This window comes from Prosopis cineraria, unplaced genomic scaffold, assembly GCF_029017545.1.
Source record: "Prosopis cineraria cultivar Desert tree isolate PC_DT_omini unplaced genomic scaffold, ASM2901754v1 PC9, whole genome shotgun sequence".
Classification (NCBI taxonomy): domain Eukaryota; kingdom Viridiplantae; phylum Streptophyta; class Magnoliopsida; order Fabales; family Fabaceae; genus Prosopis; species Prosopis cineraria.
In genome coordinates this window covers 11,901,782-11,973,870 of record NW_026555340.1, presented here as the reverse complement: position 1 = coordinate 11,973,870, position 72,089 = coordinate 11,901,782, and the positions used below count along the sequence as shown (strand labels likewise).

The following is a 72,089-nucleotide window of genomic DNA, read 5'->3' as shown; positions in this document are numbered from 1 at the left end:
CATTTGTTTCATACTATGTTGTTGTGTATTTTAACCCAATATGGTATATGATATGAATATGTGAGAATTTTTGTGGTAATGGGCTAAAATACTAATACAAGTGCAAGGAATGTTTTATTTATGTGGTGATAATGTATTTATAGTGTATTATGTAGCAATAGAGGCCAAATAGCATATATGATGTTGATTTGGTATTTTGGCCATATTGGGCAAAATGGCCATTGAGTGGCTAAATTTTATGTTTGGTATGTTTTTGTGTGGTTGATTGGTCACTCAAGTGTATTTTGGTCTATTGGATTTGGTTGAAGCCTCACAATGGATTAATGGTATAAGTTATGAGTTTTGGGTACTTGGATGGTTGAAAATTTCTTTATAAAACTGACTTTTGCATTCGAGTGTCTAAAATTCCATATGGTGTTGGATCATAACAAAACTTATACCATTATTTAGCTTATTGAATAAGCTTCACATGGGTGCTTGAATCACTCAAATCGAACATCAAATGTGAAAATGGCGCGTGTTCGAAGTTCATCCAGAAAAGCTGTCATGACAGCATTGCTGTCATAGACACGTGTGCCGTAGCACATTTCACGCAAGCTGTGGCACATGGTACAGCGAGAACATTTGGCATTCTATGCCACATGCCGTGGCACTCTGACTACGAGTCGCGACGCATGGACCAAAACACTCACAAATGACATTTTTGGCCCTGTTTTGAAGTGGTTTACTTCCCAAAACTTTTCCATGCTTCCAATACCTTTATAAATCATTAAGTTTGAGCTCAAACTATCAATTTAAAGGGTTTTTATGGGATCCCAATTATTCAAAAATTAGTTTTAAAAGCTTATTAATTTTAACCCTTATATGGATAATGTGAGTTTAGGAGCAATCATTGCTCCTAATTATGATTGTTTGTTGTGATAGTGTGGTAAAATTTGGTAATGTCAAGGTGGACATTACATTTTGGTATCAGTTTCTCAGATTATGAGATCTAGTTATGGTGATGTGTCTATTGCATTCATTCTCATTAATTAGCAACTTTATGTACACAACTCTTTCCCTTTGTCTCATTTCCTTTATTTCCCACTAATTCACCTTTTCTACGTGGTTTCTTCCTTAAGAGGGGAGAAAAATGGTTAGAAGAAGTACCCAAAATGCTGGTAATTTATTGGAGAATGATAGGCCTATACCAGAGGTACAACCAGAGATACAAGTAGAACAATAACAAAGGTCTCATGGTAATGATACAATTCTTGAAGAATTACGAGATATGATGAGGAACATTCAGAGAACTGTTCAAGACCATGATGTTCTGCTCCGAAATAAAGGTCGTGAGGAGGAACAAAGGAGACAAGAGGAAGCTCATGAGAGCAGATTAGAACCATCTTATGGTTTCGGTAGTAGACTTGGATCGTTTGGGACGAGAGCGGATGGAGAAGCTTAAGGGTTGGCTATTGATCGAGCACGGAGGACTTTCTCTCGGTTTAACTGTCTAACCTTTAATTGAACTATAAAGGAAGGAGAAGGGGAGAAATGGATAGAGAGAGTTGAAACCATCCTTGAGGTGGTACAGTGCTCTACAGAACAGAAGGTGATCATAGCCACAGTGTATCTTGTTGAAGATGCTAAACATTAGTGAAATTTTACAAGACCAGTAGATAGACGCCAGCTAACATGAGATCAATTTAAGGAAATGTTCTTTGATCATCATTTTCCTTCAACATTTAGAGATGAGAAGGAGGCTGAGTTCTATGCATTTCAGCAAGGAGATCTTGATGAGGAAGCATTTATCCAGAAGTTTAATCAGCTATCAAAATTTTCTACTCATCTGGATGAGACTAATGATAGCGAGTGGAAGGCCAAGAGACTTTTGGAAAAGATGAGGTCTGAATATAGACAGCAGATTGCTTTGCTAGGAGTAACCATATATGGTGACATGTGTAATTGACTCTGAATTACAGCAAGAAGGGGTCAGGAAGTAGAAGCAAAAAAGAGACGTGATAGTCATGGGAGGTTCTCGTCTTCCCTAGGCCCTTCAGGTAGAGTTTCTAAGAAGATGGGTTATGGCTCAAGTAGTTCTGCAGCACCGGGCAAGAAGAGCTTTGTTAGAGGATCACAGACTCGGGGAACATTTCAGAGGGGTGGATTTAGGAGTTATGGTATTCCATAACCATCCCAACAGGCTTCTAATATGCCTGCCTCGACCTTTAGTACAGCTCAAACACCACCATATGCTAAGTGTGGGCAGTCACATCCTGGGAGGTACTGGGCATGTTTTAAATGTGGAAAACCTAGCCATCTAGCAAGACAATGCCCCGAGGGAAGAGTAGAGATGGCAGAGCAAAGATCTACCATTCTAGGATGAGTCTACACACCATATCAGGAGGAGGCAAGAGCGTCGCCGAATTTGATAAAAGGTATTATTTCTATCTGTGAGTAGAAAATTAAAGCATTGTTTAATTCTAGTGCTACATATTTGTTTATTTTATATGAATGTGTAAAGAGGTTAGGACTTCCTTTGCATGAATTGCCTTATGTGATTAAAGTGTCTACACCATCTGGGTCATCTGATATGACTAGTAAAGCATGTTTAAATGTAGAAGTGAGGTTTGAAAATTATTCAACCACTTTAGATTTGATCCGAATTTCTATGAAGGGTTTGGATGTGATTATCGGCATGGATTGGTTGATAGCAAATAATGCCACCTTGGACTGTACTAGGAAGATAGATTTGTTACCGGTACATGCTACACCGGCTAATATTCTTAACGAGACTAAGTTCTTATCAGTGATGCAAGCAGAGAAACTGATGCAACAAGGGTGTATGGCTTATATGGTTTTCTTCTCTGTGCATGGGGTCTATGATGGAAATATTGATAAGATTGGGGTAGTGAATGAATTCCTTAAGGTATTTATGGATGATATATCCAATTTGCCTCTAGAAAGGGAAGTGGAATTCACCATAGACCTAGTGCTAGGAACTGAACCAATCTCAAAGGCACCATACTGGATGTCACTAATGGAGTTAGTTGAGTTGAAGAAGCAGATAGAGGAGCTACTTAAAAAAGAATTTATTAGACCAAGTGTGTCACCTTAGGGATCACATGTGCTATTTGTTAAGAAGAAGGACGGTAGCTTACGGCTCTATATTGATTATAGATAGTTGAATAAGGTGACGGTGAAGAACAAATATCCTTTACCAAGGATTGGTGATTTGTTAGATCAATTGGTAGGAGCTTCAGTGTTCTCAAAAATTGACCTGAGGTTAGGATACCATCAATTAAGAGTGTGCTTGGAGGATGTGCCTAAGACAGCTTTCCGTACTAGGTATGGGCATTATGAGTTCCTGGTCATGCCATTTAGGTTAACAAATGCGCCTGCGGTTTTTATGGACTACATGAACTGCATATTTAGGTCTTACCTAGATCAGTTTATAGTGGTATTCATTGATGACATTTTGATATATTCTGAAAATGAGGAGCAGCATGCAAAGCATTTGAGAATTGTACTATAAATTTTGAAGGATAACAAGCTCTATGCCAAGTTTAGGAAGTGTGAGTTCTGACTACGAGAGGTCCAATTTCTAGGACATGTTGTGTCAGCAGAAGGGATTGCAGTAGATCTACATAAAGCAGATGTGGTGTTGAAATGGGAGAGGCCTAGTTCTGTGACTGAAATATAGAGTTTTCTAGGATTGGCTGGATATTATCGAAGATTTATCTAAGGATTCTCTCAGATAGCTTCATCATTGACTAGGTTGACCTGAAAAGATCAACCATTCATTTAGGATGACAAGTGTGAGATCGCATTTTAAAAGTTGAAGGAGAAATTGACTACGGCACCAGTGTTGATTATTCTTAATCCACAATTGCCATATAAAGTGTATACAGATGCATCTCTGAAGGGTCTGGGATATGTGTTGATGCAAGATGAGCAGGTAGTGGCTTATGCCTTTAGACAGCTCATGCCACATGAAGAAAATTACCCTACTCATAACTTAGAGCTTGCTACAGTTGTGTTTGCACTAAAGATTTGGTGGCATTATTTGTGTGGAGCAGTGTTCAGTGTTTTCAGTGACCATAAGAGCCTGAAATATTTAGTGGATCAGAAGGAACTTAATATGAGGCAGAGAAGGTGGATGGAGTTCTTAAAGGACTATAGCTTCAAAATTAAATACCAATCGGGGAAAGCAAATGTGGTTGCAGATGCCTTAAGTCGAAAGCCATTGCATGTCGCTTATCTAATGGTACAAGAGCACAAATTGTTGGAATCCTATTTGGATATTCAGCAAGACTTATCAAAATTTACTTTGTGTAGCCTACATTCCACAAAGATTACCAATAAATTTTGGAGAGAGTTAAGGATAACACAGCTTGAGAATGAGTATTTGTTGAAAATTCGTGAAGATATGGAGGAAAGGTGAACCACAAACTATGGTTTCAGTGACGATGGATATGTTATATATCGAGATCGGGTTTGTGTACCAGATGAGGGTGATTTGAGAAATAAAATTCTATATGAGGCACATAAGAGTAGATATACAATTCACCCTGGAGCAACTAAGATGTACCAGGATATAAAGTGGTATTGGTGGTGGCCTGGAATGAAAAGAGATGTCACAGATTTTGTGTCTCGGTGTTTAATTTATCAAAAGGTTAAAATTGAGCATTAGAGACCAGTAAGAACCTTACAACCATTAGAGATACGAAGTGGAAGTGGGATAGTATATTTATGGATTTTATTTCAGGATTACCAAGAACCCAATCTAGTCATGATTATATCTGGGTGATTATAGATAGATTGATAAAGTCAGCCTATTTCTTGCAGTGCGAATAAGTGACTCATTAGAAAAGTTAGTAGAGATATACATTCGAGAAGTTGTGAGATTGCATGGGGTGCCAAAAGACATTATCTCTGATCGTAATCCAAGGTTCACCTCAAATTTTTGGAAAGCGTTGCAAAGAGCAATGGGTACTAAATTAAGATTTAGCACAGCGTATCATCCATAGATAGATGGACAGAAAGAAAGGACTATACAGACTCTAGAGGACATATTGAGAGCTTGTGCTTAGAACTGAGAGGCAATTCGGATAGCCACCTTTCTTTGGCTGAGTTTGCCTATAATAATAGTTTTCACTCTAGTATAGGGATGGCTCCCTATAAGGCACTATATGGAAGAAAATGTTGATCTCCTCTTTATTGGGTTGAACTGAATGAGAAAAGCATTATGGGTCCTGATATTGTGGATCAAATGACACAAAAGATTCAAATGATAAGGTAGAAACTTTTAACAGCTCAGAATAGGCAAAAAAGTTATGTGGATAAATGGCGAAGGCCGTTGGAGTTTGTGGTTAGTGGCCATGTTGTTCTAAGAGCTTCACCTGTGATGGGAATTGAGAGGTCAATCAAAGAAAAGAAATTATCTACTCGATTCATGGGTCCATTTGAGATCCTCAAGAAAGTTGGGCCAGTTGCCTACCAAATTGCCTTGCCACCACAATTATCTGGGATTCATGATGTTTTTCATGTTTCTCAACTGAAGAAATATCAACTTGATCCATCTCATGTGATTGAACCGGAAGAGGTAGAGCTACAAGAGAATATGACTTATTGAGCAAAGCTAGAATGAATAGTAGATGTTAAAGATAAGCAATTACAGAACAAGACTATTCGACTGGTTAAGGTGGTATGAAAAGGAATGGCTCCTGGTAATGCTACTTGGAAAATAGAGGACAAAATGAAGCAGCAATATCCTTAACTATTTCCCTAGGTATGTGTTGTGGTTGTTCTTAAAATTTGGGGGCAAAATTCTTTTAAAGAAGGGAAGAACTGTAACATCCTAAAACCTCAAAACTAGAAAAATTGATTAATTAAGGGATAAATTAGTTAAAAATATGATTAATTTATTTAATGATATTTTTAGGTGGCTAATTAGATTTTTGGGTCATATTTGGCTCTAAATTGAGATAGGATGAAAGTCAGATCAGATCGGGAGGTATCGGGGGGAGTAAAATCAAGTTGTTGCTCGCTGCATTGTGAGTCGCAGCTTGCATGGCATGCGCTGCAGCACATGGCACAGCAGGCAACTTAAATTTTTGGGAATCATCAAAAATTGATAGATTTTGAGGTGGAAAACCTAGAGCACAAAGCGAGCAACTTTGGCCACTACTAGGGTATCAATTTGGAAGGATTTTGAAGATCATTTGAGTTTCCAAAGTCTTGGGTAAGTTTCCTACCCTTCTCCTCTACCTTTTCATCTTATTTTCCATGGGATTTAGAAGAGTGAGAATTTGGTCTGATTGGATTAAGCCATGAGTCAATGTTTTAAAGGTTTCTATTGACTTTAAAGGTTTAATTTAGATTTATTGATCTTGGATATATGGTAATAGGAAGCTACTTTCTTGTTTGGTGAATTTTGGATCAAGCCTTAACTTGATCATAGAGTGTTGAAGTGTGATAAGTTGAGATATTGAGTTTTATGTTGTGATAGAGTTAGAAAGAGGCTTAAAGGGATGGTGTGAACAAATATTAATCTTAACAAGCCTCTTTGTTGAGAATATGAGTAAGAAGTGGGAGAATTGGGAGGTTATTATTAGCTAATAGTGCTTGTGTTAATTGAAAATTAACATATAGTACTTGTTGTTGTAGATTGTGGTGTGGGAAGACTTACCGTGACACAAGAAGAAATTTAGTACCACGGGTAACCCTTTTAGTAACAAAATGGTTGAGGGAACTAGATAATTTGCATTGTTTATTACCTTGTATAAGCTATTCTCAAGTTGCTTTTCTGTGATTTGTTGAGTATATATGTATAAGTTCTTTAAAGGTTAACTATTTTAGAAAATGAGTGGAGTATTTGTTTGTGAAATTCTATATTTTTGAAGTAAATGGTAAGATTTTTTTATATTGGTTTGGAAAGTTGTTTATGCATGGTCAAGTAGAGATATATAGTGAAATGTGGCATATTAAAGGGTGGGAGGTCACCCTATTGAAGATAGTGAACATTAAGTCCATATGACATTACTGGCACCTCGAGATGCCAGGTGCAGCACTTACTCTCCTTAGTGCCCGAAAATGGGTGCAGTGTTGGAGACTTACTTTCCTTAGTACCTAAAAGGGTGCGGAGTTGGAGACTATACTCTTTAGCATTCGTAGGATGTGGTGTTGGAGTAACGACACTCTAATTACTTGTAGTAGGGGGAAACAGTAGTCCGAAAGTGGTTTAGAACACCTTGGCCGGGTAGTCCTACCATGGATGGTGAACTTGGGGACCATACATATGGTTTGGCTCCGTGAAATAGCCTACTGGTTCGGTCGGGAGTATTAGAGGACCGGATGGTTAGGGATCATCCATGCAAATTTATAGTGATATTATATGATGTGATTATGTTACTTATTTTAATGCTTAGTTATAACTTGGCTTGTTGATCAATAATGTAGATTATCTTAGTTACTGAGATTTTTATCTCACCCCATGGATTATCATTTTACAGATTCTACCTTTGAGACTAGGAAGGGAAAGGAATTAGGCAAGGACTAGTAGATTTGCTACATCGAATAGTAATGCCCAATTTTAGTTTGAGTGGTGTACATAAACTTTTTACATGATATTATATGTTGCCAACTAGGAATGCATATCATTTTGATTGGTTGTACTTATTTCATACTATGTTGTTGTGTATTTTAGCCTAATATGGTATATGATGTGAATATGTGAGAATTTTTATGGTGATGGGCTAAAATACTAATACAAGTGCAAGGAATGTTTTATTTATGTGGTGATAATGTATTTGTAGTGTATTATGTGGCAATAGAGGTCAAATAGCATATAAGATGTTGATTTGGGATTTTGGCCATATTGGGCAAAATGGCCATTGAGTGGCCAAAATTTGTGTTTGGTATGTTTTTATGTGTTTGATTGGTCACTCAAGTGTATTTTGGTCTATTGGACTTGGTTGAAGCCTCACAATGAGTTAATGGTATAAGTTATGAGTTTTGGGTACTTGGATGGTTGAAAGTTTCTTTAAAAAAATGACTTTTGCATTTGAGTGTCTAAAATTTTCATACGATGTCAGATCGAAATGAAACTTCTACCATTAGTTAGCTTATTGAATAAGCTTTGCATGGGTGCTTAAATCACTCCAATCGAACATTAGATGTAAAAATGGCACACATTTGAAGTTCATCCAGAAAAGCTATCATGATAGCATTGCTTTCATGGACACGTGCGTCGCGGCGCATTTCGCGCAAGCCACAGCGCATAGTATAGTGAGAAAATTTGGCATTCTACGCCACATGCTACGACGTACGGACCATGAGCCGCGGCATATGGACCAAAACACTCAAAAATGACATTTTTAGCCTTATTTTGAGGTGGTTCACTTCCCAAAACTTTTCCATGCTTCCAATACCTTTATAAATCATTAAGTTTGAGCTCAAACTATCAATTTAAAGAGTTTTTATAGGATCCCAATTATTCCACAATTAGTTTTAAAAGATTATTAATTTTAACCCTTATATGGATAATATGAGCTTAGGAGCAATCATTGCTCCTAATTATGATTGTTTGTTGTGATTGTGTGGTGAATTTTGGTAATATTAAGATGGACATTACACACACAACATTGGTAAGGAAACCACTCTCCTGGCACAATCAAGCATAGCAATATTTGCTGCTAGCCAATCTATGCCAATTATCACATCTATTTCTCTCATAGGAATACAAATTAGATTGATGTTGGAAGCTCTATTCTCAAATCGAATCTCTACATTCTGACAAGCTTGACTTATAATACTAGACAATCCAGAAGGTGCTGTCACTTTAATGAGCACAAGCAATTCTTGTAAAGATAATTTTAATCTATCCACACATTCCTTAGACATAAAAGAATGGGTATCACCTGAATCAAATAATGCCTCTACTTGGTGACCATTTACAAAAATTATTCCTCTGATCAAATTTGGAGATGCTCTGGCCTCTTCCTGTGTAACTGCAAATAATCAGCCAGGAACCATCGATCTCTACTCTATTCCCTCAAATTTTCCCTCTAGGCATTGCCACATTATATGACCCGACTTACCACACTTGTAATAAGCCTAACATCTTCTTGGATGAGATCTACCACATATGTTACATTGGGGTATCCTCCCAGTACTCAAAGTCAGAGTTGGAACATTTGATACTTGCCTCAAAGACTGTGGAGGCCCAATTGTCAAACCTTTACCCCTCTGCATTGACCCTTTATGGACAAGTCGAGATTGCAATCCTTGACTAAAACCTCTTCTTTCAGAAGAACTGGAACTGCTCGCATTAAACTCAGTCTTCTTTGAGATTCCACTAGTCTGACCCATAGGAGATGAAAATCTTCCCATACTATCTTGTCTCCTGTCAACATCTACCTCTCTACCATGCCTAGCTACTACCCTCAGCTTGTGGCACATCTCCTTATATGTCATCATATCAAGCAATGATATCTGTTGCCTATACTTGGGTCTCATCTTTTCAAGTAATCTCTCAGCTTTCCACTTTGAGTCATTACTATGTTAGAGATATATGGAATAAGCCGATAAGTCATTAAATCTTCTTATAAATTCTTCCTCATTTAGGTCTCCCTACCTGAAAGCATGAAATTCCTCTCCCTTCTCAGTTCTGAATGAGATTGGAAAGTGTTGATCAAAGAATATTCTCTTAAGCTCATCCCAGCTCAAATGAATACCACCAAATGGTCTCACAGATTCCCACCACCTCTTAGCAAGCACTAACCAATTGCACTGTGGCTAAGATAACTTTCTACTTCAAAGTACAGATCACCACCTCAAAGATGGTTTCCATTCGTTCTATCTACAATTCTACTTCACCTTCCCTCATACTTCCATCAAATGTCGGCAGGTTAAATCGAACAAACATCTTCCAAGCATGATCAATGGATGGATCAGTGCTAGGAACTTCTAGTCCACTACCCAAATTATGAGATAGTCCAGGTCTACTATATGCTTCCTATACTGGAATATTCTGAGCTTCAACTCTCTCTTCTTGCTCTCTGCCCCTTAAGATCATGTCATGATCCCTAACAGTTGTCTTATATTGACAACCATATCCCTGAGCTTTTCCAATAATTCATCACGTCTATCCCTTTGCAGCTAAACCGGTTGAACTTCTGGCTCCTGTTCCTCCTTTACAACTCGTCTAGATACCACAGTTCTCGCACGAGTGCCTCTCACACTGTACTATTTTCTCCCTTCCTAAGGATGAAAATAGGAAACACAAAGGATATTAGGGAAAGAGTTGTGTAATGAACAAGATAAGTTGCCATATTTCTAAATGAATGCATCAATAACGATCAAGTCTTGAAAATTGAGAAATTGATACCAAGATTTATAACCTCCTCTTATATATCCACTCAGTATAAGAGAAGATTATGGTGTTACCTTTACCCCATATCAATCACAATAATCAATATTTTTTAAGAGTTTCGGCCGAAGATTTATTTTATAGAATCGATCAATTCACGACATAATTAAAAAAGCACAGCAAAAGTAAATCATACACCTTAATTACATAGTGGATATAACCCACTAGCGTTCCTATCTCCATTGCATGCATTTCAACACAAAATAAAAACTAAAATTTGGTACATGTGTCGCGGCGAGTAGTCAGTACACTGTGGCATATGGCATAGAGCCACACGCTCGCCCTGTCTATATCGTGCTACGGCATGTGTCACCATGTGCTGCGGCGTGCCTGTCTAAATTTTTACTGTCATTTTGACAGCAAAATGACAAATTTTTGGGGTGCATCAATTTATCAAACGACATTTGATTGGAGTGATTCAAGTACCCACACGAAGCTTAGCTCGTATACTAACTAATGAGATAGGTTTGGACACGATCTAACAGTCTGATCAAAATTTGGACACCTAGATCTAATAGTCCCTTTCTCTCATTAGACCATAGTAAGCCTTGAACCAAGTCCAAAAGGATCTAATATACCTAATTGACCACAATTAATCACAACCATACTCATATTTCAAAAATTGACCCCTCTACAGCTAATTTTCATAATCCACTAACTTAACATACTTTGCCATTTTTGGCATAACTTAACCCACTTGACTATTTCTTAACTTATACATATATAATCATATTCATAATACAATCTTAGCTCCCAAATTACTCATTTCATCATAATTTGTCCCTTGGCTTAAGATTCACCAACACAAACAACCATTTCAACATAACCATACTCAAATCATAACCCTTTTGTCTCAAACAACACGTATACACATAATCAGGCTTGATTTCACAAAAACTCAATTCAATACATGCATGCAACCCTATGGCAACTCATATACACTTATACATATACAGTCTCAATTTAGTTCATTACACAACCTCAAAGTACACAACTTCTTAACTCAAGCTAGTCCAGACTCTCTTCCCTTGCCTTGATCACTTTTCGGTCCTGTAAACGTGTAACCATGAGGGTGAGATAAAAATCTTAATAATAGAATAACTCACTTCTATTGACTATCTCACAATATGGAAGTAAATATAGTATATCATCAAAACCTCATAAAATAACATTTATATCATATCTCACTTCCTTTCTCAACTTTTCCTCAATCACAAAGAATTTCATGTTATCTCAAGATATTTCATCATATCACATAATATCCTAGCATGATCTCTACTAACCAAACCTCTGAATCACCCCCACACAAAACATAGGCTCATCTTAATTAATGTACACTCTCATTCATTTTAAGCTCACCTACAGTGGTAGAATCACCTGGCCAAAGATGTTCTAACACACAATATGGACTATAGTTTCCCCCAATACACACAATGGCACATCATTGACTCCAACACTGTATTGCAAAGATACTAAGGAGTCTCTCATCTCTAACACTATACCTCAATAGGCACTAAGGAGATCTTCTCCAACACCGCACCTTTTAAGGCACTAAGGAGAATTATTTCTAACACCACACCCTAACAAGGTATTAAGGAAACCTTTTCATATGGCCTTTATCATCTCCTATACTTGGGTGAACTCCCCCTTTATAATCATGCCTTTTCGAACCATTTAAGGTTCCCATTTACCATATCACACTTTCTTGCACATTATATACAAATAATATTTTTCATTTCAAAACACACATTTCAATTATCATTTAAACTAAAAGTCTTTTCATGCATAACAATCACTCAATGCTATAAAACATGCTTAGTTCAAAACCATTTCATCCATTACATAATATACTAACATACAGTTACAATAAACAGTCAAATAAAGGACGTTATTCGATTACCTTAACCCTTCTGTCACTAGAAATATTACCTATGGATTTCAACTATCACACAATCTTTTCTCAAGCTTCCTTCCTATACTCACACGCCCAATATGCCAATCTGAACACATTTGGCACATTTTAGTCATTTGGTCCATTTCGACCAAAAACTCATTTTTACTACTTAGAGCTATATTCATCTGTAAACTCTTTCATTTATCCATTCTAAGTCTATAACTACCCAATTACTACTTTACATCACCTCAACCGATCTTATTTCTCTTTGATCAGATTTTTGCCCTAACTTTCTCTCTCTAAAGGCTAAAATTGAGCCTATGGCTTCAAAACTCTACCGTTCAACTTTAAACCAGAAGCAAAGCTCTAATTTAACCTCCAAGAACCTTTTTATTACTATTGGGCAAGAATCAAATCCCTCAAATTCCATCGATTCAATTTTCCTATAACTCATTTTTAGAGAAATTTGTGTAGAATAGAAGGTAAAAGTTATATGTAGCTTACCTGACAAGTTATTGATTCGAATCACCTTCCACCACTCCAAAATGACTTAACCTAGCTCCCTAGCCCTTCTCCTCTCTCTATCTCGTGTGTTACTCAATTTCTCTCCTCTAAAATTTTTGAAATTTCACGACTTATAAAGGCAAATTTTGGTCCATGCATTGCGGCATGTGGCACAGTGAGATTTATTCTCACCACGCACACTTACTTTGACCCGAAATACACTCCTATCACCCATATATATTCATACAACACATAAACAAGTCAAATACCAATTAATTATTTGAATATCTAATCCTACTTTGATTTGCACTTCACCCTTAATTAACCTCTAAACTTAGGATTAAGAAATTCAGGATGTTACAATTAACACCTATTGACTATATAATGACAAATTACATCTACAAACAGGGCCATTTATCACAATTACCTACACAAACATCCAATGGTCAAATTACTTCCAGGCCAATAATATATACATGAATGATACTCAATTTATTACATTCAAGTAATATTATTACTTATACACCTAATCACCATAATTTACATTATCTATGAACTTGTACTAATATTAGCCCTATCACTATAAATTTTCACCACAGTTCACTACATAATCATATTCAGGCTCAAATACATTCTTAAATGTCATCATACAAGTGCACATACAAAATTATATAATATATTTCTAGTTAGTAACTCAAAAAATTTCTTTATATACAAATATGTTCAAATGATCAAAACAATTTTAGGCTATACAATAAACAATGATAAGATAGCTAATCTTTGCCTAACTTCTTCTCTTATTCCCTCTCGATCTCAAAACTTGTAAAATATAAATCATGGAGTAAGATAATAATCTCAGTAACTAGAATAATCTACATTATTGATTAACAAATAAAGCTATAACAAGTAACATGTGAATGTTACATATAAGCATATTTATAACTGCAACATATACTACATGTAACACCACAAAGTTATGCATACTCTAATCTACCCAAATATCCAGTACCTTTAACTGAACCTATAGGCTACTCCATAAGGCCAAACTACATGTATAGTTTGAGCTCACCTTTCATGGTAGAACTATCTAGTCAAAGGAATTCTAAATCACTTCTGGACTATAAGCTCTCTCTATTACAAGAAATTAAGGTTTTGTTACTTTAACTTTACATCCGATAGATGCTAAGGAGTATAATCTCTAACTTTGCACCCATAAAGGGCACTAAGGAGAAATTCTCCAACACCGACCCTTTCAGGTACTCAAGAAAGTATAAGTTACACTTGACATCCTAAAATGATAGCAATACCATATGGATTTAGTCTATACTATTTCCACTAGGGTGAACTTCTACCTTTAACATGTACCACATAAATCGCTACTAACTCATGCATATTTGAATTCCCACTTAATCATTGCATATATAATTAAACATGTTATTGTTTTCTATTAAAAAACATTTCAACTTTATAAAACCATATATTAACATATATTTATAATCTACCATATGCACGCAACTCATAAACAAATTAATAAGCTAATAAATAATATAAACTATTTAGTTACCTTAATCCTTTGATCATGAAAAGGATTACCTAGGGTTTATAACTATCAAGTTCACCTCTTAAATTCTCATAAAACCCCACACACCCCAATCTAAAATAAAAAAAATACTACACATTAGTTTCTCACTAAAACATGCAATTTTCACAACATAAGCACCCCAGTTCTTCCTACTTATCACCTTATATCACACTAGAGGAGTTAGTTAAAATCATCACGAGTTCTCACAATACGTCCAGTGTTGGATAAGGAGGCGCAGCGGAAGATTTAAATTTTAAAGTCTCTATCCTAATATGAACCAAACGAACTCGTTTAAGTCATGATGGATAGAAGAGTTACCTTTTAATTCTTTGAAGTTGGCGCACATTTAGATCTTAGGAGCTAACAAAGTAGATCTTCTCCCTCTATCGATATCTACACAAATAGCTCTCTAACTCGAATAGCGTGCTAGCGCTCTTAACGTCTGTTCTTCTTTAAACATAAATTTTCCTTTCTATAGAGTGTTTCATGGCTCTCAAAGTGTTTTGCTGTTAGAACTTTTCTAACTCTCTCTTCCTTCATAAGAACGTCCTTATCTATATATAATATGTAGATAAGGGTTTTTATCTTCTACTTAAAAGCTCACAAAAATTTAATTAAATTTATCTTATAAATTTAATCCATAATATCATATCTAATTTAAATTTATCTTATAAATTTAAATTAAAATTGACATGATATTCTTTCTCATTATGTTAGTTATTAATTTAATCTATCATATAAAATTAAATTTAAAACTTACATAATATAATATAATATGATATAATATAATATATATCACATATACATATTATATCTATATGAATATATATAAATACATATATATTTCGAACATATATATATATATATATATTATATTATCTATATTAATTTTATATCATATATATATATATATCGTATATATATAATTATATTTTAAATTTTTATATAATATATACATATATAAATATTTATCAAATAAATATTTAAATATAAATATATATAATTCATTCACCCTATATTACATTCATTGAATCTAGACATATTCTAGATTCAATGAACTTGGACATTATAACTCGAGTTGGGCTGTTCTTGTGTGTGACCCTGTAGGCCTATATGAAATTGGCAATGGGCTAATTACATTATTAGCCTACAAGTTACAAGTGGCCTCTAACAAAACATTACAACTACCCAATTCACGTGGGGATCGATGATCCAATGTAACCTATCATGCAACCATATCACATCCCTTTTGTCACGCGATATTTCGGTCAAGTATGAGACATGGAGTTGTCATTCTCCTTTATCTAGCTGTTACTTTCTCGATCTCTAAGTAGATTGACAGTAGTAATGGAAAAACTCCTTCCATTGTAGTATAGCCATACACTTTCTCAGTCTTACTTATTGAGGGGCCCAGTAATATCTCTCACTTAATGCGAGGGACAAATTTTATCTTGACCACTCATATTTCTCTACATAAATATCACTAAACTCAATCATAACCTTTATGATCACCTGGTCAAAGGTGACTTTTGACTAGGTCAAAGTTCAGTGGTCATTATATAGGAATCCATAATGATCTCAGGTCAAAAGGCTTAGTAATATAGTTACATATGAGATAAGCTTATGACTTGTATCATGCAGCTTTCTCATAGTGGGTTAGTCTAGCACTTGTACTCTTTCAAGTGCCTATGACTTTAATTTGTATCTTTATAATTAATCAAAGTCATACTAGTCTTGTCTCATTTATGATCCCTCAAAGATGATCGACCAGGGACATTTAAGACAATCATTATAGTTTTGTCCAGAGATACAGTTATCATTTAAACATACAATTGTTATGATAACAAAAGAGAAATTCATTAAATAACAATGTGCATAGTATAATGATTGGCCCTAGGCACAATTTCCAAAATCTAGTCCCTAACCAACCTAAATCACAACATAACACTACATATCACAGTGTGTTACAACACATCAAGCCCTCTAACTTGAAATCCAATTAAGGCTTAGCCTTCAACCCACAATTCTTCTCTCTTCTCTCAAAGAACTACCTATCCCTAACTCAAGAACTTAGAGTATGCCATAAGAACCACATGCAATATTTAGAGTGTAACATCCTAAATTTCAATCCAGGAGACTAATTGTTAATTAAGGGTAAACTAGTAATTAATGGATTAAGTATTGTTTTTAATGATGCATTTTTGTGTGGTGCTGAATTATTGGTATTGTTATAGGATCAGATGGTAGAATGGTTATTTAGGACAAACGAGCAAGCACTAGTGAGATTACCCGCACTGTGCCACGCTAGATTCTATTTGTGCTATGGTGCATAGCACAGGTTTTTACTTAAAGGCTACATTTTCAGCTCGTGAAATTAAAGAAAAGAGAGAAAAATGTATCTAGAGAGGAAAGAGATTGGCTTTGCTAGGGCTTAGATTATCCAATGATTGGGAGTTTGTTTGTGACTTATCAGTAAATATTGTATAGCCCTGCGTTACATTTCTACCCTATTTTTTAAATTTGATCGATTTAGAGAAATTGAATCAATAAGTTTTAAGGAATTAAAATATAAGGGAAAGGTTTAAAAGGCTTCCAAATGTGAAACTAAGGTTTCATGACTAATTTAAAGTTTAATGGTTTAATCTTTAGGATATGGGCATAATTAACCCATATTATTAGGTTAAAAATGGAGGAATTTGGTAAATAAAGGACTCAGGAGGGTGTTTTGGTCTCTTGGATAGCTTAAAGGACAAATGATTATAAAAAGTGGATTATATGAATTCAAAACCCTATTTTCTTTAAATTTGATCGATAGAGAAATTGAATCAATAAGTTTTAAGGAATTAAAATATAAGGGAAAGGTTTAAAAAGGGCTTCCAAATGTGAAACTAAGGTTTCATGACTAATTTAAAGTTTAATGGTTTAATCTTTAGGATAGGGGCATAATTAACCCCTATTATTAGGTTTAAAATGGAGAATTTGGTAAAAAAAGGACTCAGGAGGGTGTTTTGGTCTCTTGGATAGCTAAAGGACAAATGATTATAAAAGTGGATTATATATGAATTCAAAGGTGTTAATTGAGTTGTTTTATGTATTAAGAAATTTGACTTAGTAAAATTAATGCCCGTGTTGGATGTTAAAAACTGATTAAAGGATTTTCTTTCATTAGTTGATTGAACATTGAGGGTTCTTGAGGAAGTAGGACTGCCTTGAAAGGTTCAATGTGAATTGTAACCCTTGGTAATAAGGGTAAAAGGTAACTAGAGTAACCTTTTACTTGTTATTTTGTGAAATTATCTATAGTATCTTGTATAATTGTATGCATTATGATTTATTGAATTGAAGAGTAGCAAAAGTTGCGTAAGAGTTATGCATGCAAGTGTGTGGAGTGACGCTTGAAATGTATGAGAAGAGACATATGCATAGAAATGTGCATTTGTATCCGCCAAATGTATCCTACTAGGGTAAGGGGTCGTGGCCTTACTCTGTATAAGGCTAGAAAGTCCTAAAGGTCTTGAGCATTAAGCTTGCTCTGCCAAGAAGGATTTAAGAGAATGATCCATGAATGTACCTAGATAAGGGTAAGGGGTCATGGTCTTACTCTGTGTAAAGCTAGAAAGTCTAGCAATCTAAGCATTAAGAATGCTCCACTAGTGGGGACTTAGGAGACCACCCATACTGATAATTCCTAGACTGAGATAGTAGTTTAGTGGGCCCTGTTTTGTGTAAGTTGGAAGTCCTAGTTCAAGAGTAGAGCTTGCTTTGCTAGGGGGAAAGGAGTGCATGAACATAACCATGAATGTCAATGGTATTGTGTGCATGTATATTTATACTGTTTTATTGATATAAGGCTACTTTATCTCTTTTTTATGATTTTACTTACTAACCAGTATTTGAGGTTTATCTAAGTTACTAGAACTTATGTCTTACTTTGTTTCTTTATACATAGGTGAAGAGAGCAAGAGAAGGCTAGGAAAGGAAAAGAGAAAAGAGAAGCCTTTCTTGATAATGGTATGACTACCTTGTTATGTAATGAATGTATAAATGGATCGTTAAAGATTTGAGTTGTCAATTAGGATGTATAGTGTATATGAATGTGAATATATGAATTTTTGTTGAGAATTGCTTATGGATGTGATGTTGCATCTCACCAAATGTATCACAATGGTGAATATATGGGTAGGCCTATATACTATCCAAGCAAGTTTATGTTATGTCTTGTAGCTTGTTCCACTAGTTTATAAGTGAAATTGATGCGACAAATTATGCACTTATAGAAAACTTGACCAAATGGTAAGGCTTGTCCCCATTTATGAGTCAAGTGTAATTGTGATTTCTGACCTATGGTGAGGACTTGGCCCCATATGTACGAGTCCGATGATTTAAGGTGGAACAAGTATACATGTATATGTGGTTATATGTTTATGCCTTATATAAGCCATAATTGTGTAATGTGATATTGAGAGGTCAAAATGAGTATTTAATGTGATATATGTGATGTGATGTGTCAATTAGGTGTATTTAGTCCTATTAGACTTGGTTCAAGGCTTAAAAGTGGTCTAATAAAACAAGAAATGGGAATTGAACACTTAGGGTGCCATTTTGAAAGAAAAAGTGACTTTTCACATTCGGGTATCTAATTTTAGATTGAGCTATTGGATTGTGTCTAAATTTATCCCATTAGATAGAATATGTTATAGGCTTCGTAGGGGCATTTGAATTACTCTAATTGGATGTCAGATGTGAAAATAGCCTGCGGTGGAAGTTAGTATCAAAAAGCTATTGTGACAGCAAAATCTGATATATGCATTGCAATGCATGGTATGCATGCAGCCACGGCACCATGTTACAGACCAAAGCTCGTTGGCTCGTGCCACATACTACAGCACAAAAACCCTTTTTCAGAGAAATTGACTATTCATGCTTTAAGTCATGAAATTATATGATGCTTCTGATAGCCATCTTATTTGAACATACTTTTTACAAGTCGGGATCCTGCATTTTGAAATCAATTTACGGGCTATTACTCTGATGTTGCATTGTGATGGTGTGTATGGAATGGTAAAAGTCCAGATTATTGGGGGACTTTACATAGAGTATGAATTTCTAGCTTTTACAAAACCTAAAAAAATCTTTCTCCCTCTATACTCTTAAAACTTAGAAGTGGAGAAAAGAGAGGGAAAAACTTGTTGAAATGCATGATAGTTCGAAATAGCTTCTAGTACCTCAATTTATCAAACCCTGGCAGACCCTTCTTTTTCTCCCCCACATGCTTCCAAATTATGCAATTTTCCCTCTACCCCACAGTGCTAATTCATGGGTTATAATCTGATTTAATGTGTCATGTGCCGCAGCACACATAATGTGTCATCACCACATTCTTCTCCAGAGAAATACTTAGATAGATCAAGTATATCATCATTTGTGTGGTCTGTCCAATAAAAATATGACATTTAGATGGCATTAAATATAAATTAATTCTAATATTAATGATAGTGAAGAGAGAAAAAGCAAGAAATTAAATGTGTATTCTATTATAAAAATAAAACTAATTTAAAAAATGTCACACAAGATTTTATTTAGATTATTTGAACCATTTTAATTAGACAGACTCCTCTTCCAATATGACATGATCCGCTCCCAACTCCTTCTTAACCAGACCTTAGAGCTATCCAATAATCCAAAACATATATTAGAAATCTAGAAAACATGATTAATCAAATTATCCTCATATTCACTATTCTTACACCCTTAATTAGCAATTCAACATAGATTAAAAACTTAAGATGCTACATTGACTAAATAAAAATTTAGACAATTAATGTGCAAATTAAAGATATGGGATAGGAGTGATATCACAAAAAGATTTTGAGAGTGAGAGATAGAAGCTTGCCACAAGTATTTATTCTAATTCACCCCCAACTATTTAAGCCTGCATCCAAACTCCTAAGCTATACTTGAGATTTTTCACTACTTACCCTACCAAGATTAATTCAAGCTATTAGTTGCCTCTGTACAAACACAGAAAAATTGTCTAAATCACTCCCCCTTACAAAGATAATGATATATCCCACTTAAGCTCTACAAACTTAATTCCTATGATAAATAGAGTAAGTTCACAAGTAAACTACTTCAGCAAATACTCTCTCTAGCAATTGATTTACAATCAATGAAGTGCAAGAACAATAAATGGAATCACAGAAGGTAGGTGATGTATTGAATGTTTTTGCTTGTGTAATAACTCTTTTGCATCTATCTTCAAAAAATATCTATTTATAATTGAATTCGATAATTAATTCATTAGACACATCCATCTAGCCATTAGATTCTTCTTCTTCTTTAGTCTAAGCTTTTCTTCAGAAAGTATGGTGTTTGCATAATGCTTTTCAGTGAAGTTATGTGCTCATGTCAAGTTAGAAAATAAATGGCTCTATGCATTTAATACTCTAACAAAAAAATAGACAAAAGAATATAGGTAAAGCCAAATGCAATAAGAGTAGAGATAGTGAATTTAAACTACTCAATGTTGAGTTTGGAAATATTCTTAATGAACGAAAAGTCTTACACAACTTACACAATGATAAGAATTGATTAAAACCTAAAAACAAAGCTTTTTGAATTGATTTAAAAAATAAAGCCTCATAACATCTCTTGAATATCGGTAGAAAACAAAGCAATACCAATAATGATACTTTGAATGAAGATAAAGAGAAGTGAAAATATAAATAGGTAGTGTCACAAGAATACATGTAGACTAATAGTACTAGTAGTATTAAACCACTATCAGAAAAGTTCATCATAAAAGTCATTAGCTCAAAAGACATTCAATATCGATAAAGAGTAGATAATATCAATAGAAAGGGTACAGTATCAATATTGATAGAATAATACTGCTAGAGGCTAAGTTTATGAAACGAATAGGAACCTTGGGGAAGTGAGCACAACGGGTAGTAATAATACTGGTAGAGAGATACTAATACCAGTAGTGTCAAGCATGAAAGCAAAATACCCACTAAATCTTTAATATCAATAGAAAGAATCTATACCAAACAGATATGAAATCACAACGAAGTTCAATACCAATAAACAGACTTTTCACCCAAAAAGATAAGGAAAATATCAAAATTAGCCTTGAAAAGAACCTGTATATTTACCAAATATATTACCCGAAAGAAAAATGAGAATCAAGGGCTTAATGCTAGAAGATGTGCATATCGATAGTATCATACTAATACCGATAGTGATGAGTCCGAAAAAATAAAATAAGAGATCAATACATTCAAACTCATTTATATTATAACTTCCCCTTTCCTTAATCATAATTTAATTTGTTAAATAAAATCTTCTCTGATTAGTTACTATTGAAACCACGATTCAACACCCTCAAGTCCAAAAACCCCTCTCTTGGACCCTCAACCCGCACTGAGTCCTGCCTTGAAGCATCAACACAACTCCAAATACTACAAACTCGTCAAAGATGACGATTCTAGCATAGTTATTTCGAGAGGCCACTTTATAGCCGGTCGAAGCAATCTAGTTTTCAATTTCAATTTGAGTTTCAGTTCATCTCAAATCAATAAATAGATCCCAGAAGCAATCTAGTTCGAAATTGTCGATTTAATGTTTCACAATCTGGTCCTTGCGGTTCTTGATCTTATCATCTTTGGATTCTTGATTTCCTGGTATTGATGGCCCAAAATAGATCCAATAAGAATTAATTTTACATTTTTTTTTTCTTCGGTTTTCTTCTTGATTTTATAAGAATGGATTTTACGTTTTATTTGGGTTCTTCTTCCGATCTATAAATCTGCTTGTGTTCCGCTATCAATTGAGGAATCTAGGGATTGGCGATCTTCAAACTCAGCTTCCAAAATGAGTATGTACGGTAGGGATCTGTGGGTGGCCCGCTGGAGATTCATGCCAAGGATTCCAACAACGACGATGACCGACGCCAGAATGTGCAGGATTTCGATTGGGCTGTGCTTTCTCAACTACTGGACGAGACCCAGCAAAGCTGACTTCTTGCACCGGGGAGCAGAAGTATGCGGATCTGGGGTGTATTATTGTGAGCCAGATGAAGAATGAAGACAGATGAGGGAGGTAAGGCAAATGAAGAATGAAGAACGAAGATGAAGAAGAAGACGGCAAGCTTCTTCTCTCTTCCTCCCACTAAGCAAATATCAATCTACTTATATAGTAAAATGCATCAGTATTGTTGTAGAATAACAGTTCAATAAATGGTGAGGCCCAATTTCTTTTTCAAAATTTTCTACTTCCAAAGTGATAAGGGCCAGCTTGTTAAATTTGTACATATAAAGCGGTGGGCCCATTCTTTTAAACTAATCTACGCTCTATTGTAAATTATTAACGTCCAACCTCTTTTTTTACTTTTTTTTTATGACCATTTTTTATTTTATGGTAATTTTTAAATTATTATATAGCAAAGAAAAATAAAAGATTATAAATATTTTAATAATAAAAAGGTAAGTATGAGACTAACAAGAAAGATGAGCAATATATGGAATAAATAAAAAAATATTCTATCCAAATCACAATATATAATATTTCTAAGTGTTACTTGATTTAAAAAATGCAAGGCATTGATAATTTTTATAATTATTTTTCACTTATACCCCTACTTACTTATTACATTTGTTAAAAATAAATTATATATTAAAATTTTAATTGTCATTATTAAGACAGTTATGTAAAGTATTTAATAAGGATAAAATTAAAATATATATAAAAAAATTTTAAAATATTAAGATTTCAACTAAATTTTTAGAATCATAAAATAATTATCAATGTCATGTACCCCTACTTTACTTATTACATTTGTTAAAAATAAATTATATATTAAAATTTTAATTGTCATTATTAAGACAGTTATGTAAAGTATTTAATAAGGATAACATTAAAAATATATATAAAAAATTTAAAATATTAAGATTTCAACTAAATTTTTTAGAATCATAAAATAATTATCAATGTCATGTGTTATAGTCCAGATGGTAATTATTATAATATATTTTTTACAAAATCATGCATATGAATAAATTTTTATTGAATAGATTTTACAATCTTATTGTTTAAAAAATATAAATTTTTAAAAATAATCTTAATTTAATGTAATTTACCTGTAAAACATAAATAGAGAATGAAATACAATAAAGAAGGAAGGGTAATATTGAAACAAATATAATTAATAAAACTCAAAATCTTTTATTTTTGAAAACACTAATTATCTTCAATGTTGGCTTACCAATTAAAATGGAGGGAGTATATGTATCACAATTTACTTTTTCTTTTTCATTTTTATACAAAAAAGAAATACTTCAGGAAACTAATGGATCTCAATTTAAAAAAAATCAAAAAATGAATGGTGAATATGAAACTTATACATAATAATATTTTGATGCATGGCATGCATAACATAGATCATTTATTTTTTGATTTCATTACCTTTATGATCAATTATAAAATTGTACAATCAATAAAAAAAATTTATGATATATATATATATAATATATATTACATAGAGAAAGAAGAAGTTGTAAATTTTTTTTTTTACCTTTTAATTTATACATAATAATAAATTCTACATAATAATTTGATGTTTATTTTACATGTGGTGATAATTTCATATAAAGAAATCATTTTTTATTCTTTTACCATCTAAAAATATATAGATCATAAAAAAGATTGCTATAGAAATAACTTTTAATATGGAAGTGAAAGGCAATTGAACTTGATTTTTATGGCCTCATGCCCTTAAGTCTTTCACCTTAAAATTAGCTAAACAACTAGACCTAGCCCTTATTATTTCTTATGCTTCTAAAACCTTTCACATTAAAATTAGCTATTTATTAAAATCATATTTATTAAACGGGTTTAAGGCCAAACATATAAATCCATTTATAATTTCTTAATTTTTAAAATTTAACATAAAATATAAATTATTATTTTAAAATTACAAAATCCTAGTCTACTGTCACCCAAACTCGAGTTGTTTTTTCATATTATATTATTTTTTCAAAAGTATAAGATATTTTTAACTGAATATACCTTTCAATAAAGTAGTTATTTATTTTTTAAACTAACACTATCTTTTCATATATGCTCCTATTTAATAGGATGTTTTTTAAAAGTCTAACCAATATGGGGGTAATTGAGCTTTATAAAATTTAACAAATAATAATAAGATTCAGATGATGAGTTTAGAATGATATCATCAAACACTGAGAAGGGAAAGGAAGAGAACCTTGCACAAATATCTATCCTGGTTCAGCCCCAACCACTTAAGCTTACGTCCAATCCTTAAGCACCACTTGAGATTTTACCACTAATTCCACCAAGACTAATCCGGGCTCTTATTAGCCATAGTACAATCCCAAACTTAAATTAAAGTTTGAATCTCCCCCCTTACAAAGGTAATGATATAACCCACTTAAACTCCTCAGTTTAAAATGCTCTATTATAATGATAAAAAATAGAGATGAATAGAGTAGTTCAAAAATGAACAACTACTGTCAAATACACTTACTTAAAGTTAATATATATCAATAAAGCTCACTCATAATAAATATAAACTCAAAAAGTCACTATACAAAAATAATGAGTAGCTTGAGTTTGTTTGTGGGTGTTCGTACCTTTACCATTTTCATAAATGCTTATATTTATAGTTAGAGTCCATAAAAGATCTATTATGCTTATGGATATAGCTGTTAAAGTCATCATCCTCTTTTCTTCGAAGTAGTCTGAGCAATCTTTGAACTGAGGAATAAATAGCACTTTTCGGTGGAGCTCTCTCTCTCACGACAAGAAGGAAAAATAATAGCTCTTTTTATTAAATGTTCTTACAAGATAAATGAGAGGCTCTTTCAAAAGAACGAAGCTATTTGGGAATTAGAGATTTGTGGATAAGATCAAGATAAGCTCAATTTATTCCAAGAACGAGTTTAGATGAATCTAGAGAGATTAGTAACTCATATTACGCTTAGAAGAAGAAATGGACAAGACCAAGAGAGTTTCAAAAAGACTCTATTTTGGATGAGGGAAATAAAGTATTGCGTATTGGCATATTTCGAAATAAGAGAGGCTTATTTTGAAATACCAAAGAACATAATACGAGAGGATGACCAAGCTTATTTGAAGTGTGAGAGTTATATCAAAAGAGAATTACGTATATGTTGATCTAAAAAAAGTTCTTTGGAAATAAGAAGAGCTATTACCAAATAAGCTATTCCTGAAAAGACTATTCCTGAATAAGCTATTACAGAATAAGAGACATTGGAATTACACATCTAGAATAGCTTTGAAGAACATACCAATATTCCTGAATAAAGACATCTATTCTTAAATAAGCTATTTCTGAATAGTTATGAGAGCTGACACTTGGGAATAAGAGATTTCACTCATGAATACGCTATTCTAGAATAACGGAGCTATTCTGAAATAAGGACCTTTAAAAAAAAAAAAAAGAAATAAAGGCTCTCAGATATTGAATTTTTTATTCTAAGTCCACTTGAGTCATCTTCAAGCAATACAAGATGTCCTTAAGGAATTAAGATCAAATTAAATACTTAATTTTTAGAGAGAAACACAATATGAATAGATTCAAGAAAAGCTCATGTGTTTTCTTAATAATTTGGGAATAAGACATATATTTGGTAATAGAAAAAATATGGGAATAATACGCGAGAGTCAGAAACTCAAGTCAAAGATGACCAATTCCCTTACCAACCATTATTTCTTAATCATAAAACCCATAAATACAAACTTCTCTTTTTTTTTATAATCATTAAAAATAGGGTTTAATAGTTTCACTCTGAAATATAAAATGATTTATTTATTAGAGATACTTTTGAAAGAAAAACAATAATTACACCTAAAATACTAAACTTGTATCTTTAGATATTCAACCCGTAAAAAAATAACTTATATTTTTTTAATGGAGGATAGAGCTGTCAATTAGGGTCGGTCCTTGAAAATTAAATTGGGTGATCTTATTTTAAAGGGTCAACAAAAAAGTCAAATGGCAAACGGAGAAAATAATGTTACCAAATGGGGTGAATGAAAATATATCAAATAAAAATTACCAAATATACTTAAATGAAAAAAAAAGAAAAAAAAAGAGAGAGGAAGGATGGGTTGAAACGTTGGCAACTCCAATGGTCCTTCAAATGTGCTAGACGTAGCAAGCACATTGTGAGAGGCAAGTCGTATGTGCAAATGGGGAAAATGACAAAAGTCCCAAAGGATCAATTTTATACCAGTTAAGTTAACTAACTTTTAAAAGGCCAATCAAGTCATGCTATTTTTTCCCAATCGATTTTTTTACAAAGAAAAGATGAAAATAATAGTTATAACATGTACACTCATCAGCTTCAACATTTCCCTCTCGATTTATCTCTTTCCCGCCATTGATGAAAGCTGCATGTAAGTGGTGGACATTGAAGAATACCCATTCTTGAAATAGAGTTATGCTTGAAAAATGTGAGTTGCCTTAATTATTGACTCAAGGAAGCTTAAGGAGTTGTGTTGGTGCGTGCACACAGGTTTTTTTTTTTTTTTTGCAAATCCTTGCATCTAAACAAAAAGGTTTACTCCATGAAAGTTTGATTTCTTGCAAAATGGCTTTCGTAAGGAAAAAGATGGAACGGTTTTCTACAACTGAACATGAAAGATTTTTTTTATTTCACGTTTCTAAATATTTGGCATGAAGATTCGACATTTTACAACTAAAAGTGTAAGAAATTACTATCGAGTGTCCATATTTTAAGATGGAACGCTGTCACTGTTTAACTGATGTAAAAATCACTTAGGTCAAAAGTAACTTATTTCTAAGTGATATATTATTATATTTTATTTTGTTTCTTGTAGGTTAATATTATTGGGTACGATGGAAAGTAGTTGTTTAAAGAAAATTTTTTGTTATTTTCATTTTAGTGGAGATATTGTAAAAGATATGCATAGAAAAATGCATTATGATGGGGGGAGTTGTAATGGAAGAATGATTAGAGAAGGAATGTCGCTTGAAGGACTTGTTAGATTGATTTCATCATGCTTTAATTGTGATTTAAATGGAATAGAGTTGAAGTACACAGTAAAGTTTAATTGCAATGCTCTTTTAGACCTTAAAGATGATGAAAGGATAAATCAATTAATGAAATTGAATGATAATTTTGCTCATGTGTACATCATTGGGAAGATATAGCAAAGTATAGAGGCAACAAGAGATTTAATTGATGGGTAATTTTTTTTAATAGTTGCATAATTAATATTATGTTAATATGAATATGGATGGTAGTAATAAACATGATTTGAATGAAAATGCAGAGCAGGATGTTCAGCTGAGAATTCACATGCTACACAAGATCTTGAAGTTCTACCATGTGCAATACAAAGTATCCCAATACCAATGCCTGAGCTAAATGCAACAAAGTGAAAAGATTTACTAGTAGGACCTGAGCAGATTTTTGTGAGTGCTAATGATTATAGACAAGCGATCTACAAGTATAGTATTGCACTATGCATGTTATCTTCGTAGTTCATAGGAGAAAATATACAATGGCACTATGCATCATGTTGAGACCCATGAGATGTCAAAGCCAAATGCATTGACAGTATCTAAGCTCATAAGCCAAACCTTTTTGCTACCTCTTAGAACATCTCGATCAGCCGGCAGACCTCATCATGTGAGGATTGAGTCTCAATATCAGCAGAAAAAGGTTTATCATTGTTCTCATTGTCATGAAGCAGACCGTACACGGAAGAGGTGTAAAAATCTAAATTCAAGTTGATGTTATTGTAAATGGGTTACCACATGAACTTGGATTTGGGTGATATACATATATGGGTAGTTTTAGATCAAGTTAGATTTGGTTAACATATATAGGTTTTTATACATATATATTAGTAGTATTGGGGGGTTTTTTTGATACATAGCAACCCCTCTTTTATAAATTCAAGTTCATGCTTTTGTGTATGTGGACAACTGATATGTGCAGATGCATTAAATGAATTAATACATGCAACTTATATGTACAGTTCATATCTTCTGTAATCACTAAAAGTGTGTTGTCTTAAAATTTCGAACAGAGGTTGCAAATTATTTGTAAGGCAGTTGCAAAATGTGGTATATCAATTGCAAATTACTGGAACCATGTCCTAAAATAATTTGGTAGCTTTGCAAGTTTAAGAATTCAAAAGTTATTCCATCCAAAATTTCGAGAATGAGTTGTAAATTATTCGTAAGGAAGTTGCAATATTTCGTATGTTAGTTGCAAATTACTGGAGTTATATCCTAAAATAATTTGATAGCTTTGCAAGTTCAAGAATTTAAAAGCTATTCCACCCAAAATTTTGAGAATAAGTTGCAAATTATTTGTAAGGAAGTTGCAAAATTTAGTATATTAGTTGCAAATTACTGGAGCCATATCCTAAAATAATTTGGTAGCTTTGCAAGTTCAAGAATTCAAAGTTATTCCACTCAAAATTTCGAGAAGGAGTTGCAAATTATTCGTAATAAAGTTGCAAAATTTGGTATGTCAGTTGCAAATTACTGGAGCATTATCCTAAAATAATTTGATAGCTTTGTAAGTTCAAGAATTCAAAAGTTATTCCACCTAAAATTTTGAGAAGGAGTTGCAATTTATTTATAATGAAGTTGCAAAATCTAGTATGTCAGTTGCAAATTACTGGAGCCATGTCCTAAAATAATTTAGTAGCTTTGCAAGTTCAAAAATTAAATAGTTCTTCCACCCAAAATTTTGAGAAAGAGGTGTAAATTATTTGTAAGAAAGTTGAAAAATCTGGTGTCTCAATTGCAAATTACTGGAGCATTATCCTACAATATTAACTTTAAGAATTTAATAGTTCTTCCACCCAAAATTTTGAAAAGAAGTTGCAAATTATTCATAAGACAGTTGCAAAATCTGGTGTCTGAATTACAAATTACTGGAGCGTTATCCTAGAATAATAACTTTTTTAAAAATTCAATGGTTCTTCCATCCAAAATTTTGACAAGCAGTGGCAAATTTGTCTCGAGTTAGTTACAAAACTGGGTATCTAAGTTGCTTGACAACTTGATTGATTGGGTATAATATATAACTTGAACATTATAAATACGTTTCAATATTAGAAGTTGGAAATAAAATTGTGAAAACAAATTACAGAGTTACAAAGTTGCAAACTTGATTAATTGGGTACAATGTATAACTTTGAACTTAAAATCTATTTGAGCATGTCATCACTTGTACAAACTAGAGCCGGTAATTCGGGCGGGCTGGGCTTATTCGGGCCGGGCTCAATTCGGGCCGGACTTATTCGGATCGGGCTTAAAGCATCCTACCTCTTCTAAAAAGCCCATATAGCCAAGCCCGGCCCTAACATCTTCGGGCTTCGGGCTTATTCGGGCTGGCCCGAATACCCGAAACTTTTTAAAAATATTTTTTCTATATTTTTTGAACCAATTTTAATTTTTAAATAATTCTATTAATCGTAAAATATTATCTTAATTTTAAAAGAATAAAATAAAAAATAATTTATCAGCTTTGTATTTAAGTAGCTCTATTATTATTTTGTTGTATTATGTATAATTTATTCATGAATGTTTCCTTTACTTGTAAATTAATATTTTAGTTTAAATATTGCTCTTATCATAGTCATATATAAATATTTTATATATTTTAATTAAATTATATTATTTTAATTATGATTAAGCTGATCCTAATTCAATCACAGTTAGACTACTAACTTAAAATTATTATTTCGATTAATTCAAAGTTTTTAATAACTTTTAGGTAAATTGTACTTTTCATTTTTATGAATATAAAAAATTGCCATCATTATATTATATAAAAAATTATTTAATTATAAGTAAAATATTATTTTTTTGAAATTATTTTTCTTTAACTTTTTATATTGTTTAACTCTTATATAAAAGAGATTCTTACTCTAATTTACTCTTAATTTTTAACCAAATCTAGCATGAACAATAACCAAGTAATTATTTAAGAATATTATTCTATTTATTATGTTTATCTAGTAGTAGAGTCGGAAATTTATACATGCCTAAATTTTATTTTTAAAATTATTTTCAATTTTATTTTTACTTTAAAATTAATTATCTTAATTTATAAAAAATATAAAATTATTTTTTTACATGCAAATGATTTATAGAACTCAAAAATTTTTTTAACAAAAACCAGGTCTTAAAATATTAAAATCAATATTAAAATATATTTTAAATATTATTTTGAGATATTTTATTGATTAAAATAATAAAAATATGAAATATAACTATTTTAATTTTTTTAAAAAAAATAACTACATTAAAACACTTATATATATAGTATTTTGGTATAAAATGATATAAAACTTAAAAAATTAATTAATATTTATCATATTTTATATATTTTTTTAAAAAATTAGTTTTTTATTCGGGTATTCGGGCCAAGCCCGAACCCGATCGGGCTTGGTCCAAATTTCCTTGGGCCTATTCGGGCGGCCCGAATAGGCCCAAACAATAAAAAATTAATATTTTTTTCGGGCTTGGCCCTAAATTTTTCGAGCGGGTTCGGGCTGGCCCGTCGGACTCGGCCCAAATTACTGGCTCTAGTACAAACTACATAGTCCCTTTCAGCTAAGACACTTAAGGAAAAAAATTGAAGAAAAAAAATTGAAGAAGCAATTTCTGCATAATTGAAATGGTAAATGTTGATGGGGATCAGACTCTTCAGCTAGGCAAATGTATCACACCCATCAAGGGTTAATGACCAAAACAGATTACAGATTAATGACTTAAGCAACTGATCACTTAGGGCAGAGAAGAGATGTTAAAGAGGACTAGAATAGAGATGATAGACAGCTTTATTGGACAGCTCGGGAAAGAGATGACAGAGAGCTTTACTCGCTTGCAATGAGACAGGGAAGAGACAATAAACAGGGTAGGGAAAGAAGAGACGAGGAACAGGGCAGGGAAAGAAGGGATGACGAACAGGGTAGGGAAGAGTAGATAAGGAGAAACCTCACATTTTCATCAGCCAAATAAGGGTATTTCGGTCATTTCTCATTATATTAAAATGCCACTCAAGGACCTAGGGACTTAACTGACCTTTTAGAATATTTTGGGATTTATCTTGAATAAAATTGGTCCTTTGGGACCAAAGTGTCATTTTCCCGTGCAAATGGTCTGTCCATCTCTGATTTCTTGATATCTATGCCACTAGCAAGGAGATATTCTGCACCAATTTCATTGATGGAATGTGGAGCTTGGTCATGGAAGAAAAAAAACTCAAAGTCTGACACAGAAGAGGGCGCTACTACAGAGGGATGTCGATGTCGTGTGATGGAGCAAACATGCAATAGAGCCTGCAACTAAGATTGAGAGAGACGTGATTTCAACCACGATTTGAGGTAAGGTTCAGATTCTTTTTCTAGAAATAAGAAGATAAGAGAAACGAAAGGGGGTCAAAATAAAGAGGACAGTAATTTGAGAAAGAAAGCAAAGATCGATAGACTTACGGAAAGGAAGGAAGAGCATCAAAACGTTCTCAAGCACGGTATGATTTTTGTTTATCATTCTGTACCTCCTCTACTTCTCTATCTATTCACATGACTTAAGAACTTGGGTTGGGGTTTTCTGTTGGATTAATGAGAGGGAATATCAAATCAGTATCTTAGAATGTGAAAAGAAAAAGATGATTTTTATGCTTATAATATGTGCTTGATAGTTTGCCTTCGTGCCTAGAAAATTTCCCCTTTATAAGTAATCATATATAAATTTCATTTTGTTTCCTGATATGACTATGTTTCTCTGCATATTTTAGTGTTGTAAAAAAATTTGTAAGGATGCTTTAAGAAATTATTTTGCTTCGCTCTATGTGTGCTAGCATTTTGGTTACTTTGTTGCAAGAAAAAGGAATTTTACTCAACCAAGACATTGATTTTATGAACCCAAAAGCCGTCAAGGTTATGTTGTTTGATTTTGATTTTTGCCACTTTTGTTTGCTTTGCTTTGTGGTTGATTTGCTGGTCATATAATGCCTCAGAAGCATTGCTGTATTGGTTTTATTTTAAGTCAATTTCAAAATCATTTTGTCCTTATTAGAAACAATAAGCATGTTCAAAGGTTTTTTTTTTTTTTTTCCCTTTTCCTTTATCTTTTGTTGTCACTAGTGAATGATACAATGAAGTTGGCTTTGTGGACATGGTTTAATGGTTGTCAGGTTTCTTGCAGCAAGGAAAGTATATGCTTAAATGTTGAGATTCAAAGCTTTTGGCTTTCTTTTGTTTTTTTAGCTTTTGTGATTGGGTTAGGATGATAATTTTCTTGTCGCCATGGCCCGTTTAATTTGAGATCTATGAAAGAATGGTTAAATTAAAGGGAATCCTTTGGTTATTTTGCCTTGGGACAAGATTTTTTCCCTTTCCGTCAATTTTGTATTCTTTTCTATTCCTGTACATATATTTGGTTTTGATATTATTTTTTTTTGTTTTAATTAGTATTTGAGTCTACTGTATTTTAATGGTCATTTATTTATTTTAAGTTTTCTCATGAATGACATTAAATCTCCATAAGCACTTAGGTCTGTACTTTATGGGTTGTGAGGGATATTAAATCTCTGCACATACCAATATTGATTATATCTTGTGATTGTATATCAAGAATATTTTTAATTTTTTATTAATTATAACTTTAAAAAAATGAACATAAAAAAAATTTGAGAAGTGGCAAGGAAAATTATCCATTTTCCCTTTCTATGGGTGCACTAGGTCACTATAGATATTCAGTATTAATCAATAAACTACTACAGGTATTGGTTTAAAAATCATCTTCAAGGACTTACTATCTGGAAAGAAAAATGGTTTATTTCAAACTCATCCTTTTAAAACTAATAATGAATTAAATAATAAGTCTTTTCAAAATATAATAAATTTTCATTAAAAAATTAATAGACAATTGTTATTATTCATTTATATTTTTTATCTTTTAACAATAATAATCATCATACTCATAAGAAATAAACATAATAATAAAAAAAATTAAATCATATTATGCAATTAAGGAATAAATAGTTATTTATCATTTTTTTACCTTGCCCTTTTTGCCATGAGCAATGTTGAGTCACCATAGACATCAAAGTCATTCTACTCCCATGAGTGACAATAAATCTTCATAGGCATATTGAATTTTATTAAAATAAATTTTTAATATATATATATATATATATATATAACATGAGAAAAATATTAAAATGGAATATGTAGTAAATAATTAAGTTTCATATAGCAAGAGAAAAATAAAATTTCAGCAAGCATTAAGACTAATTGTATGTCCATGAGTGATAATAAGTCTCTGTAGACACATTGAGTCATTTTTAGAAAATATTTTAAAATTATTTTTTATGTTGATTAAGTGAATCTCCGAAATAAAAGGAAATACATTAGTTCATTAAAAAAAACAAAGTTTCTAAAATTAGTATATAACAAAAAAAAATGTTTTTTAAAATTTAAAATAGGAGTAAGAAAATGAAGCTAAACCACCTTCGCAAATTAAAATACACCAACCTACATTTCAGAAAATTGTTTTATTTACAATTGATAAATTATTTTCATTTAAATTTATCTTTTCATGAAAATCATAAATTAAAAACCACTAATCCAGTAACATTCCTTTCTATCCCAAATTATATGGATTTTAATCCCTATAAAAGGGTACATAAGCCTTAAAAGTTAATTTTGAGTTAAGTCCTCTTGTAACTAAATAAATCTTTTGTTTATTTGCATTTTATATGCAATTGAATGGGAAATAAGATAAATGGCTAAATGATTTTTGTACAATAAGTTTAAGGTAACCATTCTCACAAACAGGTGTTGTGAAGTGTCTAACACTTTACTCACATATAATCAACCTCCAAACCCATCTTGTTTTCACAAACTACCCTTTTCATTTTCTTTTAGAGATGTTTTTCAAGATTTTTTTCACAAAATTTTGTGGCTCCTTTAAGTTGGTTTTCATTTCTAAGGCTGAATCTTTGCCCTCACACACCGTCCGAGTTGCATTTTTGGATGTGATACCTTCCAATAAAATAATTATTTATTTTTAAATTAACACTATCTTTTTATATATACCCCTATTTAATGAGATGTTTCACTCTAAAACATAAAGTGATTCATTTATTAGAGATATTTTTTGAAACAAAAACAATGATTACATCTTAAAATATTAAAAATATCTTATATTTTTAAATGTTCAACCCCTCAAAAATACATTATATTTTTTAACGGAGGATAAAACTATCACTTAGGACTAGTCTTTGAAGGGTTAAGGCTTAAATAGGCTGGCCCTGTTAAGCTCGATCATACTTTGAGGTTGCATCTTGACCAGCCTACCCCTAACCCTCAGGGCTGAAGGGTCAGCCCTCAGGGCCTCAACCCTATATATATATATATATTTTTTTCTTTTTCAATTTAAAAATCTAAAAATCATATTTAAAATTCTAAAAAAATTATTACACATATTCAGTCTAAAAAAATAAATTTAAGACAACACACACAACAACAAATTTCAATTTAATCAAAAGTAGGAACATCACAAAATCAACAGAGTCACTTACAGAAGAGAAGAGGGTGATAGGATGAGCGATGCAGACAAAGCTAGAGATGAGCAAGAAGAAAGGAGCGCAGAGCACGAGATGAGTGACGCCGACAGAGTTAGAGACAATGAGGGACAAAGTGACTGCGACTGTGAATCTGCTATGGATGAGGGATGGAGTAGATGAGTAGCAAGCAAAGATGAGGGACAAAGTAGTGATGGAGTGCAAAGGAAATGAGGGTTGCCACCCTAGGTCATTGCCAGAGTTGGTCGACAGACGGAGAAAGATGTAAGGAAGGAAAGGAGGGTGGATAAAGCAAGGTTGCAGTCACAGGAAGCGTGAATAAAATCAAATGAGTGAATGACTATGACTATGAGGGAGGCAAGTTAGGTTTTCTTTAAGGCTCCGTTTGGTATAATGAAAGTGTTTTTTATAGAATTGGAATCAGAATTAAAATTGGACTAAAATTGAGTTATAAAAATATGTTTGATATGGAGATGGAATTTTAATATAATTTTAATAAATATATATATTTAAATTAATAAAAAAAGAAGAAAAGAGTACCATCTACCCAAAATAAAAATGACCTCCTCTATCCATTTCATCGTTCCTTTCCTTTTTCATCATTAAACACCATATAAAGCCACTCCTCCTCATTTGTTGAACAAAATCCGGCCTTTAAACCCATTGCAACCTTCTTTCACTTTCACACAAAACTAGCAGAAATCATTCAAATTAATTCTACCTCTAATCAAAAAGCCATTTTAAATATTAATGCTTTAACTTGCTTCCTATGCATGATAAATATTGAAGTGGTGGCTGGAGGAGACTGAAGGTGGAGATCAAAGATAAATCATCTCCTGAAACTTGATTCCATGACAACCCATGACAAATAAAATAGAAGAAGACAAAGGAGAGATGTAGAGAAATCAAAACCTCTCACCCATGAAACGGCCTATCAATGGCACGGAAGAGGTGAGGCAATGGTGGCAACAAAGGTGGAGGCGGTAGTTGTAGATTGTGCACCAATAGTTACAAAGTCCAACAGTAGTGGATCGTGAGGTGCTTCCATCCTTTACCTTTGCCACCGACAAAATGATGAGTTGGGGAGCTAGTGGAGTTCGATGGCAGTTGATCAAAGAGTTAAAGGGTAGAAGAGAGATAAGGTTGAATTCTAGGGAATCTCGCCTGATTCCATAAAAGCAAGGAGAGAATCAAATTCTACTTTTTTTCCTAGAACAAGGATTCTTGAGAATCATAATTAATATGTGTCAATCATCAATTTATTTGAATTCCTGCCTCAATTTCATTTCCATGTTTAAGACTCTACCCTACCAAACATGGCCTTAGTGTATAGTGTTTATTTTTTATATTAATTTTTTTAAAAAATTATATGATCAAGCTTAAAAGTTAAGGCCATCCCTTTTATATTCAGGCTTAAAAGGGTTATACCTCCAAGAAGTAGCCCAGTTTTAGACTCTTTTGGATTTAAAAGGGTCGGTTTAATGGACTTAACTTTAATTGACAGCTCTAATAGAGGAGAAACTAAGAGATGCACGGGTATAAAAATTTAGTTTAATAGAGCAAAAACAATCAATGAGATGGAAGGCACAAAGACAAGACCACCTCAGCATGGTTGATCAACTTTTGATCGATCACTAAGATTTGTCAACATAGGATAAAATTATACCATTTTTAAAAAAATGTTAGGACAACATTATATCAAAAATATTTTAATATATTAATTATATCTATGTAGAGCTTCTATTTTTAAACTTTGCAATGATATCCTTTACAAAATTGCTAAAATAAATATTTTTTTAAAAAAGGGAGAAAATATAACTTTTAGTCCTTATATTTTACTCACAAAGAAACTGAAAATAATGAAAAATAAAAGTGTAGGAATCTAAAACAAAGAAAAAAAAAAAGTAGAGGGATCAAAACTTTTGATCTCTATACTTTACTCACATTTTGCTTTTGGTCCCTATAATTTTTTTTTTTGTGTTTTAGGTTCCTATATTTTTATTTTTTATTATTTTTAATCTCTCTGAGAGTATAAGGACCTTGAAAGGATACAAAATAATAAAAAACAAAAGTACAATGACCTAAAATATTGAAAGAAAAATAGAGACCAAAAGTAAAATACCAGTAAAATACAAAAATTAAAAGTTATGTTTATTCAAAATACACACACACTTCCTTCACCTTCCTTGTTCAGTGATCGTTTCGTAATAATGGCGAGTGGAATGAATCAAACCAGTAATAAGGTGTGTGTTGTCGGAGGAACTGGGTTTGTGGCTTCTGAGCTCGTTAGGCATACTGTGTGTAGATCTTTAAACCCTTGACTTTCCCTTTCTCCCTCAATAGAACATGTTTCAAGGCACATGGAGTCATAGATCAGTGGACACTGGATGCAAATTGAAGGACGAAAATCTTTGAAGAGAAGAGTGGCTGGGGGTTTTTTGGGAAGAGAATAATGATGGGTAAATTAGCTTTGTACGGGGATTGATTGAACGAACCAGTGGATAAATGATAAGCCATTCAATTTCGCACAGTACTTGCTTGGAGGAACCAATGGATAACCTAACATCTTCAGTGTTAAAAAAATTAACTTCAATTTTTATTTTTTTGTAAAAAATCTAGAACAGTAAGTTTAATTTCTGAAATAGACATAGTAAAGGATTTACGTAGGAGATGATAATTTCGTACAGGGGTTAATTGAAGGAACAAGAGGATAAAGGCTCAATTTAAAATAAGAAAAGATACCTTGTCCTTTACTGATAGTGAGAAACCAAGAAGACTCCTAACCTACCTCATATTTATGAATAGATGTGGCGGACTCTCATTTTCGGTTCTCTTGAAAATCCCAAGAATAACCCCAATTACTATTTATGAGGATCTACTTTTTGGTGTGGTTTTTTTATTATATATAGATACCAAATTTTAGTATAAAAGAATATTAAAGTGTTAGTAGTAGACTCTCTATTTAATCAAGTAGTTAGAAGTTTAAACCCCAACCCTTATATTTACTCAAAAGTTTATTAAGCTGTTAATTGAGTTGTGATTATTGAATTTCTCCTTCCAGCTTGACATAATTTTGGCCATGCCACAATTGAGAGGAAATCTTGTTATAGCAAAATGCTTGTCAAACTCGTAAACTAGGATTGCTATCTTGAATTTTCTGGTCTTTATTATTACAGGCATACACATTTCTCACATTTTATACTCTATTCATTCGTTGTCCAATCTTGTGACTTGGACGATTCACAATTCAAGACATAAGATTTGATTATGCTTACAGAAGAAGCCAGAGTAAATGTCAATACCATACTCCGCCAAACAAGGCAAATACATAAAGACCAGAGCTCATTAAGGAGCTTTCTTCTGAACGAATTTTGGAAATCAGAAAATCGATATTTAATACTAACTTTCAGAATACAAAAAACATTTACATTCATTTTAGGAAGCTTACAAATCCGCATCTTTCCAAGGTCATCATCTAACTTAAATATTGACAAGAATGTTAAAAAAGTACTATAATGTTACACGAAAATTTTTGCATGATAAACTACCCAGTGACGACAAATTTTTTGCATGCTTCATCCATCCAATGGCGACGATCCGTTTTAAACCTGATTTCACTGGACCCTATTGAAGATCAATCGAATGGGAGTGTGACTGTGAATAAGTTTAAACCATAAACACAGCGAAGCCACAATTCCCACACTGCCTCCGGCATCGTTTTCTTGGGGAAGACGCTGGAACTATGATGCGGAGAATTAAAATATTGCGACCATTACGAGAGTCTCTGCCGAAGTGTGATCCAAATGAAATGAGACGAAGAGGGGTGAAGTAAAGCCCACTGTCTCTCCAGATTACAGACATAGGACCACTTCTCCCTCTTTTAAGAAGTCACTTCAGAAGATAATTCCCCATTAAAGATAATGCCAAGTCTGGAAGCTAAAGGTAGCACAAACATGATACCAGGGTGGCTTCATCAGGTCCATCATTACAATAGGGTTTAAAAGGAGTAGCAGCTAAGAGATGGCAGAGAACTCCCGTTGTTTTGGCATCAGAACAGCCAATTGCAGTAAACCTTGCTGGCATAACTTCACTGGATCTTTGAATATTGTGATTCTGGCAACATTATTTTCTGTTAATGCTACATGGACAATACTAAAAGATTCGCCTTTATCAACCGCAAACTGCCATTCTCTCACTGTTATATTGAACCAATCTTTTCTTGAAGATCTTGTAGATTTAACTTCTATATACTCTTTACTGGGCTCCTCCCCAATGACTAAGTCATATGGGAGCCCCGTTTCTTTTGATTCATTAACCCACTTTACAGCAGCTTTACCAACTTTCCTAACAAAGTATTTGTGTGAAAGGAGCTCACCCAGTCTTCCTGTTGCCCTTGCTTGTGCTGCATCAGGTGTGCCAGTTATGAGCTGATCTCTCTTACTAAAAGCTGAACTCATACAAGGTTCATAAATAGCCTCTTCTAGACTAACAGTGTCAGATCCAGTATGAGGAGTTTGATAGCTGTCTTGGCAGGATTGATCTTCCAAGTTGTCACTTTCATGCAACACTAATACTGCTGTACTTCCTGCCTGCTCATCTTCAATAGTCCAGTCAGCAGCAACTGATTCTGGATCAGCACAAAATGGTAAGAAATTAAGGCTGTCGGAATCATCTTTCTTCACTTCTATGCAGCCACCAGTCTGTGCAGCCTGCGTCTTGAATCCATTGGCACGGGCATAACTAAAATCGGGTGCAGTTTTCCAGTCAGCAGGTGGCCAGTTTAAGTATACTCCAGTCTTCCTTTTTGGAAAGATCTGTTCATTTGTTTTCTGTACATGATCTGACGGTTGTAAGTTATTGGTCTCCATCAATGAAGACAAAGAGAGAGTCCAAACTGATTCTTCATCAGGAATGTCAGGCACATTTTGGCTATTTAGTATGAAAAATTCTATTTGCTCCTTCGAGGAACCAGATTCTGCCATTGTTGTTATCATATGAAGGAAATTGGCCAAGTGCAACTCAGGAGTGCCATCAAATAACAAGCGAGAAAGCTCCATAAACAAAGAATGATGATCAGCAGCTTGCGTGGCATACAAAATATTTTCCTGCAACAAAAACGGACATGTAATTATACAAGGATATAGGTTCTGGAGAGAGAAAGTTAAAACACAAAAACTAGCTGAGTTGTTGTGGTTAGACCTTGCTTTTATTATATTTTACATAAACATTGTTTAGTAATAAAGGGGATACTGTGGGTAGTGAAATAGAGATTTGTAAGGTGATTTATTCCTGAATATCCTCCTCTAATTCGGTCTCCTTATTTCTTGGAGATTCGATTGCCTTCTCTCATGTATATATCTGTGTACATACCTTGGGATGAATATACAAGAGTTTTCAACCTAATTGCTACAGTTGTAATACAGCAAATACTTCAAAAGTATGTGCGTGTATATATGTTTGTACAAAGAAATGATAGCTTTCAACATACCTGCAGAAGACAACTGCATTCAACTCGCTTTTTTGATACACCCCCGCAAACCTTTATGACATTCCTGTAAAACAGCTTCTCTACAACAATGACTTTAAGGTGATTCAGAAAATCAAATCCGGACTCCTTCAATTGAAAAAATTTATCATTATGAACTTTATATATATAGCGCTGAGCGTATGGAAGAGCCCAGTTTATCAATGATGCTTTCAGGCCACAATCGGCAAGACCATAATATATTGCTTCACGAGTTACAATCTGCACACAATTGCATAGATGTTATATTTTGAAACCAAAAGCATACAGATAATTCTTTCTAAAGTGAACAGACTCATAATATTATAATTTTAACACATAAGTGAATGTTAAATTTGTATCCAAGACACATCTCAGCTTATCATGCCTTCCTTGTGAGAAGACCTGTAAGCTCAAAATAATCATGCATTCAGGGGGAAAAAGAAAAAGAAAATAAAAAGTTCAGGCATGGATTTTCAAGGGGAAAGTCTATTTATTGATCACTGAAAAAAACCATTTAGATAATACATTCTAGACATAACGTAACTTCTCCCATGAGAAAAATGGTGACAGCTCTCAAGAGTGGAGTAAATCCTGAATGCCCAAGACCCTACTAAGTTAACGCTCTATGCGGAACAATCTGATTAGAGGAACAACTGAGACATCCAGACTATATGGATTATAATGATGAAGACAAGTGATCATACTACCTCTGACACAGATGAAATGCCCAAGGCTTTCAAGAGGATTGAAAGATTTTGTTGAAGGATGTCTTGATCCTCATCAGCGAGTTCTCCCAAGTAAAGAAAATCAAGGTTATCTGAATGCTTAAATTCTTTTTTCAAATTATCATCATCACACCAGCACACTAGACCAAAGGAAGGATGCAGTGAAACCCACTTATCTTGGATTGTGGGAAGCACTGGAAATTCCAATGTTGAAAGGCATTCTTTCAAATATATTAAATCCTCAATACTCAGCTTCCCTGATTTCAATTCATCTGCCCACTTGAGGAAAACATTGAGAACCTGTAAAGGGGATTAGATAATTCAGGGAATCAGGCCAATCTGCAATAAAACTAAATCAGATAATACTTTATCCTGAGAACATACTTTATTGGCTGCTTGTGAAGGTAAAGTGACAGTTGAAAGCTGCTGCAAAATATGAATGTAGCTGCGCATAGGAGGTGCCTCATGCACTCCACATTCATCAACAAAGAATCCACGAAGGCCAGGGTAGATTTTACATAAAGACTTGTTGATAGAGGAACAAGTACTCTCATTTGAACAACTTTGAGGACCAATGTCATTCACTTGGTCGACAGAGCCAGTTAAATCATGCCAATAGACTTCAGAAGGAGGCACTAAAATTCCACATACAACGTCATCATGCCTAGTGACAGATGAGTTTGGAATAAATATAAAAGGTCCTGACATCAATTGCTCCATTGTTTTCTGCCTTGATGATGTCATTTCATTCCAGATGAATGCATACAATCTGGACATTTGTGTTATGCTGGCATAAGAAATAAATAAATAAAAAGGCGAGTAAGTTAGTTCCATTCATACGAGTAAGTTGTCTAGCAATGCAAGAAGTCAGCAAAATTCAGGATAGGCAAAAAAAAATATCACATGGAAACACTAGCAGACACATTTGCTATACTCACAGAACCCTTTTCCTCTCACATGATTATACTTTGAAGATAAAGATTAAGTACAAGATAAACTCAAAATAATTGTAAGCACATTAAACAATTATTAACTCTTAAGACAAGTGATAATGACACACAGGCTCTAGATAATACATGGCTTGTTAGTTTCTGGTTTAATATTTACGTTGTTACCTATTAATTTTAATATCTCTTAAATGTTGTTAGTTACATGATTAATTTTCAGGCTTGGGATTATTCATGCTATACAGGATGTATCCTCGTTGGCAAAGATCCTACTTGCATTCGCATGCTGCCATCAATAATCAATAAAGAATTAAACAGGAGGAACAAATGATTGCTACCCAGAATTTTTGGCTAAATTCATCTTCAGTTACTCAAATTCTCTTAATGTTCAAAAGCATCCCATTGAAGTTCAAAAGCCGATAAGAACATACCTTGCATTGAATGGAGGCTTCAATTTTCTCCAGGCTCTAAGAATCTCCAAAATATCACTGAGGGTAACTCTAGTCTTAAATCCAATATCACTTACCAGCCTTTCACTTCTCACCTGATTTGATGTATAGAATACGTTGGTACAAATTTAAGTTCAATGACATTGTCATTCTAAATACCAGAGACAGAATATCCTGTAAGCATTAGCAAAATACAAATTATGACTCACAAACCTTTGGAACAGCATATGGTGCAGAAGCTCCCAGAATCATTCGAACTGCTTCACAATCATAAAATAAATCTTTAGGATAGTGAAGCTCATCATCCATTGTTGACGCTACCCATTGCATATCACACATGTTGTGCATAAGACTAGTCTTAAAGGGATAATCATCCCCATCAGATTTAGAGAAGTAACTTGTGGTTTTATCACTGTAACAAGCATCCCATAATGTGTCAAGAATTTCCAAGAGATGCTGACAATTTTCCTTGCTACTACTTGTAGACAACAGGGTTAGCAACTGCACTAGTTCTGGGGATTCCCAATCTTTCACTAACAGTTCAGGAGATATCAGACCCTTATCCAACATCACATGCTTAAAAGTAAAATCACATACATCAGCAACACTCTTGTCCACCTGAACTATTTGAGCGAAATCTGTGATGCCAATTTCCTGAAAAAACTCCCTCCAATTTTCCAGTCCACATGAAAGAGATTCATTAACTGGGTGCTTTAGATAGTTGATGTCAATCTCGGGCCAATTCATATCTACAGTATCAGCCAACATTTTTGCATTAACTGGATTTCCATAATCTCTGCTGAAATGAATTGGTACATTACCAAGATTTTTAAAACCATAATTTGTCAATAACAAAGATTTGCATCGTAACTCTGAAATTATAAGCTCCCTCTCAACAAAACACTCAGAGCAGGTAGATCTCAGGTGCAGCATGACAAAACATATGTATTCAATCATCAACATTCTGTATTGGTCAGCCCTTTTTACATCAGACATAGCTGGTAAGATATGTAGCTTTACTATATCATGGCCAGATAACTTTTGAACTCCAATACTCTGAAGCAACCTGGTAACATTGTCCACAACAGCCGAATTCAAGCATGAAGTATCACTAGAAGAAGAAAGAAGGGAAGGAGCTACAGTTCGAAGATTAGCACATATATTAGGGAAGACTTCAATTTTTTGCACACCATCAAACCCCGTGCTTAAACTATTTAAGTGCAACCATATAGTGCCATCACTAACTGAACTGTATGCACCATCTGAAAGTGGAATAAATGGAATTTGTTTAAGACTTTCTAGAATATCCTCCCTTGTTTCAAAACTTCCTGACATTTTACCAGATGAATAAGATAGTGTTACATAGATTGTATCAAGAAAAGAAGCCAACCAACTCATACCCATTGATATCATCCCACTACTTCTGCTACATATCTTTGACATTACTTCTACAAGAATATTCACTCCAAACTCCCTAATGCCTAGTGCCTTGGATAGTGCATCAGATAACTCTACATCTTTATCCAAGAATCTGAGTCCAATGTGTTCATAAAGTAAGTCATCAGTAAGAATACTGCGCACTTGTTCAGTCCAACCTCTAAGGACCTTGCATGGAGGGGCCCATTGATTCTTGCTACTGTCCACAAGTAAGCAGTTTGCCATACGTAGATTATTAATTATCAAACGGGGAAGACTGAAGAAAAAGCCATGTACTTCTCCAACTAAAGGAACAAAACTCATGAAAGCAGACAATGCTTTTCCTGGATTGCTCCTGAAAGAAGGAAGTTCACAAAACTCTCTTTGAGCTCTGATAAACAAGCTAGGGTACTCTGACAATAACCACTGATTCCAGGGACTATCACCATCAACTTCCTCTCTGGATGAAGGTAGAACAAAATCACCTTGAAGAATAAACTTCAGGCCATATGTTCTTAAAGGGAGAAATGCAAAAACTGGCTGCTGATCCAAACATGGACTGTAACTATTATCAGATTCCTGCAGAGTAAACGCCATGGAGATTTCAGTTGTTTGCACATCCAAACGAAGAGAATTTGCCTGCAACTTCGGAGGTACCTGCAACTTCTGAGATACTACAAACCAAGTCATTTTTTCTTCCCCATATGAAACCCGAACAATACCATCTCCTACAATCTCTTTTCTCATATCAGTAAGTGTATCATTGAGAAGGTTTCTTAACTTGAGACACTTGAGGCGGTGAAGGAACAGCAATAATGAAGGATGAAGATCTGAAAACATAGAAATGATGCTATTCATGATAGTTCCTTCAGACAGATGAGACCTGAATGGAAGCAGGATGCATGTTTTCCAAGGATTAGTATCACATGAATCAATATCAGTAGATGCCATCCTACTGAACATGCCAATATCGCAAGGATGTACTACTGTAGGCAAAACAAAGCCAATTTGGCCTTCACTGATGTCAAACTTGACATGAAATCCATTAGAGTGAATCTCTGGAGCATCCGTCACCTGAAGTGAAACCAATCAAAGTTGGTGAGACAAATTGTCAGCAAAACACAACCACGAGCTGGAAGGGGATATATTCTCTAACTTCCAATAACCATGCACAGCCTTAATATGTACCCAAGCAAATTAATATATCTCATATAAGAACCAAAGTCAGCTAATACTCGCGACATTCTGATAGGCACTAATACAATGCAATAAGGAAATAAGAGAAAAAGTTGAAAAGGGAAAGGGAAAAACAGAAAGGAAGAGAATAGAAGGAAAATTAGGGGGGAAACAATAGAGCCCTTTGAAAAGATTAAACGAAAAAAGAATACCGGCATAAATCTTGATAAATTCATTAATGCAACACAACATGACCAAAACCCTAAGGAAACCCAAAAGCATAATCCTTAATGTGGGGCTGAAATCTCAAAGTTAATAGGTGTCGTTATAAATGATAATAGTAACAAACCAATGAACATACAACTCTTGGCACATGTAATGTTGTACTTAGAAATAGTAATAGTAACAACAAAATATGGCTCATGGTTAATTGCTTTAAACCAAATCTCAATTCATACAAGGTGAAATTTATAGCCAGATATAGAATGGCCATACCAGAGGGCTTGTGTTTAATACCTTTATGAACAATGATCTTTGCACCATATATAAAAAAACATCGATTGCAATATTAATAGCGATCACAAAGCAAGCAAACAATGCAAGCAAATCACATAACCATTCCCAGGAGTTGACAGGGAAGAAAACAAGTGAAAGAACCAATTAGTAACTAAATGATAGAAATGAAGCATAAGACTACCTATTTTTTTAAGAAGAAAATAAAGATCAATTAAAAAATTACAAAGAGTCAAACAGTTGAAGATAAAGCATAGTTTATGAAATAAATCCCACAACAATAAAAGGTGATGAAGCAACTATAAACCTTCAGCACTGTCTAAATGTATTCTTGAATACTTCGGTTTCTCAGCATTCATATTTGAATCATACTAATTTTTAGACTAATTCAATAAAATAAAACGATCATTTTTTAACATACTCGAAAAACAGACTTGAAACCTATGCCTTTCTGCCCTATGTATCCAGCATTAGACCCTTTCTTTGTTGAATTTCCAACATCACAAAGTGCCCGCATATTTTCTGCAGAGAAACCTTGTTCATTATTCAAAACAACAATACCAGAATCGTGAAGAATAAATATCAGTGTTGGTTCCTCATTCTCTGGATAATTATTATCATCTGCATTCTGAACCTGAGCAAACATGAGAAATAATTTGGTAAATGAACAGAATATCAACCAGCATATACAAGCAACATCACCAACACAACATTAAACTGAATTTCCAAAACTCAAAAGAGTTACAAAAATGAATGACTTTACTATAATCAAACCATACATAAACAGTACAAAGTGAAAGTAAAAACTGTAGATGGGATACCATATTCCTCGAGAATAAGTGTTGTCTCAGTCACTTGCATATTCAGAATACAAGTCCCAAATAAACAATTAAATAGGTAATGTTAATCAATAACAGGACACCAAGAAAGATTTTGTTCTTTGAGAAAGGAAGGTTAGGAGAAGTTGAAGTATATGCAAATGTTGATAGGGCAGGTTCAATCATTGACAAAAATTCCACAATAAGATACTACACCTTTGTGTTGAGAAACTTTGCTACACAGAGATTTATATAGATTAAAAAAAAATTGAGGCTAGAAGTAGTGCTGAGGATGAATATCGAACACTTGCGTTAGGTGTCTGCAAAGGAATGTGGATTAAAAAGGGTGTAGGCTGAACTTAAAATTAGCATTAAATATCCAATTAAAGTATTGTGCAACAACATGGCTATTATCAGCATTGCTAAAATTCCTATACAGCATAATAGGACCAGACACGTGTAGACAGATCATCACCTTAAAAATGAGACAATAGACTCAAGATTAAGTGATGTGATGCGTGTAATCACAGGCAAACAAGTTGCAGATTTGCTCACCAAGAAATTTACAACGACAGCACTTGAAGAATGCAAGTTAGGAATTGTAAGCATCTATTCTCCCTCAAGGGGGAGTATTAGTGAGATACTACGTAGGCATTTTCACAAAATCCCATCCTTTTAATGGTATAATTGCAAATATTGATTCAAACAATTGCAAACAGAAATCACAATTGCAAATTGAGAATTATATTTAGAATTTAAATATCTCATTTGCAATAGGAATTCCTGGATTTGCAACTATGTGAATCGTAATTTACAAGTTTTTTCCCAAAAATTTTATCAAGGACCTCATTGTCATCAATTCTCTCTTTCAGGACTTAAGAGTCATTCTCCCTTTTTTTCTTTAGAAGGTATAAAAGATCACTCAATAGTATCAGATTTCCAATTTTTTAGGTCATACTTTAGTCTTAGACAAACTAAAGCACAGCTGCACAGGAACTTCTAAGTTTTCTTGTCATCGTGAAGATTTTGAGGATGATTCAACCAGAAAAAAATTTTGTGCTCATCAAGGTGGAAGACAAAAGAAGCTATGAAAAAACTAAAAGCTGAATCTAGATTTTCTGGCATGAAGAGGAGTTTCTAATTCTAAACACTGATAACTATTGTACAGATATTTGTAAAGAGATCATATTGCATTCTCTTCCTCCAAGACATTCACTTCTAAACATTCTATATTCTGAAATGCAGAGAAAGAATAATTGAGGTGGAAAAGCATCGTGTCCCAGATAGCTTCAAATGAGGATTTTAGAGACAGTATAGGATTTGCCAAGAGATGGCAGAAATTTAAATAGAACAGATAGTTTAGATTGACACACACACAATTGGTGTGGATTGAAGCCACATACAGAATGATAAACCGTTTTTTCTTTTTCTTTTTTTTTTTTATTGAAAGAGAATGATAAACCTTAGTCTCCTAGTTCCTGAAATTAATTTCCTCACGACTATGTAACAGTGATGTATAGCGGTGAAAAGAAAAGGGACAAGAAGAGAAAGAAGAGGAAAGGAGAAGAATAGGAGACAGAATAATAATAGAGAGAACAGAGAGAGGAAAGGGAGAGAATTCTGAGTAATATAGGTGATGACCTGATCCTTTTTATTTTCCTAGCAATCTTAACCCAATACCTACTAACCAGAGTCTTACCCAACTAACCCAGTAGCTAACTAACTAACTATCTTTAATATGCATTTTACAAAATTACACGCAGACAGGCTTAGTATATTTCCTTCCCAACAGATCTCAATTGTTTCAGAAATCTCCTCACCATGATGTTTATTAATACATTACACAAGTTCTATGGAGTTTGACAATTTGCAACTAAAGCGGCATTTACTCCCGCCTATTGTAATACACGCCTCATCAATATATCCATTTTGAACTCAATAGACCATTCAAAGCACAAGTTAAAATCAAAACACAATCTCGTTTAACATAAGTTACTAATTTACAAAGATAAACAGTAATAAGTTGACAGATAAGAAGCATTCATTAAATATAAACAAAAAAATAGAAGAAAAACACTATATTTACCAGTTCAAGAATAAAATGTGAATCTTGAGAATACAGCTCTTGAGAAAGACAATGAACTGCCCTCCCTAAGCGGGCATGTTGCTTCTTCAACATGTTGCTCTCACTATCAGAAAGACTAGGATCTAAACCAAATTCATCCCGCCTGATAGATTCAATGACCAGAGATGCATCCTTTTCTTCAAGGAGCCAAGATTCATCTTGCAAGCTATTATAGACCAGTTCATCATTATTGGATTTTCCTATGTCAGCTGCTTGACCTAATTCACAACAAACTTTGATAAACCCACTTGCCGTAGATGATTCAATCATATTTTCTTCAGGCACAGGAAATTTATTTTTAATGTCTTGGTCATGCTTCAAGCCTATGCTTACCTTAGTTTTACCAGCATCCAAGCATGAATCACCAGCACACAATAGTTTATAATTGTCACTTGAAATAAATGCATGGTAATCATTAATCCATTCCAAAACACCTAGAAACAGTCCTACTTCATGAAGCATGAGACGTTCTTCCTTGTTGCATTCACATAAAATAGCAGAAGCAGCATCCTTGAAAACAGATTGCATTCCCGAAAGCAACACATCAGCAGCAAAACTATGAAATTCAGCAGGTAGATAACCAACACAATTAAGGACAAACCTTGATAGGATGGGCACTGCCTTATTTGTTTTTTGTATATGTTTGCACAACTCACTTCTCGTATTAGTTGTTGAAATGTCGGCAAAATTTGTCATATCATTTAATGCTTCCCCAGGCAGCACAGAATGCCTACCATCACTGACTTCCATATTTTCCAAGGCATTTCTCAACATGACTTCAAAAGCATGGTGAGAATGGCATTTTAGAAGTGACAATGGAACATAGTTCTCTCCCCCAAATAGACAAAATAAAGATATCAAATTCACTGCTGTTTGGAAAGAAGATCCTTGAACTGCAGCCTCAAGGAAAGAGTCCAAAGAAGCAGAGGGATCTAAACGCAGCACTTTTCCATCTTTGGCAACCAAACACAACAACTCGTCGGTATTTACTTCCAACAACCATGATGTAAGAGATCCAAGGGAAGGAGCAAACATAAGATCCCAATGCGACCACTTGCTTAAGTCAGACAACATTGGTGCCCTAAGTAAGATTTCAATTGCATTTCTAGATGTAACATTTCCAGAGATTTTTAATTTCTGGTCCATATCAAACTTCTCAGTAGTAGCTTCAAACCAATCATCATCTCCATGGCTTAATGAATCTCGGAAATGGTACTTTTCTATCATTGTTGCAGAAAATAGAACACGTTTTGATGTTACACTGGCTTTATGCTTTCGTAAAGTATCTAGAAAATCTTCCAGGGAATTATCTTCCATAAGTTCAAAACCAACTGCTGGAAATTGCCTCATAAGGAGTGAAGAAATCATCTGTTTGGTTACGGTTTGATCCTCCCACAAACTTAAAAAAGCTTGTGACATTAGAGCAGCCAACTGATTTGATGGCATGCAGGCTTCCAAAGAGGATTTTTCACATGTGCCCCCAACCAACAATTTGAGCATCTCATGAGGTAACTGGGAAACATACTTCTCAAGGAAGAATAGGAAATCCCCATAACCAAGAGAACCAAAGTTCTGTACACAAAACTGCTCAGTCACCCAACTTTCACAGTTTTGAAGTTTCCTCAACAATGTAATTTTATTTTGTACTGATGACTGACAAAAGTTAGGTACATCACTATCACGTACATAGGCTTCAATTTTTCCGATGATGTCTTGAGTAGAATAGCCTGTCAAATGAGGTAAAACTTTTTCAGAAGCTGAGATAATCATCAACACAACTTTCTCATACAGGTGGAGACAAAGAGGAACAAAAGCAATATAGAAGTCACAATAATAATAATCATGTCTTAAAACAGAAAAAATTTCTCTAGTTAATCATATAAGCATAAGCGAGCAAACAACTGAAACTGAGAGTTCACTCTATTAGCAAATGAAAATGAAATATAGCCATATTTTTCTCATTGAATAAACGAACTACGGATGTCTGTAAACAACCCAAAAGCTTAACATGTTATTTTCTACTATCTTTCTGATGAGTTTCAATTAAAATTAAAAATTAAAAATTTACCAGAAAAACAAAAGAATGAAACAAAAGAAAACAAAACTATACGGTTTATCAACACCCAAAGATCTGTTTTGCATACGTCCAATTTACTTTCATGTGATCTGAAGTAGCAGAGAATTGCATTCTATTATAAAATGAACACTAATTGATGCACTTACACTATTTGGTTCAAGGGGAGGGGATGGGAGAGATTTTAATGGAGGGTTGTTTGGTTCAAGAGGGGAAAGGGAGGGGGAAAATAATTACATATGAACAACAATAACAACAATAAGCCTTATCCCACTAAATGGGGTCGACTACATGGATTATATGACGTCATTATGCTCTATCATTTATTAAGTTTTTAAAAATGTTGTTAATTAAAAGATCTCGCTCAACAACCTCCAAGAGTGTTCTTTTCTATCTTCCTCTACCCTTCTTGACAGAGCTCAAAGTTATTTGTCCCACTCTCCTCACAGGTGCCTCCCATAGTCTTCTTTACACATGTCCGAACACCTCAAACGATTTTCTACCATTTTTTCTTCAATAGGTGCCACACCCACTTTTTCCAGTATTCGCTTATTTCAAATTTTGTCTTTACACGTATATCCACACATCCATCTCAACATTCTCATCTCTACTACTCCAACTTTATACTCTTGCTGTCCCATCAAAACCCAACATTCACTACCATATAAAATTGCTAGTCTTAGAGCAGTTCAATAAAACTTTCCTTTAAGCTTATCAGGTACCTTATGATCGCAAATAACTCCTTTAGCCTTTTCTCCAATTAAACCACCCAACTTGTATCCTATGTAATATCTCCATCAATGTCCCCATTTTGTTGAATAATTGCTCCCAAATATCTCAACTTTTCCACTTGAGGTATGATCTGATCACGCAATTTCACTTCCAAGTTACCACTCACTGACCATAAATATCTCCAACAACTATACCCTTACCTTATTAAAATTATTTTTTTTCTTACTTGTTTTTTAAATATTAAATAAAATATACTTGTGAATTTTAAAAAGATATGGATAAAAAAAGAAAGTGAGCTAAATTAAAATCATAACATATAAATATAATTATAATTATATAGTTAATATATTATGTAAATGTTCAAAGATATAACCACATGCATTGAATATATAGAATAAAATGTTCAAAGATATATATATATATATATATAATAATTAGTTAGAAGATATAACCACATCCATTGAATATATATAATAAAATGAGACCAATTGGAACTTGCAACTAATTATATTCATTAGCTATATATCAGTGGCATGATCTACCATGATAATATTCAGTCCACAAAAAAAAAAAAAGGAATGCAATGCTCGATCAAAGAGCATACAAAAAAATATTAACAAAACATCAGAATCATGACATAAACAAATGCAATGATCAAAAGAAACACCCTGCTTATAGAAGGACTAAATCAAGGAGCATGCAACAATATATCAAAAAATAATAGTTTAAACAAGCAGCAACATGCTATTTTAATAACTAGAGAACATCTTCATAATGACTCGCTTGCATGCTCTTGTCAGACAGACAATAACAGCTCTAAACTTGGCAAGATCATTTATGAGGAAGCAATACATATCAAAAATCTTGTTAGTGCCAAACCCACTTCCTTTAACTAATGTTTATTTTATTAAATAATTTGATCAGATCAAACATATCTTTTTACACATGCTTATTCGTATAGTCACAAATGAAAGATATTTGTATAGTCACCAATTAGACACTAGAGTTCTATTGGCAATGGGACGTCTCATAACAGGTCATCTGGTGCCTCATTTCCCGTTCTAGCTGTGAATGAGATGTTAGTGGTTTAATAAACTTGTTTGAAAATACAAGCAGTCCTCTCTAACCAAATATGCCATATGACAGCAAAAACTGTACATTGCCACAAAATGACGATAAAATATTAAGATATGCGAACATTATGAGATGGAAAGTTTCTTCTTTGTGGATCATTATCTTTAATAGCTTCAAAATCAATTGAATACAGGATGGTTCACCTGGTTTACGCCTAAGGCAACGGCAATGGTGGTGGCAGTGGCGATGGACACTGCTGCAGGTCATGGTTGGGACTGATGTGAGATCAATCCCGAGGAGGATGGAAATGAAGTGATTAGGTTTGATTAGAGAGGGGCATTTTTGGATTATCAATACATAGCATGGGTAAATTAGTCCCAATACAGCAAGATTATACCTCTTCCCTCCATAGCCCCCCATTTTGGAGGGAAAGGTTGGGAGGAGACGGCAGGGAAACCCCTGCCCCCCCCCCCCAGTTTTCAATACCCAAACAAGGGGAGAGGAGCAAAATCCCTCCCCTCCCCTCAAACCAAACAGGGGTTAAGAATAAAGGTACCACTATTTATAGCCCACGGCCTATCAAGAATCCAAAATCTGTTGAAGACTGTGGTGCCTAATTTTTTTTTTTTTTTTGGTAGTTATTACTTTTTCATTCTTTGCTACTGATTATTTCTGTTATTTTAGGGCAGTCAGCTCGTTTAAAACATTCTGTTTCACCCTAATCTGATACAGGAGAGCTGATTTGAATTAAGATCTTATTTCTTCTCCATACGTACACAGCTTGAGTATTATTCAAATAATAGGATCAGAGGAAAACCTGAAAACCTCTTTCTCCACAAAATCATAGCCCTAAGAGAGAGGTCATTTACTGTAAACTCAAACATAAACAGATACAAGGCAGAGATGAGGGAAATGGGTAAACAAGGCAATCTCCAAGTTAAGAGAATGCGGAGCCTTGTCTACATATTACCACTCAACAGACACATTTTCTACATCGGGAAATATTTATTTATCCATAAAAGGAGAGGAGAGAAGAGAAAAAAACAAAATAATGGAGGCCATTTACTATCCCAAATGAGCTCTTCAATCCTTCTGCCAATTCCAAAGAGACAGCCCCATGAAATATAGTGGCCCAAAGCCCTCAATGATGCCCAAATTTAAAAAAAAAAAAAAAAAAACCATGAGGGTGAAAATGAATAAATCTTATATTATAGAAACTGGCATTTTACTCTGACCACAACCAAAGCAAACCCATAAACACAGCACACTACTGTAAATATATCTAAGATTCTTTCCTTCTATAAAAGCCTCTAAATTTAGGAACAGCCATAAAGAAAATCAAAATGACAGACAATTTTTTTATCCCAAATGGGATCTTCAATCCTTCGGCTAAATGCCCAAGAAAAAGCCCCCTGAAACACCATGGCCCAAAGCCCTAGGTGATGCCAAAGAAGACATCTCCACAAGGGTGCCAGTGAATAGATCTTATATTAAAGAAACTGGCATTTCACTCTAATCATATCCATGGCAAACCTAGAAACACAGCACACTGCAAAAAGATCTAAGATTCCTTCCTTCTATAAAAGCCTCTAAATTGAGAAACAAATAATAAATTAAATGAAGTCCACAAAGTTGTTAAATAATTCAAAAGTCTCATTGTCACTGATAAGTGATTATTTTATAATTAATTAGGTATATATTTTGGTTTAGATTTTGGTTATATTTATTAAGATTTCATATCTATTTAATTAATATTTATATATTTTTTCCTCATCACTTATTTATAAGATAAAAAGAAATTTTAATACAAAATCTACTTGTATCCTTTTATTTTTAAATTTTGCAAAGAAAAAGAATAGATCAAATAGAAGAAAAGACGGAAAAAAAATATATTTATATATATAAAAGAAAAAGGAAATAATTCAAATCTCATATATTTATACAAATTGATGAAGCAATCCTAGAGGAGATTGGACTGTGCTATTCCAAGGAGAATAAAGAGAGATACGTATGTGAAATAATATATATATATATATATTAGAGTCCCACATCGACAAGTAATAAAAGGAGAAGTCTTCACTTTAACCATAAATACTCCCCTCCATCAAGCGGGAAGACATCGAATCACTTATTTGAGTACCTCAAGAATTCTCTCGAAATATTTAGAGCCCGTAGAAACATTCTGAAGGTTGAAAGCAAGATCGTTGAGGAGTTCTACAATTCATAATTATTTCTTTTCTACTCCTTAATTTTCTCTATAATCATTTTTTATGATTGGGGATTTTAGAACACTGTTATTTGATTTTATTATATGTTTTTAAATTACCCAGTTGGGTAGAGAGATGTAGCCCAATTGGAGAAATAGTTTTCTATTTTCTTTGTTTTGACTCTTTACATTTATATTTATAAATATTTTTTTCTTTTCCCAATTATATTTATTTCTCTTGTTCTTTATCTTGATTTAATGACTGGCCATCATGTAATCAAATCTATAGGTAATCTTGATGGATTGGGAGGTGAAGAGAAAACCTAGATCTAGAGAAATAAACATAAATAACTAGGCCAATGATAGTTCTAAAAATTTGTGGTGACTTAAACTATAGCTTCACAGTTTAATTAGTTGCTTGGGTATCATGGAAATGAATTCAATGCTAATTAAAAAGAGACTAATAATTCGAGAGAATATTAGGATACTTTAAGAATAGTTGTCACTTTAATTGATTAAAGTCAACTCAAAGAGTAAAAACTAGCAACCTATAGGATAAATCCTAAACCCCAACGCTTCAAGTAATTGTGTTTTCATCATCATTATTTTCTTAATTTATTTTTTATTCTTTATATTTTCATCAAAATTATCCATTTTATCTATTTTTCTTGAACTATTAATTATTTAAATTAGTAAAAGTGTATCAAGTCAGCACATGTAATGATATGCTCTGTTGAATGGATTTTTTTATCACTTTTTTCTCATTGTTAAGACAAAATCTTGGCTACTTTATAAAAAGACCAATACAAAATTATTCAGCCAAAGCTTGTTTAGAAGGTAAAACTCACAATTTATATTCTGTGTGTTGTTCTTTGTTACAACCGGCACAATCTTGTCACTTGGTCCAACATCAATGGTCTCATACTCAGAATCCTTGTTGGCATGTGAGTTGTCTAGTTCATTATTGCTGATAGCCTGGAAGGAATCATACATGCTATTCCACAATCCAGATTTAATGGAGGAAACCTGCAGCATCACAGAGCCAAAGGAATCTTATTGATGAATAGCATAGTTATAAAGAAAATACCAATAAGGAGAAATATTTGAGCCATAGATTATAACACAGCCACATCAAACAGTAGAACATAGAAGAAAATGAAACATTTACAGAAGTATAACATAAATTTAATCTCCATGAAGAGACGCATTTATAAGAAAAGAATACCATACAGAACTAAACAGTATCATGACCTCTCCAACAACTAAACACAAGACCATAAATATTGCACAGCTGAATATTTGTTTTTTATGGACAAAAAAATCTTCAGCACAAGACAAATCCATTGCTCAAATCTGACAAACAATAAATAAATAAATAAGTTTCAAGGCAATTGACCCATGAGCAACATATGAAAAGAATTTTGAACTACAATCCAAAAATATCAAGAGGTTCCACAAGCCCTCTCAACTTAAACAGGGCATATTGATATTCATTGTGAAATTTCAGAAAATCCATATTGTCAGTGGAGAACCAAAATCAGAAAATAAATGACAGTGAAAGCCAAAAACAAGAAAGAGTCCTAAAATCACTTCCAAACCAATAAGAACCTCTAAATGACACCTCTTAAGGTGAAGAACCAAATCACTTCCAAGCCAATAAGAACCTCTAGATGACACCTCTACCAAAAGGTCTCAACCATTCTATAAGAATTTGGCTCCCCATACAAAATTACAACATAAGCAGTAATACAGCACATTGTACCAACCACATTTTACGAAAACAGCATCAAGGGTCACAGGCTTCTCAAGTAATAGCTTAAAGACAAAACCATAAAATTCCCTCTCCTAACATCTTCTACCACCTCATTGCCTACCAAAACAAAACCAAAATCTCCCTACCAAAAAAAAGAAAAAAAAAAAAGACACTTTCAATATAGAGATGATTTGAAAGCAAAGCAACAACAATCCACTTTACAAAAGAAGGACCAATGATGAGCTCGTACACACTAGTCTACAAATAAAGTAATGGCCTATAAACCTTAACTCCAAGAGATTATCCTTTTTTGGCACTAAGAGTGATAAAAGTACAATCCACACTTATCCTAATCTTACCACTACATGGAAAGTTCTCAAACACGTGAAAAAACAAGGCCAAAATTAATTTGTATAAGAACTTTGATATCATAAAAGAAGCAATGCTACATATGGAATGGTACTATGACAAGGTCAACAAAAGAAAGCTTACAGCAGCATTTAGTAACCCAATGAAAGGATAAGATGAGAACATCAATGTGATCTTCCTTCTCCGTTTAGACTTCATTCCATAAAATTGAAGCATCCTCTCCAAAACCTACATTGCAAGTGTCCTTTAAGAAAATTGTTCATCACTTTTAAAAACAAGCATAAAAGAGTTTTATGACTACTACTGGCATAATAGAAAACAACAAAAGAATAATAGTTCATATCAGGATCTCTTATCCTTTGTTTTCGCAGTTCTCTCTCTTCACCGACATTAAATTTTGGAAAATAAATAATAAATAAATGTACTAGTTGTCAACAATTATTTTCTTAACTGCATCAGCCTATTGAAGACCCTGGTAAAGGACTATAAGCTGAAAACCTTGCAGAAAAGCACCATGGCATTGAAACAGGGAAAACAAGCAACGATGCAGACAAAACAAAAGAGTTTTTAACCATATCAACCAAAAAATGTACATTTTTACCATTGATTTTCTATATGAAACCATTACAGAACAGAGTAGCGCTCGTCAGTCAAGAAAGTCACAAAGACTGTTCAATGTATCCCGACTGATGAGCCATACTCGGTTCTGTAATGGTTTTGGGAGAGACTAAAGCTTTATAAGAGCTACCCAAATATTAAGTTAATCAAGATTAAATAACATCAACAAAGTAAAAATTGAGATGTAAGAAAATAGTGAACACTATAACTATAAGCAATGTTCAAAAACAAGGTACTATTGTGTCCAGGGCATCACAAAGGCATAACTGAGGGTACTTCTATCAATGTTATCAATATATAAGTTTACCTCAGTGACATTTTGCCCCCAACATGCTTCCTTCCATGTTGTGACAAACATCTGCAAAGACTCATCAGTAATTGAAAGACTGTTGTTGGTGTTGCTCACCACCTTGGCACTGTCCTCATTCTCCAGTGAAATTGCATCAACTTCTCCCTTTTGTCTCTTGAACAACTTAGAAGGAGCAGATTTATTGCTGGTTACATTTTCAGATTGTCTTTTCTTTTTGGTTGGCTCATCATGTCCCTTCCTAAGGTTGGCATTAAAAGGAGAATTTCCTGACCTGTCACCTTGCAACCCAAGCCGTTTTATCTCCTCAGTAGCAGAAGGGTAAGGACAGCTACTAACTCTCTCTGTATCTTTTCCAAATGGTGATGATGACGACTTTAACTGACTTCCTACAATAGCATTATCATTTTGACTTTCGTCTAAAGAACAAGCACTATCATCATCTTCTGAGCTAGATGTAAATCTTATGTGCGTGCCACTGAAAACCTTTTCTGCAGAAGAAAATGTTTCAACACGCCGAGAAATGGTACTGAAACGTTCATCTAGTTGCTTCTTCTGTGAGGAAAAAAGTGGACGCTTCTTCCTGCCCTCACTTTCCAACTTCAATGTCTTCAAGCATTTTTTTAAGGTGGATTGCTGTGAATTCCTAACTTCCCGTATGGCAGATATATACATACTGTGAAAATAAAAATGAGCAGTTTAGATCAGGAAGCCTATCCTGGTTTAACTGCCTCTTTTATGGATAAAACCAAAAAAACAAAAAAAGTAACAAACATCCCGACAGTAAGAACAATTATCTTCTGCCCATATATATGAGCGGGTGGTGAGCACTAGATCTACTGCATTTTAATATGGACTGTAAGAATTTTGTCTTTGGAGACAAACAGTGTGAAAAGATTGAATGCCTTTAGCCACAACTTTAAAGAAGGTGATCATTTTTCAATTAACAAAATGTTAAGAGAAAGTAAAGCTGTATTAACAATTCAGGATAGATAAATCTCCCATAACTTAACAAGCATTCAAGGAGAAACAATGAGGGAAAAAGCATTTGCCAAAAAGAGGAGATGAGAATCAATTACAAAGGGGTTTCCAGTCTAAGTTGTGGCAAAAGAAATCAACCATGGCAGAGTGCCCAGGGTCAACACTGCTCTTAATCATGAACTAGCACTGATATTTGACATTTAAAATCAGATCGTGACAAAGCCAAGTTCATCCAACTGCTTGAAGTCGAGTATCAGCCTTAAAGAAACATTGAAAACAAAATAAATTGAATCTAGAGGACTCTGGAGAAATCACGACTGCATTAGATCATGAAAGAAAGCTTTCCAGATATTCTTCAAGAAATTCTGAGACGATATCCCTCCTCCACCCCCACTGTCCTACTCTGTCTGTGTACACATGCATAATCCTACACACTAAGCAGTGCCTAAAGCAGACATCATTGGTGCTCACAATTGAATTTGTTCTATTGAAAGTATCACCCATAAGCATATTAATTTAGAACCATAATTGCACAAACATTTATCGCTCATACTAATTTTGAATTTGTCCTGCCAAAATTTTAATAAGAAAGCTTATCTAATCATAGTTGCACAAACGTTTACCATTCAACTTCAACTTGCTGCAACAGTATACAATAAATTTTATCAAAATGCACAATTATGAAAACATACCCCAAGTTCTGAACTCGAATTCCAAGCAATTCCTTGGATTTGACTGATTTCTTCTTGGCAATAAAATCCAATAACTCTTCAACCCTGATTTCTCCTTTTTTAGAAGCATCTAATAACTCAATAAGGAAGTATATTATCTCCTCGCTAGTTATCTTAAACACTTCAGTAACAAGGGAAGGAATTGAGAAATAATGCATCACTAGAGGGTGCCGTAAAAATGGTCCCACCCCTAGATCTTTAAAATCATCAACACCCTCATGCTTGCAAATTGCCACTTCCAAATCATATAATGAAGTGATTCTTTGAACTCCAACAAAGCAATGGACAAATGCATTTACCTATGACAAATTAAAAAAAAACAAAAGAAATCAGAAGAACAACTTCTCATTGTAAACTTTGAGACAAGTTCAGCACAGGAAAAAAGCATTCTCTTATCAAAAGTGTACTTTCGCCTACTATTAACTTTCAGAAACGGACGAAAATCATATCTCACTAAAATGTGACAATTTTCAATATTGCATGCTTTCCAAGTCTAAAACAATTTTAAATCGTAACATGAATGGGGAGGTTTGACCAGGGAAACCTGACAAAATAAATCTGCTAATCAAAGTCACAAGTTAGGCCAAGGTTAAGAAAATTACAAAGTTGTGTCTGCTCGTGGCTATTTCGGCTGACTGATCTTCCAATATTCTAAACTACCTACCTTGTAGTAGGTTTGATAACGTTTAGAGTATTAGGTGTCAGCACAATGGCTTTCAGTTTCAGTGATTTCAATTTCAATGTTAATGTTGTTTTAAACAAACAGTACACTTGCTTACAAAACGGCTTTACAAGGTTTCAAAGAGAAATAGTGAGGTGAAAATAATCACTGATTCAGTATACCTTTCCTTCAATCATCAATAGACGGTGAAGAGACGAAACTTGCTGCATTTTGATCCCCAAGGAGCTCCATGAATCAACTTGGAGCATCAACAATGCTTTCTGAGATACATTCCAAGCGGAGACAGACTCTCCAGCCTTAAGAAGATCATCACGAACCTTAATAACAGCAAGGTCAATCTTCTCTAACAGTTCTTTGGGATTCACAGAAGAACTTGGGGTTTGGACCGAACTGGAAGGAAACTGCTGAGCAGGAAAACAGCATACGTTTTGAGGAGGCAAAGCAGGGTTTTGCTGGAAAGGCCAACAAGGGTCTTGAAGGGGGAAACCAAAGTTTTGAAACTGAGGGTGAGACAAGTACGTTGGGACTGGTTGGGAGGAGATGCCAGGGTTCTGAGTGTGAGGTGGGTAAGCTGGGACTGTTTGGGAGAAGATGTTAGGGTTTTGGAAGTTAGCGCCAACGTTTACAGGCGGCGCCGCCTGCTGTTGAGGGCAGCCGCCACCGCGAGGGTGGGATCGCTTTGGACGTCCGTACATTCGAGGGAAGGCGACGACTGATACGGAACGACCGGGCAACAAGTTTTTAAAATGAACATTGAGAGGTTTTTTTTCTTTTTTTCTTTTTTTTTTTTAATGAGCCAAACTGAGTTTGATTGAGATATGCTTGTGGCTTTCACGGTAACGCATCTGTTGAAGAGACTAACAATTAGGCCCCAACATATTCAATTAATATCACTCAAGTTTTTAATAAATTTTTTGAGAAAATTACAATGAGATCTCACAGAAAAAATTTAAATACAATCAAGTTCCATGAATAAAAGAAATTCTTTTAAAATCCCTTGATCCTTAGGGGTAATTTTAATATTTGAGAAATGATAAAAATAACCCTATTTTGAATTCTACGGCACAATTGAAACTTCCCACTTTGCCACCAGTTATCAAACTCCCTCTCATCTCTGCATTGTTACCTCTTCTCAAATCATTAAGTGAATCTCTTCTACCCTCTCATCTCTTGGAAACTTCTCACCCCTAAGTGGCTTCACATCTTGTCAAGTTTTAGGTTAGTGAATCATCGTCTTCGATGTGGTTGTCGTCTTCAAATGGGTCAACATTTTCTTTAGAGATTCAGATTATGATTGCTCTTCATCCTTTCATTCCTTCACTTACTCGACCATCCTATTTGCATATAAATTAGAACTTTAACTTATGTTTCTCTCACAATGGTTGGCTGCATTTGCTAGCAAAGATCTTGCATCACTCGCATTTTCTCTGTATCTCTCCATGCCATCAAGTTCATTTTCCCCTCTTTTTAGTGCTTCTTATGAAAATTTGTGAAATGGGAAAATCATTATGGTGGTTCTGGTTGTGAATTATAATTGATTGTGTGCAATGCATATATGCTGGTAAGGCAATAAGAAATTCAGTCAAGAGGGTAATTAATTGCTAAATGAATATATGCTAATGACAAGTAGGGTGTAGGACGATAACAAGTGTAGTTAAGAAATTGACAAATAATATACATGGCATTAACAACTAAACAAGTATTTGTTGGTGACTGGTGACAAGTATGTTATAGGTGAATAACATGTTTAGTTAGGAAATTGACAAGTAGTGTATTGGACATTAATTAGTAAATGTGTATCTGCTAGTGACAAGCAGGGTTAAGACAATAACAACTTGACTTAGAAAATTAACAAGTAATGTACTGGGCATTAACAAGCGAATGGTTATTTGCTAGTGATAAATAGGGTTAGGATATTAATAAGTTCACTTAAGAAATTGACAAGCATGCATATATAGTTGTATATATAGGTGATTAATGTGTGTCATATGTGTTGTGATTTTAATTTTTCCTAATATTAAACTTTATGAATTTTCAGTCAACTAAAGATGAAGAGAGAAAGGAATATAAATATTTTTGGTTATGCAAAATTTGTTGAAAAATTCTATAAGAAGAACAAGGGCAAATATAAATCGATTAGGGAAGGACAGGGAAATTTGACAAAAGCATGGGAGGAGTTATCAACAGCAAAAAAGGAGGAGTATTCAAAGAAAGCAAGGGCGGAGAGAGGAGAGACATCTGCAAAATATACAGTTCCCTTTCATACTCATTGCTCTCCTTATCAGTTTTCAAAAGTTGAAAAACATGTTAAAGGAAAGGACAAAGTAAGAAAAAGGTGTGAGAAAATTGGGTTTGACAAATTGCTCAATATAGAATGCAAAAACATATATAAAGATATTTGTGAAGAGTTGATGTGGGCACTTGACCCCCCCAACCCGATAAATATGCATTAGAAGAAAAATGAGAAAAATAAATGCAAAGGATATGCAAAATTTGATGGGTATAATGAATGATTGCGCTAAGGTAAGTAAAGATGTAGATATTAATGATAAATCATTTAAGAAATTGAAGGAAACTTACTTTAAAATGCCTTACAAGAAGATTTTGAAAATGATAACATTTGAGAAAGAGGATGCTTAGTTTGAGTTTTTGTTTCTCATGTATACTTTGGAAACTCTATTGTGTCCAACAGCAAGTATAGGGGTCAGTGACCATGTTTTGAAGGTTGTACATGAAACACGTAAAGCAATTGGTAAATATGACTGGGCAACATAAGTGTTTAATGAACTATGTAGTGAAGTAGATTTGCGAAAACAACAACTTAGTAAAGGAAAGACAACTGAAAGGAAGAATGTTGGAGGATACATCTACTTTCTCATGGTAAGTGTTTGGTTGTAATTTATAAATTGATAAAATGTGAATCGTTATATTTTGAAAGTGTCATTAATCAAAACCAATGAAAAGTAGGTTCATCAAACAATTTAAAACTCATAATTATAAGAACTTATCAAAACGAGTAACAAATGTGGACACACAGTCCATGAGTGTAATGCTAACCAAACACCGCTTGAAGCCATGAAAACAAACGTGAGTACAAGACCCACGAATAACAAACATGAAAACAAAGTTCACGAAAATCAAACTAGCTAGTCATTGACCATAGTGTGCCAAGAGCTAACAGAACTGCTGTTAGCAACTAACATTTTGTATAAAGTCCCCTTCAAATCCATTTTCAGACATGCAAGGAAATCATCAGAAATATATAAAGTTTTCATTTTCAAAGTTGAACTCGCATGAATCATTCTTTGTATCAATCCAATATTTAATAGAATAAAATCTCATAATCAAAGTCCAAACTTGTATTTACTAATCAACTAAAATTATCAAATCTGATAAAGATTTTCACAAAATAAAGTAATTTAAGTATTAGAATAAGCAATAATCACATTGTTGTTATTAAAATGATTTACATAAAAATGTAATGTTTTAGCAAAGATAAATTTGATTGAAAAATTAGTTGGGACATTATCCACTTACTTGAATTTCTCAAAATTTAAATTTCACCTCTCAACTTTAATCAAATTTCTCCTCTTCCAAACATCCTAGGAATCATAATTAAATTTTATTAAACTTTCAACCAGTGCAATAATTCCTTTTTAACATCATTCCCACCAATAACAACTATAATAAATTTAAAGCTTTATAAAAAATCAAGATTTTACACTTTAAAATCCTTATTAACATTCTAATTTTTCATCTACAAACCATCCATCTTTAAAGGTTCAAATGATCACATATTGTTCATTTTATAGCCAAACCTCCCTTGTAATCTTCCAAATTAAGTTCAAAGATTAATAATACCAGAGCTAACTATCCTTCCCACAAAAATCAATGAAATTTCAAAAATAATAAAAATAAATTTCAATTTCTCCTAATAGACATTTTCTCAAACACCCTACATACATTAATTATCAAACTTAAACCAAATCTCTTTTCTTCAAATTTCATTTTTTCCAAATTTCTTTCTAACATTAACATTTGAATAATCCAACCTTTCAATTTTAAGCACTCTACATAGGCAATTTTAGACCCAAAAAAATTGAGTTTATTCACTTTCATCAAATATATAATGCTAAATTATCAATCTAAGCCAAATTCTCCTCAGTGTTTAAACAAGCACAATAGCAAAAAAGAGGATTAAAATGACAATAATTAGACATCCAAACCACATATACACAAAGCAAGAGGGAAGAGGACTTGAATCTTACCCACCTTAAAGCACAATTGATGAAGAAAAGGGGAGGAGGAGCTGAAACTTATGGCTGAATAGGGGAAGAAATTTTGGCAAAAAGAAGAAGGACATAATCAATAAACAACACCAAAAACTAGAAGAATCATGAGCAGCACCTCAACTTCCTCATACACCAGCATTGCTGCAACCAAATGAAGGAGGTAGAACATTAAATAGGGAAGATGAAGGAGAGATAGCTAACAGGAAAACACAAATCGAGGAAGAATAGAGAAGAATGAACAAAAAGGAAAACTGACTAGCACATTCCTTTGACGACGGCAGCAAGGATTGAAGCTTGACAAAACCCTTTTTAACAACGATTGACAGCTACACTCATAAGAGAAAATAGAACAAAATAGAGAAAAATATGGCAGCGAATTCGAACGTTTTCTGCAAGGTAAAGATGAACCCATAATCACTGATGATAATGATATAAAAATAGAAAATGAAGCAAGGTCAAAGATCACAGCATGGTGGATCCAAAATTTTCTTTTCCTCTCCGGCGAACTCATGACAGAACAAGGAAAGAGAGGAGCAAATAAAATATGATGACATGGGGGTATTTTGGTAATTTTTAAAAGCTAAAAAGGGAGCATTCAAAAATAAAATTTCTCACTTAAGGTTGATGGGAATCAAACTCAGGACCTTATTGATTAAATGAGAGTTTACTTTCTACTAGACTAGCTTTTCTTGTTGCTGAATTTCTTCCAAAATTAATAAAAGTACAAGTAAAAGACAATATTATATAATTTAATTTTACTCAAAATTTCTGGGTTATTACAATGTGCTTTCAGTCACTCGGTATGTATAGAAAGTGGTCTTATATTCATGTACAAATTTTGACATACTGAGATTGTAGGAAATAAGAAAGATGTAGGAAAGAGTATTGTCTACCCTTGGTAAGAAGTTGATGAACCTACAATTGAAGCTTCTAGGGGATTCAGAAAATGTTGAAAAGATGAAAGGAGAGGGTGATGAAATAGAAAAATAAGCACATGAGGATTCTGAAGAAGAGGGTGAAGAAAAGGTTAAGGAAGGTGATGAAGAAAATTCAAAAGAGAGTGAAGAAAAATATAACGAAGCTATTGAGGAAGAAGATAGTGATGAAAAAGATGAAGAAGCTAATGAGGAAAATTCAGAAGAAGATGAACAAGCAGATGAGGAAAATGTTAAAGAAGGTAAAGAGAAAGATAAAATAACATATGAGGAAAAATTTGAAGGGGATTGGGATGAAGGAGAAGAGAAAGAAGCAAAAGGGAAAGGAGAGAAGGCAAATTCTGTACATTAAAGTATGGATAAAGAAGATTCTAAAGTGGAAGGGGAAGTGTGACACCCTCAAAAACTTACAGACCGATTTTTTCACAAATTATTAATTCAACAAATTATTTTTTTTCATTGAACCCTTATCATACCCTTATCATGGTAGAAAATTTTCTTACCATGATACATCCAAGACATAACGCAAGTCTTAAAATATCCAAAAAGGCAATTAAAACCATGAGGGATAGACATAATCCTCATGGCATGATATTCAAATCAGATCATAAATCAAGAGGGACAGACATAATCCTCTTGGTCATATAAATACTTTTAATAAAAAGGATTAGAGTTTACATGCTTCACAAAGAAGATATGTCCTAAGTTGGCACAAGATACATTGTATAATCCAAAATAAGAGGCAATGTAAAAGATGGTGTATCATACACCATAGTTACACCTCTGGTGCTTTCTCGGCCGGACTCGATCCTGTAAAAATATTAACCACGGGGAATGAGACTTAAAAGTCTCAATAACCAAAAATTAATATGTAATGATGCATGCGAATGTAACTAATCATGTGATTGCTAAGTGGGCACACAAAACATTTAACCGAACAATATTTTCAAACAAACCGAACAAGTATTTAATTTGCATGACTACACCTTATATCCTCCTTTCGCCATGCTCGGACGCCAAATCACCCGGCCAAAGGTGAGTTGGACCAAGCGACACGCCACTCATTGGGTCCAATGAGGGCTTACCACGTGGTAATAATTAACCGAACAGAAATTTCCATTAACACCATACATTAAAATACCCTGACAAGTCATGCATCATTCAAATATCCAAACAGGAATATATCCGAACAATAATATCTCATCATAATAAATAAAAATAAATTTTTAACCCACTTAGCAATAATTTCAAACAAGTATATAACAGTATTTATTTTCAATAATTCATAGTTTTTCTAAACAACAAGTCAACACATAACCATTCACAAACACACTCATCACAACACATTAATAATGGTTACCTTGTGTCTTGAATAACAAGTTCCCCTTCACAACTCCTTTTTCACCACTATCTTTGTCAATATAATCTATATAATTATTTCACAATACTATATATTAATTTTACATTAAAATAAATTACTCTAATTTAAAGAATTAGAAAGTCTTAGATCTAATGGTCGGTGGGGCTCTCTGTTCCTCCTGCCTAATTTCCTTCCTTCTAGACTCATGATCTCTCAGAGTGGCAGGATGTGAGGAACTGCCTTCCCCCACATGACTCTCAACATGAGCCCTATCTCCATTTTCAGTTACTTTTTGCCTCTTTAGCTCTGTCAACTCTTGTTCGTATCCTTGAACCTTGTCTGTTAATGTTTTTACAAGCATTCTTAATTCCGCCAAGTCAGACTCCTCATTTGGCAGTGGCGGTGGTAGGTACTCATGTTGGAATCCTGAGTTACCACGAGTAACAGGCATTTCTCTCCCCTCCTAAAGGATACAAGATATAAATAATAAAATTAGCCTAGCTATATAATGGCCATACAATGAGAAGCACCATAACAATGTATATTGCCAACCGACTATATGCAATGCACCATACATAATAAATACATATTAAATTCACACAAATAATAGTTTCAAACAAAAATTTAAATAAGTGTTACTAAAATAGAGGCTTGAAACATAATGCTCTGATACCAATATGTAACACCATACATTAAAATACCCTGACAAGTCATGCATCATTTAAATATCCAAACAGGAATATATCCGAACAATAATATCTCATCATGATAAATAAAAATAAATTTTTGACCCACTTAGCAATAATTTCAAACAAGTATATAACAGTATTTATTTTCAATAATTCATAGTTTTTCCAAACAACAAGTCAACACATAACCATTCACAAACACATTCATCACAACACATTAATAATGGTTACCTTGTGTCTTGAATAACAAGTTCCCCTTCACAACTCCTTTTTCACTACTATCTTTGTCAATATAATCTACATAATTATTTCACAATACTATATATTAATTTTACATTAAATAAATAACTCTAATTTAAAGAATTAGAAAGTCTTAGATCTATAATCCATATTAATACTAATTTAAGATTTATGCCTCATTTAACTTCCCAAATTCTTTTTCTAAAATTCTCGTACCCTAATAAACTATTTTTTTTATCCTCAAATCACTTCTAGTTTCACAATTTCATTCTTCTATATTCTAAAAATTCATCCAAAAATAAATTAAAAATTTTAAAATTATCCTGAAACCTCAAATCACCTTTCTATAACCTCAAAAATACCTATTCATACTTAAATAAATATTTAATAATTAGAGGTTTATCCCTACATCTCAGATTCCACATAAATTTAACCATATAGATCTGGATTTTAACTCAAAAATTCTTAAACATGAGTTTTAACCTCAAGAAAATATTCTATAATATTTATTATATCCCTAAGAGTTTTAACCTATATTTTTAATCCATCATATCATCAGATTAACTATCCTATAAAAAAATCTTAATCAGAATATTTACTCTATCCTACAAAATAATCATATCACTAAAAAGCTAATATTATTTAGAAAATAACTATAAAATTAATTTTGTAATTAAATAAATTTTTTAAATGCTAATCTAAACAAGAAAGTTAGAACATACCTGAAGAAAAAGAAAATAATCCCCCCTTGCAAGAAGACGCCGAGCAACGTGAGAGGAAGAGAGAAAAATAATATAAAAATAGGATTGTGGGTCCCAAAATTATATTAAAAAAACTATAGGTTTGAATTTAATTATTCAAACTTTAGGCCATTACTTGCAATTTTCACAAATTGCATCTTGGGCCCTTAGTTGCAATTTTCACAAATTGCAATAAATAATTCCTTATGCTTCCTCCACAATGCACCTCCTCTTTTTATACATGAGGAGGTGCCTTTCATTCCCACATCTAACCGATGTGGGACTAAACCCCCTCCCTTTTTTTTTTACTTTCTTTTCTTTTTTTTTTTTAAACTCTCACACACACATAATTTTTTTTAAATCTTAAAATTATATCTTAACAAAATATTTCTTATATAATTTTAAACTTAAGTTTTTAAATTCATAATTAAATGCCTACCCATATTATTAAAATAACCTCAAATAATATAAATTCCTATTATTATCATCATTTTAAAAAAAACTTAAATTTCATAATTTTTTTTATCTAAAATTTAGGATGTTACAGGAAGTAGGAGAGGTAAATATACAAGAAGATGAAGTAAAAGAAATAAAAGCAGTAAAAGGGGATAGAGAACTTCAAATTGTACAAATACAGGAACCTAGGAGATCATAAAGGTATAAAAGACCTAATATGAAGTCTCTCTAGGTAGGACCTAGTTAGAAGAAGAAATTAGCTAAGAAAGAGCATTTATTTTAGATGTGTATAGCATCATATGATGAAGATGAGGGAGGGAGGTAAGTCCTCACACTTGATGAAAAAACACACCATGTTTACTATGTTTCTAATAAAAGGCTATTTGTTTTCATCAACAGGACTTTTTTGCAGATGTATGGATTTTTTTTTAGCTTGTGCTAAACTTCAATATCTTGGTGGAACTAGATGGATCAATAATAAGGTATAAAAATTATAGTCAATAATTTTTTGCCATTGCTTGGATATTAACTTAATGCTCTTGTGACACTGTTTCACCAATTACAGTTTATGACAATAGTTGCTAGAACATTGGTCAAAGACTAAAAAGAGAATGAAAAAGAGAGTTAGGAGGCACATTTTTTGTTTAGAGTTCATGGTTAAAACAGTAAACAACTCTTCGGCCTAGATCATTGAAGACAACAACAGAGAAATACTCCCTGAGTATTTAGGATATAATATTGGAGATTGTGACTTCATATTTAGTCCTACCCTATTCATTGGTCATTGGTGGTGCTATGTGTTCGAGACCAAGACCAAGAACTTCTATGTTTTGGATTCATTGGTTAGCATTTCTGAGTATGAAAGGAGAAAGAAAGAGGATGAGAATGTTCGAAAAGGCAAGAAGCCAGTTGAGAAAAAGAGGAAAAAAATAAGACAAGCAGATATAAAGGAAAATCTGGCACATGCTCGTGTATGTCTGTACTTGTCATTTACTTCATATTTACTTATCATTTCCTTATACATAGTTCTTAATAGACATTGTTAACTTTTATGTAGAGGGACTGCTTCTACTAAATGCTCCTTGCTGTTAAACCAGATTTATTTAATGATGACATAAAGCCAAATGTTATGTGGCCTAAAGTTCGAGTACAAAAGGACATGAGTATTATTTATTCATATTTGATTTCTTCATAGATGTAATTGAGTTGATTGATTTAGTATTTATGTCATAAATTTTGATTGTAGTCATTCTTGTAATGTTCATGTCATCATATGGTTACAGTCATGAGATAATACTTACTTGGATGAGAATGGTTATGTCATGCCAGAATACTCAAATGTATGAATGTTTTGTCTACCACTTGAGTATAAGATACGAACTACAAATTGATGATGTTTTTAATATGATTGGTTTGTTGCAGGATGACCTTCAATAGAAGAATGCTGAACTATTGTGGTGGCTTGTCAATTATCACAACAATGAGAAGGAATGCACTGTGATATCTATGTTATCAAGATCCCACAAAGACAAAAAGAGAAGATAGAAGGGCTACCCAAGCTGTACATATCATTTTAGGGTAGAACTATTTAAGATATTACACTTTGTAAATGCACTTACTTTGTAAATATACCCAAGCTGTTCTTACTTTGTTACATAGTGTCATCACCTTTTTAGACTCAATAATTTTGGATATTGCAAAATCTATAAATGCTTGAGATCAATGGTGACTACTAGTTTTAATGCTTATATCATGGTATTCGTAAGTTGAAATGTTTTAATTAGGCCAATTGTCATTCCCAAGTAGGAAAAGGGGAATGACAACAAAGCGAGATGATTGACAAGTTGGGTAGGGGGAATGACAACTAGGAGAGGGACATTCACAACTTATCATGTTTTAAATGTAGTAAGGATCTGAGCAAATACACAATTATTATATGCCAATCATTAACAACTAGGCAAGGGGGAATGACAATTGGGTGAAGGACATTCACGACTTATCATGTTTTAAGAGTAACAAGGATATGAGCAAATACACAATTATTGCATGCTAATAATTAACAAGTAGGCAAGGGGGATGACACCTAAGAAAGGGGGGATGACAAATCGTTAAAGGGGAATAATAAGTTCCTATTCATTCATTGTCAATAGAACTTACATAAGTATTTACAACTTCAACATATAGAGTATCTATAGAAACATCATCCTTGCTTTTACACAATATTGACAACCCATTTAAAAAATAACTATGTACAGAGGTTACATAGATATATTGCACCTCCAGATGCATTTACAAAAAAATACCATATGCATTTACAAAAAAAATCAACTGCATAAACAAAAAAATGCATCTCCCTAGCATTAATCAGCATGGATTAGGGTTTTTTGCAAGTCCTGAAAGTATGACCGACCTCATGACATCTTCCATAATAATAAGCTTCTTCTTTTGAAATTGAGATTCTCATCTTTTTATCCTTTTAGTCTTTAATGGCTCCAAGAATGTTTGGATTAACATATTTATTAATGTCAATGCACCTGGACATGGAATATCATGTATGGACACAAGCCTCATACTAAGGGCATAAATTTTCTATTGTGATGTCAGCTTATAACATTCATCCACAAATGTGTACACATTTTCATGAACTAGCTTTATTGCTGCACATGCATGTGCACACGTATTCCACTCATTTGTCATGCCAAATAAGTTGTGAGGGCTGAAAATTTATATGCACAATTTTATAGAGAAAATTAGATCTCGATATAAGCTTTTTCTCCTAATGAAATAATTCATTTGAATGTAGATATTGCAAAACATGAATGCGTCCTACCTTATTATTTCAATGAATCATAGCCATTTTAGATGCCAACATCTTGTTTACTAATTTCTCTCTATGCTCATATATTATAACATCAACATTATGTTTTCTCTCCTTCACAATTAAGCATTAAATGATTCAGCAAGATTTATTGTAATGTTATCCCATTGTTGATAAGGAAACTTGCATTGTGCCCATTGATTTACATCCCCCTGAGCTTCAACCTATTGTGCCAATTGTGGTTGAACAATCTAAGGTTCTTAATAGGAATATTAAATTCTTCTTCATGCCTAATATAAGCAATAGCATCAAGCAATTTGAGTGCATCTCTTTGCTATTCCT

The 72,089-nt window shown here is 33.5% G+C and overlaps 1 protein-coding gene across 1 annotated transcript; it reads right to left on the bottom strand.

Moving 5' to 3' along the window:
- Nucleotides 1-38,407: 38,407 nt before the first annotated feature.
- LOC129320905 (protein NO VEIN) lies at nt 38,408-60,969 on the bottom strand. Its single transcript, XM_054966579.1, has 13 exons — nt 60,379-60,969; nt 59,497-59,834; nt 57,824-58,499; nt 57,022-57,126; nt 55,625-55,802; nt 48,652-50,417; nt 46,169-46,381; nt 42,856-45,132; nt 42,625-42,737; nt 41,631-42,033; nt 41,229-41,546; nt 40,504-40,761; nt 38,408-40,120 (listed from the first exon to the last, which is right to left on the bottom strand). Exons 1-13 carry the CDS (start codon nt 60,910-60,912, stop codon nt 39,029-39,031), a joined length of 8,271 nt encoding a protein of 2,756 aa, XP_054822554.1. The 5' UTR covers nt 60,913-60,969; the 3' UTR covers nt 38,408-39,028.
- Nucleotides 60,970-72,089: the final 11,120 nt, after the last annotated feature.

What these genes read in the sequence shown, in the direction of transcription:
- LOC129320905 (XM_054966579.1), bottom strand. Translation starts at nt 60,912, where the DNA reads ATGTACGGACGTCCAAAGCGATCCCACCCTCGCGGTGGCGGCTGCCCT. An exon ending in CAACACACAGAATATAAATT is followed by an intron (nt 50,418 to 55,624) that starts GTGAGTTTTACC and finishes CTCATTTGACAG; the next exon opens with GCTATTCTACTCAAGACATC. An exon ending in AATGCAGTTGTCTTCTGCAG is followed by an intron (nt 40,121 to 40,503) that starts GTATGTTGAAAG and finishes TTTTTGTTGCAG; the next exon opens with GAAAATATTTTGTATGCCAC.